This window comes from Musa acuminata, chromosome BXJ1-7 (genome assembly GCF_036884655.1).
Source record: "Musa acuminata AAA Group cultivar baxijiao chromosome BXJ1-7, Cavendish_Baxijiao_AAA, whole genome shotgun sequence".
Taxonomy (NCBI): domain Eukaryota; kingdom Viridiplantae; phylum Streptophyta; class Magnoliopsida; order Zingiberales; family Musaceae; genus Musa; species Musa acuminata.
Window position 1 is genome coordinate 32,754,840 of NC_088333.1, and position 71,200 is coordinate 32,826,039.

At 39.3% G+C, this 71,200-nt stretch overlaps 8 protein-coding genes across 11 annotated transcripts; 6 read left to right on the top strand and 2 right to left on the bottom strand.

Moving 5' to 3' along the window:
- Positions 1-8,538: 8,538 nt before the first annotated feature.
- Positions 8,539-9,412, top strand: LOC103973222 (NDR1/HIN1-like protein 6). The gene has a single exon (XM_065193955.1). It carries the CDS (start codon positions 8,539-8,541, stop codon positions 9,289-9,291), a length of 753 nt encoding a protein of 250 aa, XP_065050027.1. The 3' UTR covers positions 9,292-9,412.
- A 3,665-nt stretch (positions 9,413-13,077) lies between these two features.
- Positions 13,078-14,800, top strand: LOC135679062 (uncharacterized). Its single transcript, XM_065192455.1, has one exon. It carries the CDS (start codon positions 13,251-13,253, stop codon positions 14,550-14,552), a length of 1,302 nt encoding a protein of 433 aa, XP_065048527.1. The 5' UTR covers positions 13,078-13,250; the 3' UTR covers positions 14,553-14,800.
- A 1,247-nt stretch (positions 14,801-16,047) lies between these two features.
- On the top strand, positions 16,048-17,581 carry LOC135679979 (high mobility group B protein 7-like). The gene is made up of 8 exons (XM_065193956.1): positions 16,048-16,218; positions 16,323-16,405; positions 16,494-16,542; positions 16,630-16,737; positions 16,863-16,920; positions 17,030-17,074; positions 17,159-17,248; positions 17,366-17,581. Exons 1-8 carry the CDS (start codon positions 16,109-16,111, stop codon positions 17,429-17,431), a joined length of 609 nt encoding a protein of 202 aa, XP_065050028.1. The 5' UTR covers positions 16,048-16,108; the 3' UTR covers positions 17,432-17,581.
- Positions 17,582-18,036: 455 nt separating this feature from the next.
- LOC103973209 (probable apyrase 7) lies at positions 18,037-22,796 on the top strand. Of its 3 annotated transcripts, none has more exons than XM_018821344.2 (4): positions 18,037-18,342; positions 19,278-21,286; positions 21,757-22,076; positions 22,175-22,796. In XM_018821344.2, exons 2-3 carry the CDS (start codon positions 19,444-19,446, stop codon positions 22,050-22,052), a joined length of 2,139 nt encoding a protein of 712 aa, XP_018676889.2. In that variant the 5' UTR covers positions 18,037-18,342; positions 19,278-19,443; the 3' UTR covers positions 22,053-22,076; positions 22,175-22,796. The 3 variants fall into 3 exon arrangements, with proteins under 3 accessions (XP_018676889.2, XP_009385986.2, XP_009385985.2); XM_009387711.3 differs by having other exon boundaries at positions 22,260-22,796; XM_009387710.3 differs by having other exon boundaries at positions 21,757-22,796.
- Positions 22,797-25,735: 2,939 nt separating this feature from the next.
- LOC135679063 (protein ASPARTIC PROTEASE IN GUARD CELL 2-like) lies at positions 25,736-27,493 on the top strand. Its single transcript, XM_065192456.1, has one exon. It carries the CDS (start codon positions 25,872-25,874, stop codon positions 27,264-27,266), a length of 1,395 nt encoding a protein of 464 aa, XP_065048528.1. The 5' UTR covers positions 25,736-25,871; the 3' UTR covers positions 27,267-27,493.
- Positions 27,494-29,021: 1,528 nt separating this feature from the next.
- Positions 29,022-32,282, bottom strand: LOC135679064 (uncharacterized). Of its 2 annotated transcripts, none has more exons than XM_065192458.1 (6): positions 32,086-32,282; positions 31,816-31,935; positions 30,844-31,645; positions 30,647-30,752; positions 29,805-30,010; positions 29,022-29,483 (listed from the first exon to the last, which is right to left on the bottom strand). In XM_065192458.1, exons 3-6 carry the CDS (start codon positions 31,554-31,556, stop codon positions 29,213-29,215), a joined length of 1,296 nt encoding a protein of 431 aa, XP_065048530.1. In that variant the 5' UTR covers positions 31,557-31,645; positions 31,816-31,935; positions 32,086-32,282; the 3' UTR covers positions 29,022-29,212. The 2 variants fall into 2 exon arrangements, with proteins under 2 accessions (XP_065048530.1, XP_065048529.1); XM_065192457.1 differs by having other exon boundaries at positions 30,844-31,650.
- A 22,160-nt stretch (positions 32,283-54,442) lies between these two features.
- Positions 54,443-58,082, bottom strand: LOC135679065 (uncharacterized). Its single transcript, XM_065192459.1, has 2 exons — positions 57,007-58,082; positions 54,443-56,806 (listed from the first exon to the last, which is right to left on the bottom strand). Exon 1 carries the CDS (start codon positions 57,910-57,912, stop codon positions 57,133-57,135), a length of 780 nt encoding a protein of 259 aa, XP_065048531.1. The 5' UTR covers positions 57,913-58,082; the 3' UTR covers positions 54,443-56,806; positions 57,007-57,132.
- Positions 58,083-63,460: 5,378 nt separating this feature from the next.
- LOC103973214 (pentatricopeptide repeat-containing protein At4g33170-like) lies at positions 63,461-65,499 on the top strand. Its single transcript, XM_009387715.3, has one exon. It carries the CDS (start codon positions 63,502-63,504, stop codon positions 65,260-65,262), a length of 1,761 nt encoding a protein of 586 aa, XP_009385990.2. The 5' UTR covers positions 63,461-63,501; the 3' UTR covers positions 65,263-65,499.
- The last annotated feature ends 5,701 nt before the right edge of the window (positions 65,500-71,200 follow it).

Consider the following 71,200-nt stretch of genomic DNA (forward strand, 5'->3'; position numbering starts at 1 on the left):
CTTCTCCCTCTTTGTCATCAACAAAAAAAAACATAACTAGCAATTTTTAGAAATATACAAGCAAGTTTTACATTACTTTAGAACATACAAGCTAGCAAGTTTTTGAGATGTGAAGTTTAGCAAAATTTTTATTTCTCTTGAGAGGTGCAAGATAGTAATTTTTGGTTCTTGAGATGTATAAGCTAACACTTTTTTGCTTTCTTGATATAGGTAAGCAAGCACTTCTTTTTAAATATGCAAGCTGTTAACCTTTGCCACATGTTAGCAATTCTCTTTTTTCCCCTTTGTTATTAAAGAAAGAAAGAAAGGAGAAGGGAATGATTCAATGGTGTAAATATTTCAACCATCACATGAACGAAGAAAGATAAAATCATGAATCCTAAATTCCATGAATCAAACTCTACTTTTGTAAATAAAAAGAGGAAGGATTCATAGGAAATGATAATCACATAAAAAATAAAAGATCAAGTTGTGAGTATCAAAAGTCCATGAATCAAAGCTCTTCTTTTGTAAGTAAGAAGAAAGAATGATAGGACACAATTTCGATTTAAAATGAAAACACAAGTTACGAAAAATCGAGAAATCTAAAAAGTGTATAAAAGAAATTCATGCATTAGGAAGATTTAACGTGCCTAATTCTCTTCTAATAAAATTTAATTATTCTTCATTCAATAGTTTCATAAAAATATCAACTAATTGATATTTTGTATTAATAAATTCTAGAGATATATCATGGTTATTAATATGATCTCTAATAAAATGATACCTAATATTAATATGTTTAGTTCTAGAGTATTTAATGAGATTTTTTATTAAATAAATAGTACCAGTATTATCATATTTTATAGAAATATTTTTTAAATACAGATCATAATCTTCTAAAGTATTTTTCATCTAAATAACGTATGCATGTCATACACTTGTTGCTATATATTCGGCTACAACTATAGATAATGTAATAGAATTTTATTTTTTGAAAGATCAAGAAACAAATGCATGACTTAGGAGTTGACATGTTCTAGATATACTTTTTTATCTATTCTACACAGTAAAGTCGGAATCGGCATAAGTAATTAATTCAAAATTTTTTGATTTTGAATACCATAATCCTACATTATGAGTTCCTTTTAAATATCTAAAAATCCTTTTAACTACTTTATAATGAGATTATTTAGAATTAGATTGAAATCTAGTGCAAAGTCCAATACTAAATATAATGTTTGGTTTAGTTGCTGTGAGTATAGTAAACTACCTATCATACCCCTACAAGTTTTTTGATTAAAACTTTCTTCATCATGATCCATATCTAATTTTGTGAAAGTGTTCATAAGTGTGTTAATAGCCTTAGCACTATCCATGTTAAATCGTTTTAATAGATCTAAGATATACTTAGTTTGACTAATAAAAATTTCATCACTTAATTACTTAATTTGTAATCCTAAGAAAAAAGTTAATTCGTCCATCAAACTCATTTTGAATTCTTAACTCATACTTTTGACAAAAGATTCACATAAAGATTTATTTGAAGGTTCAAAAATGATATCACTAACATAAATTTGAACAATAAAAAAATTATTTTTAAAATATTTAATAAATAATGTAGTATCGATTATGTCTTTCAAAAAATAATTCTTAAAAAGAAATGAACTAAGTCTCTCATATAAAGCCCGAAGAACTTGCTTTAATATGTAGAGAGCCTTAGATAACTTATAAACATGATTTGAAAAATGAATGTTTTCAAAACCGGGTGGTTGTTAAACATAAACTTCTTCGAAAATAAAGTCATTAAGAAAAGCACTTTTAACATCTATTTAAAATAACTTAAAATTATTATAACATGTAGTAAGGAGAATCCTTATGGCTTCAAGTCTAGCCACAAGAGTGAATGTTTCTTCATAATCAATACATTTTTCTTAGTTGAAACCTTTGACAATTAATCTAGCCTTATTTTGAATCATGATACCAAGTTCATCTTATTTATTTCTAAAGATCCATTTAGTGTCAATTACAAGGTGGTCACTGGGTCTGGGAATAAGTTTTTACACATTATTTCTCTCAAATTGATTTAACTCTTCTTACATTACAATATCCCATGAATCAACTTTTATAGCATCGTCAATGTATTTCAGTTCAATTTGAGACAAAAAGGTCACATTCGCACAAAAATTTTTAAAAGAAGAATGAGTTTGAATACCTTTTGTTGTATCTCCAATAATTAGCTCATTAGGATGAGCATCTACATATTATCATTCCTCGATTATTTGGAAATAGATGCATCCAAGTTGTAATAGAGAGGAAAATTTTTATTTAAATTCAAAGTATCAAAATTACTTTTCTTAAATTCGGAAACCTCATTCAAAGCAATATTGATGGATTCCTCAATAACTAAAGTTCTTTTATTGAAAACATGAAAAACTTTAGAAATGGAGGAATATCCAAGAAAGATACCTTCATCAAATTTTACATCAACATTTTCTAAGACATTCTTTTCATTTAAAATGAAACATTTACAATCAAAAACTTTAAAATATGAAATATTATGTCTTTTATTATTCTGTAATTCATAAGAAGTTTTAGAAAGTAATGATCTTACGAGAACCTTGTTCATGACATAATATGCTGTGTTAACAGCTTCACCTCAAAAATATTTGGGTAAGCTATGTTCATTTAATATGATTCTTGTCATCTCTTGTAAGCTCCTATTTTTCTCTTTCAATTACTCTATTTTGTTGTGGATTTTTTGGAATAGAGAAATTATGATTGTACCCATTTGACTCATAAAAATCTTGAAAACCATAGTTTTGAAACTCACTACTGTGATTACTACGAATAGATAAAATCATAAAATTCTTTACATTTTGAACAAGTTTAAAAAAATTCAAAAAATATTTAAAACAATCATGTGTCAAGAAGTATGTCCAAGTATATCTACTATAATCATCAATAATTACAAAAGCATATTTACTACCTCTTATACTTCTTATATCAATTGGTCCAAATAAATTCATATGGATTAATTATAGTGGTTTAGAGGTACTTATTTGATTTTTTGATTTAAAACTATTTTTTATTTATTTACCTAGGTGGCAGGCATCATAAACTTTGTCTTTGACAAATTTGATGCTAGGCATTCCTCTTACGAATTCTCTAGTTGAAATTTGTGAGATTAGTTTTATGCTAGCATGATCTAGTCTCATATGTCAAAGACATGCACCATCGTTTAAAGCCAAAAAACACGTTTCATCATAAAAATCATTAATATCAATAGTATATACATTATTATTTCTTAAGGCAATCGTAGTTCTATTTTTGTATGGTATTTCTATTATACAAGCATTAGATTCAAATTTGATGATATATCCTTTATCACATAATTAACTAATGCTTAGTAGACTATGTTTTAAACTATCTACTAATAACACATCTTCAATCAAGTGGTTTGACTTGTTACCTATGGTTCCTTTGCCAATAATTTTTCCATTGTTGTTGTCTCCAAATGTGACATATCCTTTGTCTTAGCTAATGAGCTTAGAGAAGTGTGTTGAATCTCCGATCATGTGCCTTGAGCATCCACTATCAATGAACCATCTCTTACTCCTAGCTTTTGATTGTAAACACATCTACAAGAAGAATGGTTTTCTTTTAAGTATCAATTTAACTTTGGGTCCCTCATAATAGATCTATCTATCTTAATTATTGACATTGAATTATTTATGATTCCTTTAGGAACTCAAACTAATTTATATTACTATACTTTTTAAAAATATATATATAAGCATAATGTCCAAATCTACCATAAAAATTACATATATTTTCAGAAGAAACATATAATGTAGGTCATTTAATAAATATAGTTGGCTTTTGTTGAGTGTTGCTATTCAAAAAGTCGATTCCTACTTTTATTTGAATATGATCTTTGTTAGCAAGGATCATGTTTAAAGATTTGTTACCAATTTTAATTTTTTTTAATATTTTTTATAGTAAAATATTTTCTTTCTTTAAGTGAATCTAACTCTTCACACTTAGTGCAAGGAGTTAACATGTAATTATCATGCCAATTTTATAATTTTTTTAATTTACTATTAAAAGAAGCATAATCTTTTATAATAATTTATATTTTTACTAAATAATTTAAATTTATTAAATAAATCATGAAATACATTAAGTAATTCATCGTAAGATAAGGAAGATTTGTTTGCATTACATACCTCATTATCAAATGCTATTAATGCATAATTTGTAGCTTCTTCTTTGTTGTTGGCTCCTCGTTTTTTGATGCACTTGAATCGTCCCAAGTCGCTTTGAGTAATTTCTTTTTCTTTGATTGTTTTTACTTCACTTAGGGACATTCACTTTTGAAGTGTCTTAGCTTCTTACATTCATATCATATTATTGTATCCTTTTTAAATTTATTTTTGTTCTTAGTGTCTTATTTTGATTTATTCCCTTTTAAGAATTTTTTAAATTTTCTTATAAGAAGTGCCAAGTCATCATTATTATCATCATCATCATCATCACTTGAGTTTTCTCCCAAGAAGGTTTTTCTCATGTTTATCATGTGTCATAAATGTCATTTCATAGGTCATTAAAGACTCGATAAGTTCTTTAAGCGAAAAATTATTCGGGTCCTTTGCTTCTTGTATTGCTATTACTTTTTTATCCTAACTTTTTGGAATGGATCTTAGTATTTGATTTACAAGTTCAAAGTTAGAAAATTTTTTACCAAGTGCGTTTAAACTATTGATGACATCCATAAAACGGATGTATATATCTCATATCTCCAATGGTCTTGGTTTCATTCAAAACAACTCATAACTGTGCACCAAAAGATTAATTTTTAATTCTTTAACTTTACTTGTGTCTTCGTGTGTGACTTCGAGTGTGTGCTAAATATCATATGCAGTTTCGCATAAAAAAATCTGATTAAATTCATTTTTATCTAGAGCACAAAACAAAGCATTCATCACTTTAGCATTCAAAGAGAAAATCTTTTTCCTCAAATCATTCTATTCATTCATTAGTTTATAAGATTTTTTAAAATCACTTTTAATAATATTTTATAAATCAAAATCCATAGAAAGGAAGAAAATTCTTATTCCTGTTTTCCAATACATGTAGTATGTCCATTAAACATAGGAGGACAAGTGATACAGCGACCCTTTTGGTTACTGAAAAAAAACCATCTCTCTTATGTGTTAAACCAACGGAGAGAAACTTAGCTCTGATACTAATTATTAGGATCGAATCGACACTAACAAAGGGGGGGGGGGGGTTGAATTAGTGCTTTTGGTAAAAACGTTAGTTTGAAAATTTTCGTCCGATAAAGCTCATAACGAAAATATGTTTAAACTTAAAAATGTTTGTAAGAGTACAAACAAAAGTAGTAGACAACTAAATAAGAAAGCAATAAAGGTAAATAGTAAGAAAAAAGGGCACACTGGATTTATATTGGTTCGGTCTTAGTAACTTACGTCCACTCCCGATTTCTCCTCCATCAAGGTCATCGGTTTCTATTATTGATCTTCTTCAAATGGACAAAGATTAAATACCCTCTTACAACTTTTTTTTTCTCCTTTTCATAGGTTTATAAGATAACCTTTACAATTCTCTCACTCTTCTCTTAAACTAAATTCAAAACTTAGAGTTAGGAAAAGGGAAACTCTAAAGGAATTACAATAGCATTTTCATATAAATTTTTGTTCAAGTTCTTTTATGAACCATGAAGGGATGAGTGGAGTATTTATAGGCCCTTAAATGAATTCAAATTTAGAGTCAAAATGGTCTCATCCCAAGTTTTTAGAGTACTAGCAGTTCTACCACTAGTATTGGGTGGTACTATCGCTTGACAACCCTACTCTGGCGGTAATTTCACTAGTCTAAGCGATATAACTGCTTGACACAGCTTAGAAGATTATGTTTGAGTGGTATCACCACCTATCTGGGCAGTACCACCGCTCGGCACTAGGCGGTACTATCGCTAGTTTGGGTGGTGGTATCGCTTAGACACTACCTGGGAGATTGAGCTTCAAGCGATTCCACCACTAGACCTGTCAGTACTTTCACCAGTCTAAACGGTATGACCGCTTGACACAGCCTAAAAGACTATGTTTGGGTGGTAACAACCACCTATCTGGGCGGTACCACCGCTCGGAACTAGGTGGTATTATCGCTAGTTTGGGCGATGGTATCACCTAGACATTGCCTCGGAGACCGAGCCTCAGGCGATGCCATCGCCTGACCTAGCTCCATGTCACTTAATGAGCCATCCAGTAGGCCCACTTAGCCTTGATTCAAGCCTAATTGGTCCCTAATTGAATTAGTAGAGTTATACAAAAAAAAACTTAATTTAATACCTAACTATGATAAGTAAGACTTAAACAATTACAAATCATGAAATCTCAATTGTTTGGTATGCCATTTGTTCATCCCAACTCTCGGTGAACTTCCGGTGCATCCTCCGAACCTTCGGCGTATCGCTCGATCCACCGGCATGTTGACTTCCACAACATCTATTCTTGACACATTATCCAATTCTTCTGGCCTGATACCTGATCTTTAATTCTAGCCCAACTTGATCAGTTAGTTTTATATCACTTTTCTCAAAATATGGATTAGATTGTAAATTTATCAATTAATTTTATCATCAAAATCTGAGATTCAACAGAATGAGGGTGCTGCTAGAGACCGCGAGTGACTATTACGGTTGTAATCGATGAGAATGATACAATGGTTAGTGAGAACGTTGGGGACTTTTGTAACTTCTTGCAAAGGGAGGAGAAGGGAGAGCAACAACGGGAAGAAAGAAGAAGGAAAAAGAGAAAGAGAACGATGCAGATACTAACGCTCTACATCTATGTCGATGCTGTTCGACAACTACATCGACGTTAATGCAGATGCTGAGTAGCTTTTTCATCGCTTTTCATTTGTGTCGAAATCGATGTATTTGTCAAGTAACCTTTTTGCCACTCTACATTTGCATTAGTGCCGACGTAGATACAAAGCGTCGACATCTGCATCGTTATCTTCCTCTTCTCTCTTTGTCTCACCTTTCATAGTCGCTCTCTCTATTCATCTACAACAATCACCCATAGCCCCCAATAGTGCTATTGTCTGTCACTATTGAAAACGTAACTAAGATATTGAAATTACCTTTTTTATCTATTATTTTCGTGTTATTTCTATACAAGGTATATTTGGTCGATAAAATCGATAGTATTATGATACATAAAATTAAATATTTTATTTTTATTGCTATAAAAATTTTAATATAAATTTTTAACTCTAAAAATTGAGATGTTAAGAGGTCCAACTAAAAAAAGATAATATATAATTAACCCTAATAAAAAAAGATGATATTACCTTCTCTTACACTCACACCCATCAAACCCAACCAATTTATCTATAAGAGAGATGTTATATCTTAATAAATTTATTATATCGTTTTATAAATCTTACTCGACAAGCCCAAATAAGAATAAGTCTCTCTTATTCTTATTTCTCTTAGAAATGGTCTAATATATGTCTTAAGAATAAGTCAGTCAAGCTCGAAAATGCCAAATAAAAAGGGATATTACATAAATATTTTTAACTAAACATTAAGAAAGAGGATAGATGCATGATTCTAATTCATGATCCGATGATTGGATAACCATAATCTCAAGCTGAATATGTTAACAAATATTTCAATGTACGTTTTAACAATAAAAAAAACTTAAAAAGCTTCTTTTAAGTTACTGGTCACCCAAATGGAAGATTATCAAGATGAAGTGGTGTTATTTTGTTATGTTTAATTCCATCGTCCAAAAGCTGCTCAATTAATGTTCATGGCAGGCCACCATGTTAAAGCACTGGATTTATTTATGCGACCTGTTAAAGGAGGAGGACACACTGCAGTAGCCTTTTGATCGAGCCTGCTTGCCTGGGAAGCACTTGATCTGTATATTGAATCCCTTGGCGAAGGTCAGATGCTGAAGTAATAGCCTCGGGTGGGTTCTATGAGGCATACTGATAGGGTCAGTCTGCCATTCATTCCCTATAAGCATTGAAATTTTGATGCAAAGCAAGTTTTTTCTTTTTTGTGTTATACTTGCATCATTTTCAAACTTGATGACAGTGTTTTTTTTTTTTTTTTTTTAATTTAAAGAATATATATATATATATATATATATATATATATAGAGAGAGAGAGAGAGAGAGAGAGAGAGAGATGAGTTGTCTTCTCTCTCAACAAATATTTGGCTTGTGAGTATGGATCAATTTATTGAACCTCCTATTTTATCAAACTTTGTAGATCAATTTCCAACCAATAAATACTATTAAATTAATTTTTTAATTCTCAAAATTATATTTTTAATTAAATATAAAATTTAACATAGTTTCCAACAGCGTCACGAACAAGAATCCTAAATAATCCGCTAACTCCATTCATCGTGTAGATGTGTACCTATCCGAAGCCCATCATCCGCGGAGACATATCTGAAGGACGACTTCGAGCTGCAATCCGATCGTATCGGCTGCCCAACACTCGAAGGTGGAGACATGGCCGAGCAACAGAGGATCCATCCGGTGGACGTCGAAGCTCCACTGCCGTCAGCACCACCGGCTCCTCCCAGCTTAGCAGCGTTGGAGAAGAGCGATAGCACCGGCGAACGGCCCACCATCCAGGTAGCCCCCTCGAGGCCACCAAAGAAGAAGAGGAGGAGCTTCTGCTGCTGTTGCTGCAGGTGTCTGTGCTGCACTCTCCTCGCCATCGTCCTCCTCGTCCTCGTCGTCTCCGCCACCACCGGTGTTCTCTACGTGGTGTTCGACCCCAAGATCCCCAAGTACTCCGTCGACCGCCTCCGCGTCTCCGACTTTTCCGTCCGCAGCGACATGATCGTCGACGCCACGTTCGACGTGACGGTCACGGCGAGGAACCCCAACAAGGAGATCGGGATCTACTACAGGGACGGCAGCGACCTGAGCGCTTGGTACGCGGGCGAGAGGCTCTGCACCGGCAGCTTCCCGGCGTTCTACCAGGGCCACCGGAACACCACGGTGGTGCACGTGTTGCTCACGGGAGAAACGCGGATGGGGAGTGAGCTGCTGGCGGAACTGCTGCAGCAGCAGCAGCAGACGGGGAAGATACCATTAACCGTTCGAGGCGATGTGCCGGTGAGCGTGAGGGTTGGGAAGATGAAGCTGTGGAAGATGACCTTCCAAATCAGGTGCGATCTGGTGGTGAACAGTTTGAGCACCAGCGACGATATCAGCGTCAGGTCCAACAGCTGCCAGTTTAAGCTAAAGCGTTGAGTTCCACCTTTTCTTCTCCTTCGTCTTCATCTGAAATGGACGGTGAGCGGTTCAATATTGTTCCTTTCTTTGTATCATGGTATCATCAGATCATGATCGAATGCCACATCATGTTCATTTAGCGGAAAAGTTTATAGGATTTCTATAGCATGTTTGATTCTTTGGCTGTTAGAAACTTATTTCGTGTCTTTGTTTGGCATTAGAAAGAAACACGTCGTAGATGCTAAAAGAATCATGCATATATATATATATATATATATATATATATATATATATATATATATATATATATATATTATACAAGCAGATAACCAAGGAATATAACTAATGATATACTTATGGTATAATAATTACCTTATAATATGTGGGGCTAATTGACTTTATTTATCCAACAAGTGAATAACCGAGGAATGTAACTAATGATATATTTATGGTCTGATAATTGACTGTATAATATGTGGGGTTAATTGACTTTGTTTATCCAACAAGTGAATAACCAAAGAATATAACTTATAGGGTGTGTTACGGCAAGTAACTTTTTTAGCTGTTACCTCGGGGTCGATACGGCTGGTTCGAGGGTCCGAGCGGCCAGGATCAGGTGAAGCTCCTCTCGGGATCCTCGGGGTGATCGGTCACGGGGAATCAGGCTGAAGTGCTCCACGTCGCCGGGTCGGGTCGGCTTTAGCCGAGTACCTGCACACTGGTCGGGTCGGTGATTCGACCCGACCCCTCCGACGATCAAGTTAGAAATGAAGAGGGGAGTCTTAGATGGAATCGTGAGTTTTTCCGCTTACCCTGCCTGCTTGGAGCCCGAGGGTATTTATAGGTGAGCTCGATGTTACCTGACGCGCCATCCTGCCGGGGCAGGGCCGTACACCTGATCGCGTCCGTTGCCGTTGTGGGCATTGCGCGGTAAGGCCGAGTTGCCGTAGGGTATGGCAAGCCTTGGTCGATGCCTTCCCCTGCCCTGTCCGATCGTGCGGGGTCAGCATGATGAGGTCGTGCGAGTATGGTCGGTGAGGGTGCGCGTTACGCTGGTATTAATGCTCGTCTCTTGGTGCGGTGTGCCGTTTGGGGGTGGCTGATATGGGGCGGTGTTACGTCAAATCCGGTGCGTCATGTCTTATTTGTTTTTACTCCTATCAGGGTGTATTTTGGTCCTATGTGAACCACCGACAAACGTTACAGACCGACGCAACATCGTACGCCTCTAGAACCACAGGGTGCATGCCACGTCAAGCTCCAGCGATATAACTATGCAACATGACCACCCCAAGGGCTAGGAGCGGTGCCGTCTAACGTCACTCAAGTACCCCCGAAGACGTCACATTGTCAAAAAAATTGTTCAGCCCCTAGAGTCAACGACCATGACGGACCAAGGCCCGACCAATTCCCGCACGCAGGTATAAATAACCCCGACCTGATCCAAGAAAAAAGGGGGGGAGGAAAAAATCAATTGATCACTCTACTGACTTGCTCGTCGGAGGGGCCTCGTCGGGAGATCCCAACGAGGGCCATTTTTATAGAAAAATATAGCCATCTCACGAAGACAAGCTACTAACCACCCCGGAGAAAGAGAGACGTAGCACGACATATATAGCATCAGGATCAACACACCAAGGAATGCTTATCAGCACCCTGTCGTGAGGGCCCGATCGACCTCGACATCCAACTCAACCGGCAGAAAACTCCCGACATTGACCCTTGGACCAAGCCGTACTGACTCATCAGCCACAGCACATTTGTTCACCAACAGTAACTAATGATATACTTATTGTATGATAATTGTCACCACCACGTTAGCTATGAAGAAATATCTCATTGATCAACATAAGCAATACGTCGCCGATACCTCATATGATCATGCCTAACGAATAGCTAGACCACAATGATAAGATCAAATGAATCAATAAGGCATGATTGTCTCTCATATTTGATGTAACACAAACGTGATTAAGCCTAGAACAGACATCCAATTCCCCCCATATCAATGTCGATCACACAAATAATGATCTAGAGAGCCCAAAACTTTCCAAGTGTATTCTTCATCACTCTTAAACATTGCTCCCAAGCTTCATCTAAATCCGTCAAATCTTCGATCAAGTTAACATTCGAAGGAACATTCATTAGAACACAGTCGATATAATCTTATAAAATTTCATACCCTAAAAGTTAGACAAATAAATAATTAATTAAAATTGAACTGAGACAAACATAGAAAAAATCGTCGGATGGTTCCGAATCAACAGCAAATAGTTGTATATATATATATATATATATATATAATACCGTTCTAACTTGATGTTAAACCATCGGCTAAGGAAGCCAAAACGGGCCTCCGCCATGCTAATGATGGAAGCATAACATATACAAGGTCAAGCGGGAAGCAAGGGTAACACGTGAACCGTAGCCGCCCCTGCATACCTAACCCTGTCTTTTAGTTGATCCAATCATGTTTGCGGGACCCATTAGTACAAAAATAAGATGATGCCTGCACGATAATTGGGTAAGGCTGACACGAAAGTCCAGCTTCTTAAATTGACATGGACGGATTCAACATAAAGATAGCTGACGCCTTCACGTCTTCAAAATTATTCATTAATGAGAATCATCTAAGAAATGAGAGAACATGGTTTTGATATGGTCATCAAGAGTGGGTGAAAGATTGATGAAGAAAAAGGTACAAATCGCCTAAACTCATATAAAGCTATCAGTAGAAGAATACCTTTTCATGCAATTATGTCTTTGATGCCATCGTTTGAGAAGACGACGACTTTTACACCGTCAACAATGATACTGGCGGGCAAAATGTCTGGAGGACCATAGCTTTACTTTTATTCGATTTAATTTTTTAAATTTTAAATTTTCTTTTGATATTTACATTTTGGACTATACCCTTTTTATGGTAACCTCTGAGGTATTTCTAGGCTCTATAAATAAGAGTCCTAAATCCCTGGTCAATTAAGAATCAAGATATCAGTATAATTTATCCACTTGTTTATATATGTGTCTATCATTTGGTTGTAATCAAATTAATGACTGCTATTTACTAAATTACATAAAACACTCCAAATGAGCACGACTCAACATGCATGCTGAGTGCATTAACTAATAATACTACAATGAATCTAAAGGCAATAAATTCTGAAAATATCATCTGATTTAACTGAGAAAAGTTTAATTATTGATAGTAAAATTCTAGGATCCATTCTCATATTTATTAATTTAACCTTTACAAAAAAAATATTTTTAAAAATTTTATCATCTAATAGGGAAATAACATATGTGACTAATATGATAATTCTCCTCAAACATTATCGATTATATCGTATCTATCGTATGTTTTCCAAATTCAATATAATATAATTATACTTAGATTAAGAAATATATAAAACTATTATCGACATCAATGCACATTTGTGCATGCAATAATCTTAAAACCTCATCGTAAAAACTCCCCTTAAGACATCAACAAAAAAAAAAAAACATGTAATAAAAGCCATCATCCAATTAGAACAATCAAATTTCTAACTTAATATGATCTTATGCCTTTTATTATCTTCATCGATTCAATGGCCAACTGATTTAATATTAAACAGTTTTATATCTATAAATTTGAATTTTACAAGAATATATATACATATAAAGACCAATTTGCGGTGGTAAATACTAATTTTTAATGTCGTCTGTTGTAGCCGCGAGTGCATTCGTTGAGAGGACATGTGGCTATTCCGTTTCATGCGGGCACAGCTGGGAACGAATCTCGCTAACGTGCTGCAAACAGATTGGAACGAATAACACCGACAGTTTCGACTCCCTCCTCTCGTCCTTATCCCCCTCCTCTCTCTCTCTCTCTCTCTCTGTATCTCTCGTCTCCGCAGCCTCTAGCGTTTACTTTGGGGGTACGCTCATCCTCCACCCATCCCACCAGAAGATCGGTTGGTACGGGCTCCCCAATCATGCCGTCCGGCAACTCGCACTCTTCCTCCTCCCAACCCAAGCGGGAATTGCCTGCTCTGCTCCACGCCGCCCGCCCGTTCCTGCGCGGCGAGCTCGAGCGCGTCGACCCTTCCCTCCCCTCCCTCCTCGCAGTCCTCCGCTCTGTCGGCGCCGGTGAGTGCTGGCACAAGCACAGCACCTTCCTTGCTCACCTTTCCGACGTCTACCGTGCTCTCAAGCTCTGGTGCGTCCCCGACGCCGTCGCCCGCTGCGGCCTCTTCCACTCCGCTTACTCCAATTCCTACGTCAACCTCGCCATCTTCGACCCCGGCACCGGCCGCGACCGCGTCCGCGACCTCGTCGGCATCCCCGCCGAACGCCTCATCCACCTCTTCTGCATCGTTCCACGCCAGCCGCTCATCCACGACGACCTCCTCTTCCACTACTCCGACGCCGAGCTCGCCAACCACCTCGCGCTCTCCGAGGACTCCCTCCGCCAGGCCAGGGAGGGCGGCGCCTCCGACCCCACCGAACCGTGGCGGGCAAAGCTCCGCACGCTTCTCCCGCCAGAAGGGATAAAGGTCAGGCACATAAGGACCGGGGAGGACGTGCCGCTGTCGCGAAGGCTGGTGGCCACTTTCCTCCTGATGACCATGGCCGACTTCGCCGACCAGCTATTCGACTTCCAAGACAAGCTCTTCGACAACGACGACGGCCGGCTGACCTTCCACGGGAACAGCTGGTCGACGCTGTGGCCGGGCCAAGGGAAGCCAGGCCTGTGGCTCAACTCCATCTCCAAGATGGGCGCCTTGTATTCGCTCATAGCCAGAGAGGAGGAGATCTACATGGAGGAGAGGAAAAGAGCAGGGCAAGGCGGAGAAGCTCTGTGTAGCAGCGAAAGGGACGAAGAGATTGAGCTGGTCATCCCGCCGGTGTTCGACAACTGCACCAAGCTTCTGGCCGCAAAGGAGCAGATACTGGCAAGGGACTTGTACTGGGATGCTGTGTGTTCTGGCGGAGAGGAGGAGCAGGGGTGGGAGAGGGTGAAGAAGCTACTAATTGAAAGCTGTGAGAAGAACCCATTCGTGGGGGAGCCTCACCTGGTGCTGGGGCAGGTGTATCTGAACCTGGGCAAGTATGAGGAGGCCGAGTGGGAGGCGGAGAAGGGGCTGAAGCTGATACTGGAGTGGGGGAGCAGCTGGGACAAGAGGATGTCTTGGGAGGGGTGGGTGGCTTGGGGGAGAGTGCTGCTGACAAAGGCAGAGGAGAGGTCATGGCCCCAGACTTCATGGGGGATCCTCAATCTGGGTCTCGTCAAATGAAACTTGGCTCAATTTCCCCCATATGCCTTGAGAAAACAACTGGTTTAATACTACGATGTGCAGATGTTTGAGATCTTACAGTGACTGGCAGATAAAAGATTCCAACTGGCTAAGGTACTGTTGTTGGCTTCTATCAATAGAAGAATAAATGTTGGATATTAACAACACAAAGTTACTGCAAGCCTAATCAGCATGCATCGTATTTATTTTACCATAATGACAAAGTTTTATGGCTGTTGTTAAACTGATGAAGGAAGGTTCCATCTGGTTAATGTATTGATTCTGATGACAAAATCATATACCAATCGGAGAAATGATGCACAAATAATTTACTGGATCGAAATCTTTGGAAGTTTATGAATGCTTGGATGCAACTGGACAATAAATAGACAAGACTCCTCCTCCTCCTCCTCCTCCTCGAGGAAAGAGGGAAAACAGCGGGCCTTGAAGTCATGTCAATAGACGACGGTTCCCAAAAATATGTGGTAAAGAAATCAAAGATATATTTGTAGAACAATCTAATTATCGTGTTGAATTCAATTACGTGCTTTCCATAAAAAGTACCACAAAAGACCCAGTTCTACACACCCAGGCACTGATTGCGGAAAACGTTGGGACTTCAAGAGGACATATGAATGGTGAAATATGACAAAGATTTCATCTTTCGTCTTCCGATCAAGTGCTCGAAACAAATTTTAACCGAAGCGATTATAATCAGCCGATCTATGTAAGATAATAAGAAAACCCTAAAATGAAGAGAATAAAAGAAACATCCTGAACCTTACCTTAAAGCACAACAAGATGCAGCATATCGGTCATCAACTACGAACTAGCAGCCGGAAATTTTCATCGTAAGATTTAGGGCTAATCTGGGGTTGTGACTGCGGGAATCAATATGCCTTGGTTGGTTCTTGAAGGCATTCATTCGCCTACGATCAATGTCATGAGATCGCTACCATATGTAATCGAGATGCAGGAATACAACTATCAAGAAAGAAGAGTTTGATCAAAGGAAGAGGAGGAGGGTCTACAATAACACTTACATGCTCCGGATGTCTCCTCGTCGAGTTTGGGATGCTTGTTCGTCGATTTGGTGTTTCGTCGACGGGAAGAAAAGACCGACCCCTTTGAGAGAATGCGCTTCACGGCCTTCATCAAACCATGCTAAGGTATCTGATTGGACCGGGTATATCTAATTGGTTTACCATGTGATGGACCGGGTACGACCGGGTGTCTAATTGAGTTACAGCGCGCGCGCTCAGTTCGATTTGCTTCGCGGCATTCACATTCACTTCAGCCGTCCGATGCGACAATCGACGGCCATGAAAGAGCTAAGCAAAACTCGAATCAACCCAATTCCACGACCCGTGCCGCTAAAATTTCCGCCCTTCTCCCGCGAACACTCGAAACGAAATCAGCGCGCGAATCTCGAACTCCTCTCTCCTCCCGCTTAACTCCCCCTTTATATTGCCCCTCATTCTCGTTCTCTCCAATCTTGCTCTCGCCCCTTCATTTCCAATCCCTCTCTCGATCGCTCTCTCTCGCGTGGTCTATCAATGGGAAGGAGTTCATCAAGGTCCAACCCTCCGAGACCGCGGAAGAGGGTGGAGGCGGAGACTGCCAGCACACTGAAGCGCGCAAGGGACGGGAGCGCCTTCACCAGATGGTATGATCCTTTACTTCCTCTTCTGCTGTATTTGGATTCTGACACCATCTAACCTCTTCGTCAACGGCATCAAAATTTACCTTTTCTCTGTGATTCAATCGAAGTGAGGCATGCAAAAAGGATGTTGCTGTCGTCCTCATCGACATGCATAGCTGCAGCCTTGATTCCAAAATCAGGATGACTCTTGGTAGTATCTTTCGCCTACCAGTGATTGATGATTTAGAATTTTATGTATGATCTCTTATGCCCTTTTCTGTTTGCGTTTGCCACAACAGAGTCTCAGGTTGTCGAGAAAGCAGTCGAGGCCAAGAAGCCCGTGGAGAAGTAAATTCTTATACACGATACCCTCAGTCGATTAGTACATCCTCATTTAGTTTTGCTTCTTCACGTTCCAATTCTTTGTAATTGCAGAAAAAGGGCGGTTTCCTCTGAAGGTAAGGAGAGGAAGGCAAAGAAGGGGAAGAAGTCCAAAGACTCCAGTGCCCCCAAGCGACCAGCCACTGCCTTCTTCCTCTTTATGTAAGTGTTTCAATGTATCACTTGAACCATTTTATGCATTTGAAGCACTTCACTGGAAAAAATGGTCCTCCCCCCCTCCACTTGTTGAACATTGATTAATTCAAGCCTCTGTTTTGAAACTTTAGGGAAGATTTTAGGAAGACATTCAAGGAGGCTAATCCTGACAACAAGAGTGTAGCTGTGGTAAAAAGCAATCATCTTAGTGTGTATCATTTTTAATGTTTGTTTCCCAAAGGAGGTTCTTTGATTTATTTTGTTTCCCCTTGCTGCCATTTTAACTGGGATGAAACAGGTGTCTAAGGAAGGCGGTGAGAAGTGGAAGACCATGTCAGATGAAGTGAGTGTTTGTGGCCTATTTTGAGTTATATGTGATATTATTCATGGCTGGACTTATACTTAAATTCTTATTGTCTAAAATCAGGAAAAGAAACCTTACATCGTACGAGCAGCAGAACTCAAAGAAGAGTATACAAAAGCTGTAGAGAAACACGATCAGGAAGATGAGGAAGAGGTGATTAGACTGTTCATCAACTTTAGTTCTATCACATTCCATGCAATATGCATTAACATGTTTTTTTTTTGTTTCTTTTTACTGGATTGCCAACTTATTGCTTCTTTCATTTGATAGGAAAAAGAAGGATCATCCAAGGAAGAAGAGGTAGAAGAAGAAAATGAGGCCGAAGGAAAGATTTGATTCTCCTTTGTGTAAATTTAAATTAGTTAGATGGTTTTGGCTTTCTTTGGCAACTGATTGCCTCCCATGTTGAACTCAAGAAACAGTTAGTTTTGAAGGCTGTAATTTTGAAGATTATATATTCTGAATCCATATTTTGCTTATGCAAATTAAAATTTTATCATATTAAAATTAGGATCCATCCGATTCTAAACAGATATCAAACACGGCGAACTCTTATGTAATTTGATTACGATCTACTTCGTACGACGCCGGTAGGATCCAATTCGGTCTGAGGTCAGATCCGATCCATCGAGTCTAGTAGCAATCGGATCCCACGAGCTGGTTCATGGTCGAGTTCAATGTGGATTATGATCCGCGTAGAGCCCAAAAAAGAGCCGTTGGCTTAGCCCGAGTGGAGAAATTGGTCTCTTTGGGTTTAAATTAAAAAAAGGACGTGTCACTTCGTGCACCCGCGTGCCGAGGCACCCGGTCAAACACAGTAACTAATTGGTTGACCCAATCCATCGTTGTCACATAGTTTGGCGGGGTGTGGAAATTGCGTGTGGAAAAAAAAGTTTGCTCGAAAAATTAAAATAAGTCGTAATAAAAACATGTCTTCTGGGACCCGTTCTCTCTCTCTCTCTCTCTCTCTCCAAATCCGCATCTCTACCAACTTCACGGGGCGATTGCTCCCCGGCCGATCTCGTCTCTATCGGTTCTTCGATCGCCGCCTCCCTACAGATTGGGTGTAATTCCGCCCTCTCCTCTGATCGGCTCTCCCTCTCCGATCTCTGCCCACTCCTCCCATCGCACCTCCTCACTTGATCTCTGCGCCACTGCCGTGGATCTCCGCCATTTCCGAGTTGCCTTCGCCGCCGCCACCGATCTCCAGTGCTCCCTCGAGATCCTTCCAAATATAGATCCCCAAGGTACTTGGATAAATCCAAAATCATCATTGCACCTCTTGTGCTAGATTTGTGACCAAACTTTGGTTTTTGGTCACCTCTCAATTACTTCTTGTCCGTTAGATCTGCTGTGTAGAGTTACTCTAATGTTGTCGCACTTAGTGTGGGAGGAGGAGGATGAAATTGAAACATAAAAGATTAAAACAAAAAAGGGGGGGCATACATAATGAAATAAATTATATATATAATAAAAATTAGTTATAATGTGTATGCATATTAATGCAGTATATTACTATTGCATTAATAGTAAGGGATATTTTTCTCTCATTCGATATGCTTTCCTTTCTGTGTACCCATGGTAGATGATGGACATTACAACAACGGTGGTAGACCACAAATATGATGGTGATGGCCAATAACAAACACATTAGTAGCAATATCTCCTTTGTTTCATAATCATAATTATTAAGTTTTTTTTCTAGATTTTTTTCATCTCGATTTCTCTCTTCTTTTTCTACTTCCCCTTCCTTTTGTGCCCTCTTTTCACTTTTCCCCTTATTTTAGCCTATCAAATTGCATTGTATTGATCAAAACTGGTCACTTCTGATTAAGCTTGATCAGATCTACCTAATTTTGATTAAATTTTCATATAAGATGACAGGGATGACAATTGTTTAGGTTTTGTGCTTATCTGATCCTCTTAAGCTGGATGAGGATACTTGTTATTTGGTTTCGCGAGTGGTTTGTGTACTCGAGTGAGGTTTGGGATATCTTTGGCTAATTGGGTTGGAAAACAGGTAGAATGAAATTCACTGGTTCCTTAACAGGACAATTGATCAAAACAGGGATGTATATTTCTGCTGCATAGCTTCTGATTTGATGCTTGCTTTTATCTTGTTCTTATTGATCGAATTTTTTATTTTGAAAATCATAGTAATGTATAACAAGTACATTTTCAGGTATGTAATCATTTATGGTGAAGCTCCAAATTGCTTCCTCAGATTTTTCTGGTGGTGGTGACAAAACTGGAGCCAAATAATATTTAACAGCACTGCAGTACTGCATCCATTGTCCTGCTAAAACAAGTCATACTATATTGCTCGATCTCTTGAAGGGGAAAACATCATGCGGCTTTCATTGTCTCTCCAAGATCTGAAATCATTCTCTAAACTGAATTCAAGGGAGGCGGATGACCTTGAAAATTATAGGAATTATGGACATGCAGAGCCTCTTTGTGCTCTTCAAAAGGAACATGTAGCATCAAGCTTTTCAAAGGAGAAGTCCTCCCCAACAACTCCAACTAAACGGGAGGAATGTGTACGGGCAACTATAGGTGTTATTGCATTGCTATTTTTGTTCTTATTGATCTTGCTATGTTCTGTATACCTCCATACATTTTTGTCACGTGAAGCATCTCAGTATTACATTATACTTGATAGTGGTAGTACTGGCACTCGGGTTTATGTTTATAAGTGGTCTATTGACCAAAATGATGGCATTCAAAATTTTCCTATTGCATTAAAATCTTTACCTGAAGGTCCTCAAAGGAATCCTAGTGCACAGAGTGGCCGAGCTTATCACCGTATGGAAACAGAGCCTGGTTTTGATAAGCTTGTTCATAATGAATCTGGCTTAAGGGGTTCTTTGCAGCCACTGCTGCAGTGGGCTGAGAAACAAATACCAAAACATGCTCACAAAGGTACATCTCTGTTTCTATATGCTACAGCTGGAGTTCGCAGGTTACCTAGTTCTGATTCAGAGTGGCTTCTGGACAAGGCATGGACCATTTTGAAGAATTCATCATTTTTATGCAGGAGAGATTGGGTCAAGATTATATCTGGCATGGAGGAAGCGTATTATGGGTGGATAGCTCTTAACTACCATATGGGTTTATTAGGTTCCTTGCCAGCTGGAAAAACATATGGTTCACTTGATCTAGGTGGTTCATCATTGCAAGTTACTTTTGAGACAGAGACACCCATACATGATGATACAAGTATAAATTTGAGAATTTCATCTGCTAGTCACCATCTTAGTGCTTATTCTCTGTCAGGATATGGATTAAATGATGCATTTGACAAATCTGTCGCCCATCTCTTCAGAAAACTTGTGGGTACATCAGCTGATTTTATTAACGAGAAGAAATTGCAGCTTAAACATCCTTGCTTAAATACTGGCTATATGGAGGAATATGCCTGTTCTCGTTGCACTTCAGTTAACCTAGAAGGAAGCCCTTTGATCGGAGGTAAAACCATGAGCAAACGGCGGACTGGAACAATTGTTGAACTACTTGGTGCTCCTCAATGGGAGGAATGTAGTGCACTTGCAAAATTAACAGTTGATCTGTCTGCATGGTCTAACTTTAGTTCTGGAGTTGACTGTAAACATAAACCTTGTGCTCTCAGTGATGGTTTGCCTCATCCACGTGGGAAATTTTATGCCATGTCAGGTTTCTATGTGGTTTTTCGATTTTTTAACTTGTCTTCTGAGGCTTCTCTTAGAGATGTACTAAAAAGGGGCCAGGAATTTTGTGGTAAAACATGGCAAGTTGCTAAGAATAGTGTTGCACCACAACCTTTTATTGAACAATATTGCTTTAGGGCTCCTTATGTTGCATCTCTTTTGAGAAATGGGCTGCAAATTAAAGATAGTCAGGTGATTGTTGGTTCTGGTAGTATTACTTGGACGCTGGGTGTAGCCATATTGGAGGCTGGACAAACATTGTCCAGTAAGGTTGAACCACAAGCCTATAAGATAGTACAAACAGACATTCATCCAGCTATTCTTCTAGCAGTACTTTTGATCTCACTTATTCTACTTTGTTGTGCACTATCATGTGTTAGCAATTGGATGCCAAGATTTTCTCGAAGATCATTTCTCCCACTTTTCAGGCATAACAGTGTGACAAACTCTGTTCTTAATATCCCTTCTCCTTTCAAGTTCCAGCGGTGGAGTCCTATTGTCTCAGGTAAGCTTCTCTATTGTTGGTAGTTTTGGTTGTCTTTACTTGAGCCACAAAAGTCACCTTTTTTATCTATCTGGAGCATAGTTACTTTTAGCTGTTCATAATCTAGATATGATGTTGGCTTCTCTTGACTATATCCGTGACATAGTTTTCCTTGCTTGCCACTTTGTAGAATAGATATTACACTGTTTTCTATCTCATTTATTTTGGAACCCGAGTGATGGATTATTTTAAAATGAACAATGATTGTGCTGTAATTATCCCGACAACTAATACTTAATGTTGGTTGGTGTACAAGTTAAGAAACATGGATCTATTTTGATCTTCTGCCTTTTTTTTAAAGAATGTAATATTAGGCGATCTGATTGGTCAAATTTGGTTAATTCATAATTTATTGGAACATAGCTAGTCTTTCATGACAAGCACGAAAAATAGAATTTGGAGTCTTCAATTCATTTTCTTTAATGTTATAGGTGATGGAAGGATAAAAACACCACTCAGTCCTACCATTGGTGGTTCTGAGCAGCAGCCATTTAGCATGGGACATGTCTTGGGAGGCAGCAGCATACAGCTTGGTGAATCTTCTGTGCATCCCTTGGTTGCATCTCATAGTCATTCATCTGGTATTGTAGGCCAAATGCAGTTTGGCAATGGAGCTGGATCCTTCCGACCTCCTCACCGGGGCCAGGCAACACTTTCTAGCCGGAGATCTCAGTCAAGAGAAGACCTTAGCTCTTCATTGGCGGAAGCCCACATGGTGAAGGTTTGACCTACATGTTCAACTATAGATCTGGTACAATCTTGTATTTTTTTTCCTGTGCTACTTTTCTATAGTACGTTGCCTTTCCCCATATGGAGCACCTTCAGTAAAAAAATTCTGATTATCTCTAGGATTTAACTAATTTTCAAAATGCTGGTACACTTTGCCTACTGAGTGCTGTACCTTTAAGTGTATTGAGTGCTTCTTCTGAAGCAGGGATTCAGATGCAACAGATCAAGATCTCTATAATGATTTATCAACTTGCAACATTCGTCAATCCGCCTTTAGCCAGGTTCTTGGACCGCAATCCCACTTTGTTTCTAGCTTGTTGGAGCTCCAATTGGATGGATCCTCATTCTTTTCAGGTTTTATATCACAGTGGAGTAGTATTTTGCTCCTATTATAATGTCTTTTAACATGAATTTAATTGGTATTTGATTCAATCTGAAAGTATACTCGATTTGTTCACCCGAAACAACAAGCATGAGGTGGAGATCATGTTCCATCAGTTGGGCTTTATTCTTCAGCTTTTCTGATACTTTGCAATTGTATTATTTATTCTTTTTCTTTTTGTAGAAAAAAATGTAATACCAGTTATAGCTGAGAATATTGTGCTTGCTGATATTGCAGCAAGAGTTTGTTAGCTAGAACATTTTCATTTTGTCGAATAAGTGTATTGAATAGTATGTGCAAGACTGTGGATCAAGCCAATGATGATAAATTGAATAGTGCAAGTTTTCCATTTCGAGTAAACTATCTTGTTTGCAATAAAAAATTATGAGATTTCTGCAGATCAGCAAAATTAAAGAGATTTCCTCACTTTAGAAACTCGCTTACTGCTAGGTTGTGTCAAATTGGAAGTATACTTGGGTGAAGTTAAGTAAGAGGAGAGATCTATCTTTGTTTCTCAACTGCCAAGCTTTCCATGTAATGGAGTGATGTAAATGAGTATCTCTGCTTCAACTGCATTTTGGACGATGGAGAAGTAGTCCGAGGTTCTAGATTCGGTTGGCAAACAAAACAAAAGAAGGTTGAACAGCCAATGAACTATTGCAGTCATCATGAACTGATCTTGCAATATCTGCTTTCCTTTTGCATCCATGTGAGGCCTTGTTGAGATAAGGTGCAGTTATCTTATATGTATCACGAGATCTCCCAATTGGTTTGACAGTCCAGCAAGTCACTGGTCCTAAAAACCCTGTGCTCCTGGCTGTGTTGAAGGAATTACTTTGTACAACACCCAAATCAATTCATGGCTTATTTAAATATACATTGTTACGATGCAGCTGCTGTTTATCTACAGTTTTTTGTTGATGTCAGGTATTCTTTGCAGAACATTGTTGCCATACACAATCACAAGAAGCAGGTCAACCTTTTCCTTTATTTTTTATTTTTTTTACCTTTTTTGCTCTTCACTCTAGGTCAGATCTACTTGTTGCCCTAGAATTTGAATTCTTGCTGTTGATTGTTATGCTTGCTTGACCTATTGAATCTCTTTGGAAGCTGATGCTTTAATAATTCATTTCATTTCATTTGTAATTGAATTCTCATGTTAGGAATAACAGGTTCTCAAAAAATTGCTATTCCTGAGGCTTTTTTTATCAACATCTTTCTCATCATCCTATGTCATTAAAACAATCATAAATATCATTCTTCCAGAAAGGAAAAAGATGCTAAATTGTTCACTACATAAATCTTTTGTTGGCTATAATAACTATGTCAAATCTTGTTCCTTAGCAACACATTTATAGGTTGCAACTTGTCCATCCTCAACCTTTTATTAATCATCATTCTCCTCCAAAGATCCTCAAAGATTCATCTGACAAAGACTTGGTGCTCCTATCTGCTTCTAAACCAAAAGTTCCATCACTGATCTTTTTTAAGCGTGTAGGTAATAGGCATAGCAGTAGCTGTAAGATAGCATTAGTTCATGAGACATCTGTCTCTTACAAGAAGAAAAGTTTGTACTTGTTTAAAACTAAATGCTGCTCTCTCTCTCTCTCTCTCTCTCTCTTGTTCGAATGCCTCAATTATTGGAGTGTTGTTGCACAGCCCACTGCCTCCCAATCTCCATTCTTCTCCTTGGTGACATCTCCACTTTGTGATCATTTTTCTTGTGGCACTAGATCTTGTTCTTGTCGTATCCTTTCTGCTCTCAGTTGTTTAGTGTTGATGGTTGTGTTGGGTGACTAATGTAATCTATTTTGGTTAATTAAGTTGCTTTCAAGATTTAACTCTTTTCTCCTATTAATGTGAAAGCAGCTTTCTAAAGTTTCCATTGTGATATTTTTCCTTAGGAACAAGGAAGAGGGTTTGCTGTGCTCAGTATCTCCTCCACCAGATACTTCACCAAGTATGCATGCAGGTGAATTATTTCACGCAACATGGTTATATAATTGCTTCGCTCTTTTTGCTTGAGGAAGCTACTTTGATTTTGAATGCTATATTTGTTCAAAGGAAAAATGTATGATGAAGTTGGCAGTGGCTGTTCCATTGCTGTGGGACTTGTGAGCAAACGTGGGCAATTGCAGGAACTAATAAAGGAGATAGCCTTTACAATGATGCAGCTAATAATGCTGCTGCTGCTGTGTGGATTCACATATATTCAGTCTTGGTGCTCAATCACTTCCAACTCCTCCCACTTCCACAGTGGCTGCTACACTCATCCTAGCTTCAAATAAACAACAGATAAGGAAGGGACAACAACAAGAATCATCATTCAGGTGCCAACCCAGTCACAGGTTTGTGATCTAGGCTTTTTAACCACCAACGTCACTCATTTACCTAAAAAGATTGAATTGTTTAATGTCAGCATGAGTTGTTTTCACTAGTAAACAAATGAAGCATGCATTTCTAGCTTCATCACTGTCATGCCCATCATCTTATTAAAACAACAAGCACACTGTTCTCCTACATCACTCCTAATAAAAATGCATTGTAAACTTCCAGTTCTCCTACATCAATCCTCCTGCATGCATGTCTTGTTGCTGCTGGTTCTTTTTTATGTGACATGAATAATGTTTAATTTTAGGGGAAACATTATTAATTTTAAGCCCATGTTCTTGCTGATTGATTGATGCACACATTTCATAATGCTTGCATGGTATGAAGCCATTTCATTATCCCACACATTTCATCAATCCTGCATGACTTGTTGCTGGTCCTATTTTTAAGTCTCTCAAGGGAAACATTATTCTTTTTATGTGACATGAATAATGTTGAATTTTAAGTCCCATCTTCTTGCTGATTGATGCACACGTCTCATAATGCTTGCATGGTATTCTTTATGTCGTCTGTTTTTTTGCATGAGAGCGTGCTGAGTGTGAAGCCATTAATTGGCCTTTCCACATACAGGTGGTGTACATCCTAGAGGAGGAAAGCAGACTGTGGTCCTTGGCTTTGTCTCCTCACCGTGCTCAACCTGCTCGGTTCAAGTGATTTGGCGCCTTGACATGGTCTAACTCCGTAACATCACTAAAGGTATAACCCCTCTGTCATCACAAACAATGTCAAAGATGTGCAACAAAATTGCCGGTGTAGATTCCTATCGAGGGATGGATGAAGACGAAGAAGATTACATATGTAGGTGGGTCACACACAGCTTTAAGCGACCCAACACTCATCCATCCTCCGCTTTTGCCAAAAAGCAGTCCAAGTGAAAACTACAACACATCAAATCGAGTTGGAAACTGCAAAGCCCAAACCATTAGACACACACCGAATCCAAACGTCGAAGCCACCCATCCCTCCACACTCCCACATACTAACACAGCATAAAAGCCGCTCTCGTTCCTCGCACAGACACCTCCTTACATTAAACAGGAAGAGATGGTGGTGACATCCTTCTTCGTCCTCCAACTACTATTCTTGCCTCCCTTTGCGGCTCTCGCACTCGACTTTCACGTCGTGAAACCCCACGAGCTCGCCTTCGGCGCCCGCCACCGTCCCGCGAAGCTCGCCCCACTCGGCCACGGCCATGACAGGCTGTCGTTGAGCTTGTTCCACCGCGACGCGCTCCCCGGCCGTAACTTCTCTGGCCATCGTCACCGCCTCGACCGCCTCTTGGAGAGGGACTCCCGGCGGGTGGTCACCCTTACGCGCCGCCTATCCACCGCCAGATACCATGTGGACGACTTTGGTTCCGAGGTGGTTTCCGGCTTGGAAGAAGGCAGCGGGGAGTACTTCGTCCGCGTCGGGGTCGGCGTGCCGCCGCGGGACCAGTACTTGGTCGTCGACTCCGGCAGCGACATCGTGTGGATCCAATGCCGGCCGTGCTCGCAGTGTTATGCGCAGTCTGAGCCGGTGTTCGACCCGGCGGAGTCGGCGTCCTTCGCGGGCGTCGCGTGCGGCTCTCCCATCTGCGGCCTCCTCCTCTCCGGCGCGTCGGCGGCGGCCGGGTGCCATGCGGGCGACTGCCGGTATGCCGTCTCTTACGGCGACGGATCCTCCACGAAGGGCACCCTGGCGCTGGAGACGCTGACCTTCGGGACGAGCGCCGTCCGAGACGTGGCCATCGGGTGCGGCCACAGCAACCGCGGCCTCTTCGTGGGCGCCGCCGGAGTTCTGGGCCTGGGCTGGGGGCCCATGTCCTTCGTAGGCCAGCTCGGCGGCCAGGCCGGCGGCGCCTTCAGCTACTGCCTCGTCAGCCGCGGCTCTGACGCGCCCACCGGCTCGCTTGTCTTCGGCCGGACGGCGGCCGTCCCGGTGGGCGCCGTGTGGGTCCCGCTGCTCCGCAACCTGCGCGCCCCCAGCTTCTACTACGTGCGCCTGCTGGGCCTCGGCGTCGGGGGGGTACGGCTGCCGGTCCTCGAGGACGTGTTCCAGCTAACCGAGGAAGGGGAGGGCGGGGTGGTCATGGACACCGGCACCGCGGTCACCAGACTACCAGACGCGGCCTACGCGGCGCTGCGCGACGCCTTCGGGGCGGCCACCGCGGGCCTGCCACGGGCGCCCGGGGTGTCCATCTTCGACACCTGCTACAGCCTTTTCGGGTACCAGAGCGTGCGTGTGCCGACGGTGTCGTTCTACTTCGCCGGCGGCACGATACTGACGCTTCCCGCCCGGAACTTCTTGATTCCGGTGGACGACATGGCGACGTTCTGCTTCGCGTTTGCACCCTCCTCGTCCGGCCTCTCCATCATGGGCAACATCCAACAGGAGGGGATTCAGATAACGTTTGATGCTGCCAATGGATTCGTCGGCTTCGGACCCAACACTTGCTAAGTACTTGTGTAAGCTATAGATATGAATCCTGGAGACTGCGTAGTATCTTAGGTTGCATGAACGCAGGCCACAAGTATAATGTACATATCGAGTGGCTTCGAAGCAGTAAGTAGAGAGAGCAGAGTTGATTACTTGTTGCAGACTCTGTTAACTACAAGAGGAACTAAACCATCTCATGTTACTCTGTATGGTTCTCTTGCTCGAATAAAAGCTACGAGTTTGCAGGAGGGCCCAAGCGGTGGATGCGATGATGCCATCTTGGTGTTGATGCCTTTGACCAAACTCGGAGCAACTCGATCGGCGGTTTCCTTTTTGTCATTGACGAGTCTGGTTCATCATGCTCCTCCTCTGGGTTGCCTCCATGGGCGCGGGGAGGCCCACCGAGAGGGGCAAGGAGTGGTGGCACTGAACAAAGGGAGGAATCCCTGAAAGCAAAGAGAGGACAAAGTCATGGATGGACTTGGGGTTTCGTCTCCCCAGGATGACTGGGTATATTCAAACACTGCTTTCTTCTGCCCCTCAGTGGCTCTTCTGGAGAGCCATCATTGAAGGCTGGAACTTTGCAACTGGGAATCTATCCCTCTGCCTGTGGTTGAACTTTGCAGGACTAAATCACCTTTTAATTCTATGTTGAAAAGGATAATGCATTTAGCACGTAAGAGATTAACCATTAGGACTCAGCTTCACTGCAGTGAATGTGTGATTTCACTTTCTTCATCGTTAGTGAAGAAAGAAAGCACGTAAGGGTTTTGGCAGAAAAGAAGCAAGAGTTGATGTTTTCTTGATTTTTATAGTGTTTTGGCAGATAGAGATTTGTATGCAAAAAAGCATATATGTCTTATATGTATGGAGATTGTAATATGGATCTCTTTTTCTTTTGTGGGTATAACTTTATAAACCACAGTTGAATGAACAAGTGGCAGTAACATGAGTGATAATATTTTACCAAAGTTGAGACCAATTTAAACCCAAACCTCTCTCTCTCTCTCTCTCTCTCTCTCTCTCTCTCTCTCTCTCCCCAGTCCCTTCCAGGTGCTTTGGATGATCTCTGTTGTCATGAGCTGATGCAGAGACCAATGAATGTTTGGGACATGGTTTTTGAGTGTGCACCCAGAAAAACTGATCCATATGGCATGTTTGTCCAGAGTAGAAGGTTGAGTGTTTGTCCAGAGTAGAAGGTTGAGTGGGAGACCAAGTGGCAAAAGTAAGTTGGATTCAAGGGGAAATCTTTAATGTTTTGTCTTTGCATAAAACGGTTGCCTTATGAGCTAGACATATAAATCTATGTTTAGTCTGACAAAGAAATCTAAGTTCAGCATCTGACCGAAGCTTGTACAATCTAAGTCATCAAACAAATAATATTCAAGACAGAAGATAGACCTTGTTGACCAATTCTAAACTTCATCCATTCTGAGACATTACTAGGATTTCACAAGTTCAAATAATTCAATCTAGCTTGTTCAATTTTCTCAACTTATCCACTGCATGCATCAAAAGAACAAGAATCATAGTATAATGCTAACTATGTCAGAGTCCTCGTTTGAATCAAGATAGATCTTGATGCAACAGAAGATTAAATGCATGTGACAAAAACACTTTCAGAGCTTTTTTGCTTCATGATGCAGAGATAATTCTCTGAGAAAGAATGTATGGTTTTCAGATGACTCATGTCATCTGACTCATTTCACCATACAAGTAAATGGACACACATTACTAACTCAGTGCATCAATTTAAGAGATCAAGCAAAAGCAAAGTTAAGGAAAACAGGTATACTTCATCTCTTCTTTAAATTGGATGATGTCTTTACAGTAATCACATGATTTTAAAACAAAAAAAAAATTAAAATGGTTTTCTGTCAAATTATATGATGCCTGGCAAATTTAAATTGATAGCCAGGAAAAGAATGAACATCAATGTGAAGGTATTATATAATGCAAAAAATGTCTTATGAAGAATCCCTGCAACAGGTGAGAACACAGTCCTCCAGAAAGTTGGCAAGCTGAGAACTGTAGAGACCTGGATGGCTTCTGAAATGATCAACATGAGGAGATGACAAGAAATCACATGCCCTGACCTCATGCCCGGCTCTCCGTTGTGCTTCTACAAAGGATTCCACCGATTTTGCAGGAATTACTCGGTCAGCAGAGCTATATATATACAATTGAGGACATTTGGGTTGCTCTGAAGTCAGTAAATCCAAGACATCAGACAATCTCCTGTAAGAATTGCCAAAAACATATTATTCGTCATTGGAATTCCACCGTCTTACAGTGAAAAAGATCGTAGCACACAGAACTAACAGCCAACCTTATCTAATGTCTCCACAACACTAACCCACCATTTATATGATTTATCTCTTGATGAGTAACTCTAAAACATTTAAGACAACTTGCTTTTTCATAAATAAATCCGGGACTTGCAAGATTAGTTTGTGTTTCGAAAAACTAGTCTACCTCATATTAGACTGGTTATATTGAGCACTTTGGAAAAAGACAGATAGCAATAGCTGACAATTGATTACGGATAGTAAACACTACCTGTTGATAGCAGGTAAGTTTAAGACCACCTCGAAGAACTTCTCCAGGACTACTAACAAAGCACTTTCTGCGACTGCAGGTTTAGGTCCCAAGCTTGAATCACCAGTATCCGTCATGCCCTTCCCTGAATCATTTGAGCCTACCATCCCCTTTGTTGCTACACTCTGCTTTTTCAAGAAAGCAGCAGAAAAACCTGAAGCCCAGACCTATACCAAGCAAAGATTGGAACTTTTATCGCACTGGATTTTGAGAATTAGGAACGGTATGAAAACTAAACCATGGTTAATTCTTCCAAAGGTGCAATATAATCACATTGCTTGTGCAGAAAATTGAGCTTATCAGAAGAACAAAAGAATACCACAACTATGAATAAAAAAGAAAGTATATTTATTATAATAATGTGAAATAGCAGACTCATGCACATCTTTTTTCTTCTTACCCTAGTTCTGTTTTTGGCTCAGAACACACATTTTATTTCTCTTAAACTTCCTCATTTTCCCTCTTCTCCTTTTCAAATAAATGTCGGTTTGTTACCAAAGCCAAGCTCAGATTTGATCATGTCAAAAGACTTGACGCAATGCTAGTAATACAGGATGAAGATCCTCAATGTGTAACTAAAGAAATGGTGATAGGAAAAGGAAGAAGATCAATAGAAGCATTATTTAGGTAATGATGGTATGTCACAACGACAAAAGAAAATTATCACACTGAATATAATTATACAAATGCACAAATTAGACTTGAAATGAACACCACTGACATAAAACTAACAAATCATCAAAGCAAAAGATAAACATTCAATGAAGTATAGAACAGAATTCCAGACCAAACAAATCCTTTACCTGAGGATCGGATGCAGCAACAGGAGCTGAATCCACGACACATCCCTTGATCTTTCCGATCACAGATGGATCCTGCTTCCTAAACTTCTCGAGTAATACTCCATAACTACAACAAATAACAATCAAATTTTAGCCACAAACTTCTCTTCAGAGGAAGAGGAAGAAAGCTACTGGGAGATGGATGACAGAGAGCGTACGTCAACCAGCCTGTGTTACTGAAAGTGTGGAAGACCAAGTTCTTCCCGTTCTCCTCCGAGACCCAATCCACAAGATGCTCTGCTAGCAACTGGACATCCTGCTCGACCTTCCCTCCGACCTTGTAGCTCATTACATCGGCCAAGGGAAATGTGAAGGTCACGACATGAAACCCCCTCGAGGTGTACCAATCAGCATACTTCTTCAGATGCCTCTGCTTCGCTCCGAGCCAGCCGAGCAAAATCACCACCGTCTGGGACTTTGCTCTCGAGCAGTGATCGGTCCCGGCAACCCCAGAAGCATTGGGGTCAGGCAGATGCCAGCGGTACATCACATCCGATGGCGAAGAAGCGATGGCCGGCGGGAATTCGTCTTTCTTTTTGGGGTTGGCCAGCTTGGCGTACTCATACGGGGAGAGGAGGACTGCAGGCGAAGCCATGGGGAAGGGGGGCGAGACGAAGACGGAATCTGGGAGATGGGCGGAACGCTTTCTGTCGATGGGCAAGAATGGGAGGCTCGAGATGTCGGAAACGGACATCCGACGCGCTGCAGGCTCTGGCTCCGGCAACAAGACGTGCGTAGGTGCGGCGGCATCGGAGTCCGACCGATTGGGCTGGGAGGAGACGCGGTCCGGCAGTGCCGACGACACGGCGGCGACGGCGACGGCGGCTGCGGCGGAGAGAGGTCGATGCAGAATTCCGTAAAGAGAAGCCATTGGGGGCGAAATGGCTCAGCGTCTGTGCATGAAAAGTAATATAAAGGAAAACAATTCTTTGCAGGCTCGTCGAGGACGCAACCACCGACCTGCTCTGTGGGAAACAGGTCATCCACGCGTTAGAATCAAGCACGATGAACACGGATTGAGAAGGGAGTCAAAGTGGAGGATTCTTGGTCAAAGGCCTCACGAAGCCGAAATTAATTGACCAAGCACGTCGCTTTCTCGTTCCAATTAGATGGCACGAACTGCGACTTACCCGAGAGAACCGAGGGCTTCCGGGAAGAACAGAAGGGCCGGCTGTCGGAGGACGTCGACAGCCAAGCCCAGCCTCAGACCACCAACTCCAATTTCTTTCTCCTCCTCCTCTCGCTTCGATCTGCAAACCAAGAACTGTAAGAAAAATCGAAGCTTTCGAGATTTAATCGAACAACATCAACAAATCGGACCGAACATCGTGCACAAAGGATCTGAAATCTTTGAGAGATCCCTAATCGGATCAGTTGGTGCACGAAAACAAAGATGCAACCTTTGTGGCTCGATGGGAACGGAAGCTCCTCAAGAAGATCCAATGGAACAGGAAGGGACGAAGGGCGGCGGAAGGCGAAGGCGAAGGATAGCGTAGCGTCTCCGCGACCGTGGATTTATGATGGAAATCTTGTCGATCCGCTCCTCTCCTCTCCTCTTCTCCCCCTATCGAATCGCAACCATTGTCGCGTGTTTTCCCTTTTCTTTCTTTTTTTTTCTTTTCTATTTTCTAATTTTGGTTTTCTTCTCAGCCGATTCAAATATGCCTTCGAATATGCTTTTTTCTAAATTTATTTCCTCTTTTTTTAAATGCAAGTTTTATTGGGAAGTGAAGCCGTCGTCGGCAAATTTTTGACCCGCCAAAAGCCCTTCCCAGCGACCCGGAATCTACTCAGGATTCTCCTCGAATCCAGGATAAGCTCTCGTAGACGCCCGATCTTAATCGGACGGCTGTGATCAATGCAATTACAAATTACGAATCTGGCTTGGATTGAAACGTGCGAGGTGGATGGAGGGGGAGGCCGATGTTTGATGGTCGCGGCCGTCACGTGGAGAGGATAAGGATGAGAAGTACAGAACAGAGAAAAGTGAGGGAGGTGAACCTACCGATTCATGTGAACCGAGTGAATGTGGATGACTCAGCTTAGAAAACATCCCATTAGGATCATCAGAAAAATCTTTTATATTTTTTTAGCATTATAAAGAAGAAAGCGGCACATTAATTAATATATGAAATTATGAAATATTAAAATATTTATAATTTATTATTATTATTATTTAATAAAGAATAAGTGACTAAAGATAAAATATGAATCCAGAATCTTAAGATAAATTATCAGATTATAAGATAACCTTGATAATTTCTAGTTCAAACTCACAAGTTACAAAACCTTATGCCTAATAATATTATTAGGATAAAAATCTTGATTATACTATCATGGTATTAATCTAAAAAGAGAGACGAGGAAGGTTGAATAGTTGATATCATCATATTAAATGTGGCTTAGGGTCATGTTTTAACCGGCTTTTGCGCCCAAGCTTGTCAAACACTGTGCCTCTAATTAGAGAGAAATACTTAATTCTAATTTTATTGGATATCTCAACTGTCATTGCGCTTACCATAAGTTCGAATATGGTTTACATAAATTAAACTTCCTAATTGAAGTATTAATTATTGTTTCCTTCAAACTATGAAATCTTTTTTTAAATCAGATTATCCTTTAAGAAATAAAATAGAATTGGTACACTAGGTAATTTTTATTTTTTAGTATAAAAGATAAATAATATAGATGAGATTGATTCCAAAATCTTGAATATATGATCTAATATCATATTTTGATAATAAAATCAATTAATAAATTTATGATCTAATATTATTTTTGAGAAAAATGATGCAAGACTAACTTCGATCAAAAAAGGCCAAACGATTGAAGCAAGAAGAATCAGACATTAGGCCAGAGTCAGAAATCAAGCATCGGGCTGGAGAATCGAACATTGCGCTAAGATCGAGTGTTGTAGGAGTCAACATACCGAAGGATCGAACAATATGCCAAAGGTTTAAACAATGCATCAAAAGTTCATCGAGAGTTCGAATGAACCAATGACACCCCGAACAACTTAAATTCTTGTCTTGTGATTGTTTAGGTCTTAATTATCCTAATTAAGTCTTAAATTGAGTTAGATTTGGGTCCCTACTAACTTAATTAGAGGCTCTTTGAGCCTAATCTATGGCTGAGTTGGGCTCATTGGGAGGCCCATTCAATGACCCAAGGTTATGTTAGGTGCTAGTCATAAGTGTTCTATAAGCCAAACACGTAAATAATGACACATGTAACATGACACACAATCTTTTTGCTTATTATATTATTTAGAATTTTATCACTTTATATTACCTATTGCATGAATATATTGTGATGTTCATAAATTTGTGCAATGGGAATCGGATTATGATGAGATTACGATAATTAGACCGATTCGTCTTTAAACACAAACTCTAAATAATCCCGATCATAGGTTACTCGAGAGGGATATCGAGATAACCGGACAAATTAGTATACTATATACTCGTCCATATGATGGAGGTGACTGGTCTCATAGCTACTCATGTGAAAACACTAAGGATACAGTGCAGGTGCTCATTGGAGAATGAGTTCACTAATTGATCCGTTCACCAAATGCTGGATGGTTGATGATATTTTATTATCAAATAGTGATTCCGTCATCCCAATAGTGTACATAATCCTTAGACTTGATATATCAAGGATGTCCTATATGAGTACTCCACTCTTTGATACTGGACTTATATGTTTGGAAGTTCCAGATCTAGCACAATTGGTGATCGGGAGTGGTAGCCAATCTTATGAGGGCTATTGAGTATCGATAGAGGATCATCTGTTCTCAGTATCATAAAAGGAATATCCCATATGTTCTTACTATTATGACTATTTCAGCACTAAGAGGGGGGGGGGTGAATTAATATTTTTGTAAAACTTCGATAGTTTGAAAAGCTCGTATCGGAAAGATATTTAATTAAAAGCATTTGTAAGTGTAGTGAGCAAATAAATCAGTTTGTAATCAGAATGAAGAGCATAAAGTAAATCCAAATCGAGTTTATAGTAGTTCGATCATCCCGACCTACATTCACTCTTAAGTCCTCTACTATCGAGGCCATCGGCATTCACTACCAATCTTCTTTTAGTGGACGAAGATCAACTATCCTCTTATAACTCTTTCTCCTTTTGATAGGCTCAAAAGAGAACCTTTACAACTCTTACCTCACTTATCCCTTAGAAAGACATCTAATTCTAGGAAGAGACTCTAAACTTTAAAAGAGATTACAACAATTTTTCACTTAAGTATTCTTTTCCCTTTCTACTCAATTTCTTGCTGCCTTAAGCAGGAAAGAGTGGGGTATTTATAGACCCCAAATGACTTTAAAAATAGAGTCAAAAAGCATCACATCCTCGGTTTCAAGGATATTGATTGTACTACTAGTACTAGACGATACTACTGCTTGCACCCCTAACAATTAGCGGTACTACTGCTAGTCTAAGCGGTATAACCGCGTGACAGCCTCGGAGATTAGGCTATGACGGTACCACTACTTGTCAGGGTAGTACCACCACCTAACACTAGGCAGTATCACTGCCCAAACACTACCTAGGAGGTCGATCCTCAAGCGTTTTCACTGCCAGCCCTAGTAGTGCCACCACTTGACCTAGCTCTAGGTCACTGAATGGGTCACCCAATGAGCCCCTAACTGAGTTAGCTTAGTTACATCCGAAACTAACTCAATTAAACCTAGACTACTTCGATCTAGACATATATAATTATAAGCGTAAATCCTATATTGTCCGGCATATCATTGGTTCATCTGACGCTTCATCCAATCCTTTGATGCTTCATCCTCTCCTTCAACGTATTGCTCAACTGACATATTAACCTTCCATAATATCCAATCTCCTTTGGCGTAATGTTTGATCCTTCGGTCCGATGCTCGAACTCATGGCATGGAGTCCTTCTGACAAGTTGACTAGTCCTCTGACCCGACGTCCAATCTTTTGACATGTTCCACTCCGGCCCAACATTTGATTCTTCCTGCTTTAATGATTTGTATTTCTATGATCGAAGTTAGTTTTGCGTCACTCAAACACACATTAGATCATAACTTCATCAATTGATTTCATCATCAAAATCCGAGATTCAATAATCTTTTCCTTTTTTATGATGACAACTAATTGCTGACAGAGTTTAAACTAAACTCCCCCTATTAATATGTCATATTGAATTAAAACAAACCTTCATTTAAAAAGAATGACAACCTTTGAAACCATGACTTTCACATCATTGCATACATGAGTATTGCGTGTATAATTTTAACTCATTATAATTTCAAAATATCAAAGTATGTCATGCATGATCATCATCATAACTTCTCCCCCCTTTGTTATCAACAAAAAGGATAAAAGTGCAACTAGTAAAATTTTGAAACATGCAAGCTAGTAAGTTAGCAAGTTTTACTTCACTTTTGAACATGTAAGCTAGCAAGTTTTTGAGATATGAAAGTTAGCAATTTTGCTTTTCTTAAGATATGGAAGCTAGTACTTTTACTTCTTTTTGAAATATGTAAGCTAACAAACTTTGCTTCTTTTTGAGATGTGCAAGCTAGCAAGTTTTTCTTCTCTTTGAAATGTGCAAGCTAGCAATCTTTGTTTCTCTTTTGAAATATGCAAGCTAGTAATCTTTCTTTGAAATATGCAAGCTAGCAGTTATGTCTCCCCCTTTATCATTGTCAAAAAGAAGAGAAAAATACAATGATGTATTTTTTTTTCCTTTACATCATTTTTAAATTATGACAAAATAAAAGATATCAATTTGGTGATGAGGTATATAATTCATGAATATAAGGGAGTCATTTATGATAAATAAATTATGACATGAAAGATTAATATTAAATTATGAGTACCAAAAGCCATGATTTATTTTGATAAATTTTCTCTTAAATAACAAAAAGAAATATTAGAGGATCAAATAGTAAAAGATCTTTAAAAGAAATTTTAAGTCATCAATCAAGAGAAAAATCATAATTCATTTGAATAATTCTCTTTAGTAAAACGAGAGAATCATAGTGAATGATCTTAATTTATAAAAAATCTCAAGTTATAATTATCAAGATCATGGTTATTTATATAATTCTCCTCTTTGGTAAATGGTAAAAAGAAGATATCATAGAAAATAAAAATGATTTTGATTCCCATAAAAGATACCTCAAGTCAAGAATTTAAGAGAAAGTTCATGATTCGGTTGGAAAAATCTCATTCAAAAATATCATAAATGAATTTATCAATCTGTTATTGAAAAATTCTTAAAGGATAGAGAAATTTTCAAGAAAAATATATTCTTCTTTTTTAGTTATTTCAATTCATGCGATTGATTTCATATAAGCATGCTCTTGTCTTTTATACTAAATCCATGTATCATCGATTAAAACTAGAAAATAAGTTTCGTCATGATAAAGATCAATAGTATAACATAAAAACAAATATCTTCAATCAAATAATTCCAATGTCAATGTTATCATTATTTTGACTAGTGAGCTTTATGAAGTATGTTGGATCTCCAATCATATGCTTGAGCATCCATTATCAAGATATCATTTTGCTCCTAGCTTTCGATTGTAGTCATTTCTACTAGAAATATGGGTTTGCTTTAGATATCCATTTGACTTTGGATCCCTCAAGATTAGATCTACCTATATTGTCTATTGGCATAAAATTATTTATGGTTCTTTTAGGAACCCAAATTAATTTATGTGAGGCATACTTTATATATATATATATATATATATATATATATATATATATATATATATATATATATATATATATATATATATATATATATATATATATAAGCAAAATAATTATGTCTACCACAAAAATTACACGTAACCTTAGGGAAAACAAGTACACAAATGTGGTTGGCTTTTGTCGAGTATTACTCACAAAGTCGATTCCTTCCTTTTTATGAACATGATCCTTTTCGGCAAGAATCATATTTAATTATTTGCTACTAATTTTAAATTTTTTTAATATTTATTCTAATAAAAAAAAAATTATATGAATCTGACTCTTCACATTTAGTGCAAGAAGTTAATAAGCATTTATCATACTCATTTTTAAAAAATTTAAATTCATTAGAAAGAGAAGTATGATTTTTTTTAATAATTTATATTTTTTACCAATTAATTAAATTTATCAAACAAATCATGAAAAGCATCAAGTAATTCGTTGTAAAATAAAGAAGTTTCAATTGAGTTGCATTCCTTGTGATTGAAAGTCATCAAAGTGTAGTTCATCATAACGTCTTTGTTGGTTTGCTCCTCGTCTTCAGATGTACTCAATTTGTCCTATGTCACTTTGAATGCTTTCTTCTTCTTTAGTAGCTATTTCTTTAGTTTTGGATATTTGCTTTTAAAGTGCCCTAGCTTTTGCATTCATAGCAAATGATTATATCCTTTTTAATTCATTTTTATTTTCTTATTTTATGAACTTTTTAAATTTTTTTGTAAGGAGTTGTATATTATATTCACTTGCTTTCACTTAGAGTGTCTTCTTTGATTCTAAGTGTAATAACCTTTCTATTCTTTGGAAGTCTGTCCTCATATTCGTCATGTGTCAAATAAATCATTTTATATGTCATTAATGAATCAATAAGTTCTTCTAGTGAAAAATTATTTAAGTCCTTTGCCTTTTGTATTATAGTTACTTTCGGATCCCAATTCTTTAGAAGAGATTTTAGAATTTTGTTTATAAGTTTAAGATTAGAAAAACATTTGTCAATAGCTTTCAAACCATTAATGACATCCGTAAAACTGATATACATATCTCCAATGGTTTCGCTTAGTTTCATTTGAAACAATTCAAAACCATACATCAAAAGATTAATCTTAGACTCTTTAACTCTACATGTGCCTTCATGTGTGACTTTCAATATGTGCCAAATATCATGTATAGTTTTACATATAGAAACATGATTAAACTTATTTTTGTCTAAAGCGTAAAATAAAACATTCATAGCTTAGCGTTTAAGGAAAATGATTTTTTCTCTAAATCATTCCATTTATTCATTGATTTAGATATTCCATAAATCAAAGTCCATAGAAAGTAAAAAAATCATCATACGAGTTCCAATACGTGTAGTCCGTCCTATTGAATATAGGAGGATGAGTGATTGAGTGACCCTCTAGATTACCGGTAAAAGCCATTTTCTTGGATGTTAAACCAATCAAGAAAAACTTGGCTCTGATATCAATTATTATGATTGTTTCAGCACTAAGAGGGGGGAGGGGGGGATGAATTAGTGCTTTCATATAACTTCGATGGTTTAGAAAATTTTATTTGATAAAAGCTTGTATCGAAAAGATGTTTAACTTAAAAACATTTATAAGTATAGTAAGCAAGTAAATCAATTTATAATAAGAATGAAAAGCATAAAGTAAATGCAAACTGAGTTTATAGTGGTTCCATCGTCCCGATCTACATTCACTCCTGATTCCTCTTTCATCGAGGCCACCAACATTCACTACTAATCTTCTTTCAATGGGTGAAGATTAACTACCCTCTTACAACTCTTTCTCCTTTTGATAGGCTTAGGAGAGAACCTTTACAACTTCTCTTTTACACTAGATCTCACTCCTCCCTTAGAAAGACCTCTAACTCTAGGAAGAAGAGACTTTAAATTTTGAAAGAGATTATAATACTTTTTCACTTAAGTATTCTGTTTCCTTTCTACTCAATTTATTGTCTCCTCAAGTAGGAAAGAATGGGGTATTTATAAATCCCAAATGTCTTCAAAATGGAGCCAAATGTATCACATCCTCGGTTTTCAGGGTACTAGCGGTAGTACCGCCAGTATTAGGCGGTACTAGCGGTAGTACCGCCAGTATTAGGCGGTACTACTGCTAATATTGGGCGATGCTACAACTTGCACCGTTGACAACTAGCGGTACTACCACCAATCTGAGTGGTATGACCGCTTGACAGCCTCAGAGATTGGCTCTAGCGGTACCATCGCCTATCAAGGCGATACCACCGCTCAGACACCACCTAGGAGGTTGAGCCTTAAGCGGTTCCACCGCCAGCCCTAGCTGTGCCATCACCTGACTTGGTTCTAGGTCACTGAATGAGCTATCCAATGGGCCCCTAATTGGGTTAGTCTAATTACACCCAATTCTAACTCAATTAGACCTAGACTACTTCAATCTAGACACACATGATTACAAGCGTGAATCCTATGTTGTATGGCATGTCATTGGTTCATCCAACATTTGATTCTTCCTACTTCACTCAAACGTATATTAGATCATAACTTTATAAATTGATTTCATCATCAAAATCAAAGATTCAACACTTGCTTAGTCAAATCCCTTATTAGGGTTATTCAGATTGAGAGAGAAAGAGTTCTCCGAGAGAATCCGATTAGAGCGAGACTCGACTAGAAACCATATAGGTCTGATAGCACCATACCCAATATACAATCTATAGGATATTAAATGGATAATGGACTATAGGTACACAATAACTAAGGATAGACAAGTTTAATGGATTGGATTCTCTTGTATTGTTTAGAGACTACAACGTAGTCGATAAGTCGAGTAAATTATTATGGAGATAATAATTCACTAAACTAGAAGGAGTTCTGATAGGTATAACTCATGGCTAGCTCAATATTGGACCTAGAGGGTCACACACATATAGTTGATATTACAATGAGTAGATGTTCAAATATGAGATATCCGCTAGAGCCCCTATCTTATTGGATATCCAATAAACTCTTGAATTATTAGATCTTATGGATGAGATCCAATAAGAGTCAATAAGAGATTATTGGGTAGAGACCCACTAATCTTAGAGGCTTGGTACTTGGATGGAGATTTAGTATCCAATATGGTAGGATCCATTAGTATTAAGTTGATAGGGGGCCTCTATAAATAGGAGGAAACCAAAGGGCCATAGGCTAACCCTTTTTGGCTGCCACCTCCTATTCTCCTCTCCTTGTGTCCTACTTAACATGTAGCCCCTATTTGGGGCATGTAGATAGTAAGAAGGGGTGGCCCCATTTTTATTGCGTGGTGCGCATAGTGAGGAGGATTATGCAGCAATTTGAGGAGCATCTTCGAAGCCCCTGCCATGTGGATCACCACTAGAGAGGAGGACAGTTGACCTCCTTCATCCTCTCCCATAGATCTATAGGTTTTCAAGAATATACGATCTCCCTAGGTAACACATCTTTCATATACGCGTAATTTTGGGTTTCGTAGGTTTTTACGCACAAACTTTTGCATGACGATGAAACCTTCTTTTCTATAGGAAATGTTAGGAAATTTATTTTCTATTCTTCCACTATGCATATAATGTTACCCCAGATTTTCCAACAGTACTATCAGAGCCAGATTACTCATACAAAAGATTAGATTTTAAACTATATGTGTTGTAGTCAATCGTGTATAAATTATTTTACGTGATTGCTACGATTTTTGTCGTAGTTTTTGAGATATAAACTACACATCTTCTCCTTGTTAAAAGGTGTTTTAATTCATGTTTTGTCACCAAATATATTGTCGCAGAATAGAGGGAAAAGGGTAGCAACTGTTGTTGCCCTATGGTTTGGTTGAAGGTTGCTTGCAGCCTCAGCCTAAAGAACACCATGCAAAGGGGCTCTTGACCTGGGAGTTGGTAGCCCCTGGTGGCCAGGACTCCTGGCCGCATGGGGGCAAACAAGTGGTCAATTTTTCTAGCTGCCCAAGGCTACTCTGCAACTAAGGTTTCCTAACTACAAGAGATTCTTTGGTGGCTAGGGTTTCCTAGCCATACATGTAGCCCTATAGCCAAGGATTTCTTAGCCATATGGGAGTCCTAAGTGGCTAAGATTTTCTAGCCACTTAAGGAACTACTTGCCATATGAGAGCACCCAATGGTAAGGTTCCCAAAATACTATAGAATAATTAATTAAATAGTTATTATTATTATTGTTGTTGTTGTTGTTGTTGTTGTTGTTATCTAGTAGTCATACATGATGATGTATAGATGTGATATGTGATGTGGACGAATGATCATAGATTGTGCGATATGTATGTACATGTGATATTATTATTATTGGGTCATGCAAGCCTTCAATTTCTTTCTCGTTTATTGTTGGGCTTGTGATTAAATTGTAATTACGTGAGGAGATATAATAGGAGCATGAAAGTGATAGTGAGATCTATGAGGTAGAGACGAATGATCGCAACGTATGGAGATGCGCCGAGATGCCGACGAAATCAACGAGGACGAGATGGATGATCACAGGGCATGATGATACGCCGATGCACACATAGATTATGATATAAATGATTGGGCCCACTAGCTCGGGCCTGATCATATTAGGCTGTGGTCCATAATCATTTGGTGTGATTGCTCATGTGATGTATGATTACTTATACACCTACTAAATATGTATATATATATTTGCATGTGATGTAGATATATATTAAATATGTATGTATGTCACATCATAATATGAGACTGAATAAAAAATCTCTCGATAATATTAAGTCGATAAATGTGAGGTAATTAGATTGACCTACATGACTTTCTATCGTTATAGGAAGAAATCGATTCCCGATGTAGGTTGAGTTGGTTGAGTCGGTTGAGTCTCTCGAGGGCATATCATCGAATCAGACTCATCTTATAATGATGGTGATGATTTAACTAAACATCATAGTTAGTCGAGTCCCTCGAGAATATGATGGTTCGGAGGCCAAACAGGACGAGAATCACAAGGAGTTGTGATCGATAAGAGTTGCCTATCTTTTGAGCTTAGCGTGATTGGTCGAGTCCCTCGAGGTTATGTTGAGACGCCGATTGGATCATAATCCCCACTAGAGATCCGTCGAAGATCTTTGATTCACATACCAGAGGGAATTGTGTGTTTCGCGAGAAAATAGTGAGAGTACATTAAGATAGAAGACCATATCTTAGTTGTTTACTTTTTTCAAAGTCTGCATATTATTTATTTCTACTACATGTTTATTTTCAAAAAATATCACTTTCAAATCCTTTATATTGCATACTTGATGTCAACTACCTCACTAGTCCAAATTACATGGATTGGCTATGCAACTTGAGAATCGTTCTCACAGTAGAGAAAATTATATACATCCTTGATACAGTGATTTATATGCCCAAGGAAGGGGCAAGCGAGGTTATCGCTCACTACGTAAAGTACATCGATGACTCCACTTTTGCCCAGTATTCAATATTGGGCTCTATGACTCCCGAGTTACAAAGACAACATGAAAAGATGGATGTCAAATCCATTCTCCTACATCTTTATAAATTATTTGAGGAACAGAGAAGGATTCAGCTCTAGGGGAATCTTGGGGCAACATCACATGTGCAATGGAAGAATAGAAAATAAAATCCTCAATTTCCCAAAGATGTGTTCGTTATTATGCGAAGATTGATACACAAAAAGGGAAAAATTGAAAACTACGTATATGAAGATTGTGTTACTTAGGGAGATCGTATATCCCTCAATCCTTGTAGATCTGTAGGAGAGGGTGAACGAGGTCAAGCGCCCTCCTCTCTAGTGGTGATCTACATAGTAAGGCTGCGATGATTCTCCTCAAATCTCTAGGCCTGCTATTTGAGGAGGAGAAGGGGAGAGGAGAATAGGAGGTGGCAACCAAGAGAGGCTCTAGCCTATAAACCTTTGATTCCCTCCTATTTATAGAAGTCCCCTATCAACTTAACCATAATGGATCTTACTCTATTGGGTATTGGATCTCCATCCAACTACCCAACCCTCTTAGATTAGTGGATCTTTATCCAATAATCTCTCATTGGATCTTATTGGATCTCATCCATAGGATCCAATAATTCAGGGGCTTATTGGATATTCAATAAGATAGGGGCTCCGACGGATATCTCATATCTGAACTTCTACTCATCGTAATGCCTATCATATGTGTATGACCCTCTAGGCCTAATATCGAGTTGGCCGTGAGTCATACCTCTACTCCTTCTGGCTCAGTGAATTATTATCTCTATAATAATTCACTCGACTCATCGATTGCGGACATACTATGCCACTATACCGTAGTCCCCAAATGATACAAGGGGAATCCAATCCATTGAACTTGTCTGTCTTCAATTACCATGTATCTATAATCCATCATTCATCTAATATCTCAGAGACCATATACCGGGCATGGTGCTGTCAGACCCATACGGTTTATACTCGAGTCTCACTCTAATCAGATTCTCCCGAAGAACTCTTTCTCTCTCAATCTGAATAGCCTTGGCCAATGATTTATCTGAGCAAGAATATATGAGATGTTTCTGCTAGTCATAAGTGCCCAGCAAGCCAATCACGTGAGTGATGGCACGTGTGACTTGATACAGAATCTTTTTGCTTATTATATTTTGGCGTATATCACTTTATAACTATTGCATAAATGCATATATATTGTGATGTCCTTGGATTTGTGCAATGGGAATCGGATCGTGATGAGATCACGATAATGAGATCGATTCACCTTTAAACACATATCCTAAATAATCCCGGTCATAGGTTACTCGAGAGGGACATCGTGATAACCGGATAGACTGGTGTGCTGTATACCCGTCCATATGATGGATGCAGCTGGTCTCATAGCTGCTCGTGTAGGGACACTAGGGATACAGTACAGGTGCTCATTGGAGAATGAGTTCACTGATTGATCCGCTTACGGAATGCTGGATGGTTGATGATGCCTTATTGTCAGACAACGATTCCGTAGTCCTAGTGGTGTATCTGGTTCTTAGACTTGAGACACCAAGGATGTCCTGTATGAGTGCTCCACTCTTTGATACCAGACTTATAGGTTTGGCTGTTCCCAGATCTAGTACAGCTGGTCATTGGGAGTGGTAGTCGACCTTACGAGGGCTATTGAGTGTCGATAGAGGATCATCCACTCTCGGTATCATGAGAGGAATATCCCATGTGTTCTTGCTCAGACAAATCCCTGGCCAGGGTCATTCGGGTTGAGAGAGAAAGAGTTCTCCGGGAGAATCCGATTAGAGCGAGACTCGAGTAGAAACCGTATGGGTCTGACAGCACCATGCTCGATATACGGTCTCTGGGATATTAGATGGATGAGGGACTATAGGTACATGGTAACTGAGGACAGACAGGTCTAATGGATTGGATTCCCCTGTATCGTCTGGGGACTACGGCGTAGTGGCCTAGTACTTCCGTAGTCGATGAGTCGAGTGAATTATTACAGAGATAATAATTCACTGAGTTAGAAGGAGTTCTGACAGGTATGACTCACGGCCAGCTCGATATTGGGCCTAGAGGGTCACACACATATGGTAGGCATTGCGATGAGTAGAGGTTCGGATATGAGATATCCGACGGAGCCCTTGTTTTATTGGATGCAGATCCAATACCCACTAGGGAAAGGACCCATTAGGGTTTTGACACGGGATCTCTATAAATAGGAGGGATTCACAGCCTCATAGGCTAGAGTCTTTGCTTGCCCTTCCTATTCTCCTCTCCCTCTCCACCTCAGAGTAGGCCTGGAGTTTTGAGGAGCATCGTCGCAACCCTGCTGTGTGGATCACCGCTAGAGAGGAGGACACTTGACCTCCTTCACCCTCTCCTAAGGATCTGCAAGGAAACAGGGATATACGATCTCCCTAGGTAACACAATCTCTATACGCAGTTTTGTGTTTTTGCGGATTTTGCGCACCAATCTTCGCACGACGATGAACATCTTTTTGGGAATCGGGGATTTTTGTTTTCTTGTTCTTCCGCTGCGCATATGATGTCGCCCCCTATGATTTCCAATCGTGCCGCCTGCAGGCGAGGGCAGTGCCCTCGCCCCGCCGCACAGGCCGCCGCCGGCAGGGTGGCGGCGGCGGCAGCAGCAAAAAGGGCAAAGGGTATTAGGGTTTTCTGGGCAAAAGACAGTTTTGCCCCTCGGAATTTGAGAAATTCCAGTTTCTGTCTTTTGTCTAAATTACGAAAATACCCTTAGGAATTGAGAAATTCCCTATATATCCCTGATTTCAGAAAATATTAATTAATTAAAAGGTTTAGTTGATTATTATTTTTTATTATCTAGTAGTCCTACATGATGATGATTATTTATACATGTGATGTATGATGAGTGGATGGATGATCATGGACCGTGTGATGTGTGTACTTGTGATTATTATTATTGAGGTCTGCGAACCTCCATTATATTTCTCGTTCATTGTCGGGCCTGCGTGCCTATGATTAAGTTGTAATCACATGAGGAGGCGCAGCGGGAGCGTGGATGCCATAGCGGGACCCACGAGACGGACGATCGTGATGCATGGAGATGCATCAAGATGTCGACGGAACCGACGAGGACGAGATGGACGATCACAAGGCATGGAGATGCACCGTTGCACACATAGATCTTGATGTGAGTGATTAGGCCTACTGGCTCGGGCCTAATCATATTAGGTTGTGGTCCATGATCATCTGGTGTGATTGCTTATACACATACTAGATATGTATATATATTTGCATGCGATGTAGATATATATTAAATATGCATATGTGTGACATGTCATATTAGGAGACCAAATCATAGAAACATCTCTCGATAATATTAAGTCGGTAAACGTGAGGCAATTAGATTGACCCACGTGGCCTTCCATCGTTATGAGTAGGAACCGAATCCCGGTGTAGGTTGAGTTGGTCGAGTCCCTCGAGACTCACCTATATCGCGATTCGCTATCTTGCTTACGACATAGAGATGTCACCGGTGACCTGAGGGCATGATATGCTTGGTCGAGTCCCTCGAGGGTATATCATCAAATCAGACTCATCTTGTAACGAAGGTGTTGACTTAACCGAGCATCATGGTTGGTCGAGTCCCTCGAGGCCATGGTGATTCGGAGGCCGAACAGGACGGGAATCACAAGGAGTTGTGATCGGCAAGAGTTGTCTACCTTTTAGGCTTAGTGTGATTGGTCGAGTCCCTCGAGGTTACACTAAGACGCTGATTGGATCCTGATCCCCACTAGAAGTCTGCCGGAGACTTCCGTTTCACGTGCTGAGGGTGTCGCGTGACTCGATAGTAAAATAGTGGGAGCATATTAAGATAGAAGTCCATATCTTGATAGTTTATTTCTTGCAAAATCTGCATGTTATTCATTTTTGCTACATCTTTATTTTCAGAAAATGTCGCTTTCAAATCCCTTACGTGGCATACTTGATGTCAACCGCCTCACTGGTCCAAATTATACGGATTGGCTCCGTAACTTGAGAATTGTTCTCACAGCGGAGAAAATAGTGTACGTCCTTGATACAGTGATGCCTACGCCCGAAGAAGGGGCAAGCGAGGATGAGATCGCTCGCTACGTGAAGTACATTGATGACTCCATTCTTGCTCAATGCTATATGTTGGGCTCTATGACTCCAGAGTTACAGAGACAACATGAAAAGATGGATGCCAGATCCATTCTCCTACATGTCCGTAAATTGTTTGAGGAACAGGGAAGGACTCAACGATATGAGATATCCAAGAGCCTTTTCCGCGCTAAGATGACTGAGGGGACACCGGTTCAGAACCATGTCCTAAAGATGATTGAGTGGATAGAGAAACTCACAGGTCTAGGAATGGTCCTAGAGGATAACTTGTGTGTGGACATTGTGCTTCAGTCCCTACCAGATTCCTTTTCACAGTTCATAATGAATTTTAATATGAACAAGCTTGAGGTGACTCTCCCAGAGCTCCTCAATATGTTGAGGGAGGCAGAGAGTACTATTAAGAAAGAGAAGCCAGTTCTCTACACTGGTGAGACCAGAAAGAAAAGGAAAGCAGAAAGGTCCCTTAAGAAGGGAAAGGGCAAGGGCAAACAAGGTAAAGCAAAGGTTGCTAAGAAAGACCCAACAAAGGACAAAGGCCAGTGCTTCCACTGTGGTAAAGATGGGCATTGGAAGAGAAACTGCAAAGAGTACCTTGCAGAAAGGGCGAAACAAAAGCTTGATGAAGCTTCAGGTACATTCATGATCAGTCTCCATTTGTCAGACTCTTATGATAACACATGGGTATTGGATACCGGTAGTGCTTATCATATATGCAATTCGTTGCAGGTTCTGGCAAGGCCTAGGAGACTAGAGAGAGGCGAGATGGACCTCAAGATGGGTAATGGAGCAAAAGTTGCTGTATTAGCTGTTGGCGAGGTCGCCCTACATCTGCCTAGTGGAGCTTTTATTGCATTAGATGTATGTTATTTTGTTCCTTCTATTATCAAAAACATTATCTCCATTTCATGTTTAACAGTTAGTGGATATAAATTTGTTTTTGAGAACAATGGTTGTTCGATATTATTAGATGATAAGATCATCACGAAAGGAACATTGCATAATGGTTTATTTATGTTAGACACCACTCCACATATCATGAATATAAATGTGTCCAAAAGGAAACGAGATGAGTTGAACAGTGCATACCTGTGGCATTGTAGGCTAGGTCACATCCATGAAAGAAGGATTCAAAAGTTGCTAAATGATGGATATCTAGATCCATTCGACTATGTGTCATATGCAACTTGTGAGCCTTGCATTCGTGGAAAACTGACCAACTCTCCATTTAGTGGAACTGGAGAGAGAGCCACTGAGTTGTTGGAACTGATACATAGTGATGTATGTGGACCCATGTCAACTCATGCCATTGGAGGTTACTCCTACTTCATTACATTTACTGATGATTTCTCAAGGTATGGATATGTGTACTTAATGAAGTACAAGTCCGAGGCCTTTGAGAAATTCAGAGAGTATAAGAATGAGGTGGAGAACCAGACTGGAAAGAGTATCAAAACTCTTCGATCAGATCGAGGAGGTGAGTACTTAAGTACAGAGTTTACTCACTTCCTCAAGGACCATGGGATATTATCCCAATGGACACCTCCTTATACACCTCAGCTCAATGGTGTCTCTGAAAGGAGAAATCGTACATTATTAGATATGGTACGGTCCATGATGAGTTTCGCTGACCTACCCATCTCATTCTGGGGATATGCCCTAGAAACCGCAGCTTACCTTCTGAACAGAGTTCCAACTAAGTCGGTGGTGTCTACACCATATGAGATATGGAAAGGGAAGAAGCCTGATCTTAAGGTTGTTAAGATTTGGGGCTGCTCTGCCCATGTTAAAAGACACAACCCCGATAAGTTAGAATCAAGGACAGGGCGATGTAAATTTGTGGGATACCCCAAGGAAACTTGTGGGTATTACTTCTATCATCTCGAGGACCAAAAGGTCTTTGTAGCTAAGAGAGCAGTGTTCCTTGAGAAGGAACACATTCTTGACGGAGACAGTGGGAGAATGATAGAATTGAGCGAGGTTGGAGAACCAAGCTCAAGCACCACTCTACAGCCCGAGTCTGTTCAGGTATCTAATACACAAGTTTCAACTTTACGCAGGTCTGATAGAGTATCTCATCCTTCTGAGAGATATGTGGGACATATTAGAGCAGAGGATGTAGAGGATATTGATCCTCAGACCTACGAGGAGGCTATTATGAGTATAGACTCCGGGAAGTGGAAAGAAGCCATGAATTCTGAGATGGATTCTATGTACTCCAATAAGGTTTGGAACCTAGTTGATGCACCCGAAGGTATTGTACCCATCGATTGCAAGTGGATCTTTAAGAAAAAGATCGGAGTAGATGGAAAGGTAGAGACCTATAATGCAAGGCTAGTGGCTAAGGGGTATCGTCAAAGGCAAGGTGTTGACTACGACGAAACTTTCTCACCCATAGCAATGCTAAAATCCATCAGAATTCTATTGGCTATTGCAGCACACTATGATTATGAGATCTGGCAGATGGATGTGAAAACCGCATTCCTCAACGGGAACCTGGAGGAGGAGGTGTATATGATGCAACCTGAGGGATTCGTGTCCAAGAACTGCCCAGATAAGGTGTGTAGGTTGCTTAGATCCATTTATGGACTAAAGCAAGCTTCCCGAAGTTGGAACATAAGATTTGATGAGGCAATCAGATCTTATGACTTCGTTAAGAACGAAGATGAGCCTTGTGTATACAGAAAGGTAAGTGGGAGCGCTATTAGCTTTTTGGTGTTATATGTGGATGACATCCTCATCATTGGGAATGACATAGGAATGCTATCCACAATAAAGGCTTGGTTATCTAGACACTTCTCCATGAAGGACTTAGGAGAAGCATCTTATAACTTGGGGATTAGAATCTATAGAGATAGATCCAAAAGGATGCTTGGCTTGTCCCAGTCCAGGTACATAGAAACTATTGTCAAAAGGTTTGGCATGGAAAATTCCAAGAGAGGTCTCATACCGATGAGACATGGGATATCGCTTTCTACGAGTATGTCCCCAAAGACTCCAGAAGAAAGGGCGAACATGGATATGATACCTTATGCCTCAGCAATAGGGTCTATCATGTATGCCATGCTATGTACTAGGCCTGATATAGCGCATGCTCTGAGTGTCACGAGCAGGTATCAGGCGGATCCAGGCTTGGAGCACTGGAAAGCAGTAAAGTGTATCCTTAAGTACTTGAGAAGGACTAAGGATCTTTTACTAGTATATGGAGGTAATAGCCTTAAGGTTGAAGGCTACACTGACTCAAGTTTTCAGTCTGATGTCGATGATAGCAAGTCGAATTCAGGGTATGTGTACACCTTGAATGGAGGAGCAGTGTGCTGGAAGAGTTCCAAGCAAGATACCACTGCTGACTCGACCACAGAGGCGGAGTACATTGCTGCATCAGATGCAGCAAAGGAGGGAGTCTGGGTGAAGAAGTTCATCACAGATTTGGGAGTCGATACAGATAGCGACAAGTCGACTTCCTTATATTGCGACAACTATGGGGTGATTACTCAAATAAGGGAACCTGGGTCTTATCAGAAGTGTTCTGAGGAGGTTCCAGCTTATAAGAGAGATCGTAACCCGAGGAGATGTAGCAGTGGAAAGAGTTCCATCCGAAGATAACATTGCAGATCCACTGACAAAGCCGTTGTCTCATTTTGTCTTTGAGCGTCACAGGGGTCTGATGGGGATCAGACACATAGGTGATTGGCTTTAGGTCAAGTGGGAGATTGCTAGTCATAAGTGCCCAGCAAGCCAATCACGTGAGTGATGGCACGTGTGACTTGATACAGAATCTTTTTGCTTATTATATTTTGGCGTATATCACTTTATAACTATTGCATAAATGCATATATATTGTGATGTCCTTGGATTTGTGCAATGGGAATCGGATCGTGATGAGATCACGATAATGAGATCGATTCACCTTTAAACACATATCCTAAATAATCCCGGTCATAGATTACTCGAGAGGGACATCGTGATAACCGGATAGACTGGTGTGCTGTATACCCGTCCATATGATGGATGCAGCTGGTCTCATAGCTGCTCGTGTAGGGACACTAGGGATACAGTACAGGTGCTCATTGGAGAATGAGTTCACTGATTGATCCGCTTACGGAATGCTGGATGGTTGATGATGCCTTATTGTCAGACAACGATTCCGTAGTCCTAGTGGTGTATTTGGTTCTTAGACTTGAGACACCAAGGATGTCCTGTATGAGTGCTCCACTCTTTGATACCAGACTTATAGGTTTGGCTGTTCCCAGATCTAGTACAGCTGGTCATTGGGAGTGGTAGTCGACCTTACGAGGGCTATTGAGTGTCGATAGAGGATCATCCACTCTCGGTATCATGAGAGGAATATCCCATGTGTTCTTGCTCAGACAAATCCCTGGCCAGGGTCATTCGGGTTGAGAGAGAAAGAGTTCTCCGGGAGAATCCGATTAGAGCGAGACTCGAGTAGAAACCGTATGGGTCTGACAGCACCATGCTCGATATACGGTCTCTGAGATATTAGATGGATGAGGGACTATAGGTACATGGTAACTGAGGACAGACAGGTCCAATGGATTGGATTCCCCTGTATCGTCTGGGGACTACGGCGTAGTGGCCTAGTACTTCCGTAGTCGATAAGTCGAGTGAATTATTACAGAGATAATAATTCACTGAGTTAGAAGGAGTTCTGACAGGTATGACTCACGGCCAGCTCGATATTGGGCCTAGAGGGTCACACACATATGGTAGGCATTGCGATGAGTAGAGGTTCGGATATGAGATATCCGACGGAGCCCTTGTCTTATTGGATGCAGATCCAATACCCACTAGGGAAAGGACCCATTAGGGTTTTGACACAGGATCTCTATAAATAGGAGGGATTCACAGCCTCATAGGCTAGAGTCTTTGCTTGCCCTTCCTATTCTCCTCTCCCTCTCCACCTCAGAGTAGGCCTGGAGTTTTGAGGAGCATCGTCGCAACCCTGCTGTGTGGATCACCGCTAGAGAGGAGGACGCTTGACCTCCTTCACCCTCTCCTAAGGATCTGCAAGGAAACAGGGATATACGATCTCCCTAGGTAACACAATCTCTATACGCAGTTTTGTGTTTTTGCGGATTTTGCGCACCAATCTTCGCACGACGATGAACATCTTTTTGGGAATCGGGGATTTTTGTTTTCTTGTTCTTCCGCTGCGCATATGATGTCGCCCCCTATGATTTCCCAACAGTTTCTCTCATGACACTAAGAGCGGATGATCCTCTATCGACATTCAATAGCCCTCGTAAGGTTGACTACTACTCTCGATGACCGATTGTGCTAGATTTGGGACATCCAAACCTATAAGTTTGGTATTAAAGAGTGAAGTACTCATATAGGACATCCTTAGTATCTCAAGTCTAAGGATCAGATATACCATTGGAACTATAGAATTGTTGTTTGACAATAAGGCATCATCAACCATTCAACATTCCGTAAACGAATCAATCAGTGAACTCATTCCCCAATGAGCACCTGTATTGTATCCCTAGTGTCCTCACATGAGTAGCTATGAGATCAGTTACATCCATCATATGGACGGGTATACAACACACCAGTTTGTTCGGTTATCTCGATGTCCCTCTCGAGTAACCTATAATCGGGATTATTTAGGATTTGTGTTTAAAGGTGAATCGATCTCATTATCGTGATCTCATCAAGATATTGTATCCCTCGTGTATCCCTAGTGTCTCCACACGAGTAACTATGAAACTAGTTGCATCCATTATATGGACGGGTATACAACACACCAGTTTGTTCGATTATCTCGATGTCCCTCTCAAGTAACCTATGATAGGGATTATTTAGGATCTGTGTTTAAAGGTGAATCGGTCTCATTATCGTGATCTCATCATGATTCGATTCCCATTGTATAGAACCAAGGACATCACAATATATACATGCATATATGCAATAATCAATATAAAGTAATAAAATATCAAAATATAATAAGTAAAAAGACTACGTATCAAGTCACATGTGTCATCACTCATGTGATTGGCTTGTAGGGCACATATGACTAGCAGTCCCTGCCATATGAATTACCGCTAGAGAGAAGGACAGTTAACCCCCTTCATCCTCTCTCATAGATTTGCAGGTTATTAGGGATATACGATTTCCCTAGGTAACACATTTTTCTTATATGCGTAGTTTTCGGTTTCGCGGGATTTTGTGCACTAGCTTTTGCACGATGATGAAACATTCTTTTCTACAAGAAATTCTATGAAATTTATTTTTTTGTTCTTCCGCTGTGCATATGATGTCACCTCAGATTTCCAAACATCAGGTGGTGGCACTACCAGACCAAGCGGTAGAACCACCTATGAGTTGGAACGTATGAAGTGTATGTTTTCCGGAAGACCCGACGATAGGACCATCAGTGTCAGATGGTGGAACTACCAATACACGGTCTCCTATATGTCAAGCGATAGTACCACCCAAACTGGGCGATAGTACCACTGGTTATCAATCTAGCAGGCGATAGTACCGTCCAATACTAGCGGTAGTACTGCTAGTACCTTAGAAACCCGAGATGAGACCTTTTTTTGCTTCATTTTTAAGTCATTTGGGGCCTATAAATACCCCACTCTTTCCTGCTTCAGGAAGCACGAAAAGATAACAAAAAGCCTAGTAATTCTATGTTGTAAAGTATTGAAAAGTGCTAAGTATCCCTCTTCTCCTATTTAAGTTTTAGGCTTATTCTAAGATAAGTGTGAGACTTGTAAAGATTGTTTCCTAAACCTGTGAAAAGGAAAAAGAGTTGTAAGATGATAGTTAGTCTTCGCCCATTGAAAGAAGATCGTTAGTGAACGTCAATAGCCTCGACGAAAAAAAAATCGAGAGTGGACGTAGATCATGATAATCGAACCACTATAAACTCGGTTTATAATTTCTATTCTATATTTTATTATCATTACTTGTTGATTTAATTATCTACTACTCTTACTTGCTCACTATGATTACGAATGTTTTCAAGTTAAACATATTTTCGATATAGTTTAACAAAAATATGAATTTGTTGAATGTTGATTTAATTTTCTAAATCGTTAAAGTTTTATGAAAACACGAATTTGTTTTCCCTATTAGTTTTCCCTATTAGTGCCGAAACGGAACTTTAGGACCTGTCTAATATAGAGAGATTAAAAGTACACAAATTAATCGCATCTGATATGAAGAGATTACAAAAGCCCTATTATAAAGAGATTAAAAGGGTAAAAGGTGTTCACGTTAAAAGAGGACTAAGAAATGCTTGTGATCACTGTACTGTGTTGTTTGACAGTTCATGACAGTGATCACAAGCATCAACACAAATCAAAAGCCAAGACTCATGACAAGTTGTTGACTAGATCAACTTCAACTGAAGCTACACAATTGAGCCTACAGCCACAATCACAAAAAGGTAAGGCATCATCATCACCTTTTCTTTAAACTCATCCACAGCTATCAATCCTTTTCATTAGGCCTGTCACTCCCTTTCTCCTCGTATATATATATATGGTTGGAGTAGGTAACCACTGTGTCTTTCTATCTAATTTTTTTCTCATCAATACATGTCTAATATGCCATGAATTCTAATCTCTTTCATGCTCACTGATCATTAAGTAAGAAGATAAAAACTGTAGACTTTAATGCCTCAAAACCCTGCAATTAGCTATAAATCTTAAATGACATTTTTCATGCAATCTTCAAAGGATCATCACAACTTTCTCTTAAGAAAAAAGAGGTCTGCAAAAGCCCACTAATTTGCAAATCAAAGGACAATGGCAACATACATTGTCACTGTTAAGTTGAATCAAGATTCGGGACTTCAACAGGCACAAAGTCACCAGATGATACATGAAATATATCAACTCACTAGGAAACTGAAGTATAAAGTTCTACTATGAACCATCTTCCACAATAAACATACTATATTGCCAAAGTCACACAAAAATCTTCTCAAGAATAAGCTGAGAGTAATAAATTTGAGCTGGTTTTCTAATTAAAAATAACTGTAGAACTATAGTTATTGGGGTTTGTCCAGATGCTGAAAACCAGTTTTATGTTGAGGAAAATAGGCCTTGAAAAAGTAAGAATTGTCTTCTTCTAAGAGAATGTTAAAATATGAAACATATCAATCATCTAATCCAATAAATTATGAGACTGCTGTCTTGCCTTTAGGAAGAAATATTCACTTTACCTGCTGAAATAGTCAATGGTCACAGTCGGTCCTTAAAATATATTGATCACAACAGGACTATGGCCATCCTGGAAGATATTTCACAGACAAAGAGGACTGCAAATATCGGCATGTAATTGTTCTTGAAATCGATTGTAAGTTTCTTGACACATACTTGATGTGGACCTTTAACATATCCATATAAACTGAGAACCTCTGATCTGACCTATGACCCTCTGATGTTGAATGAAGATGAAAAAAGGTAACCAGAAGAACAAATTTGAAGAATTAGTATCACAAAAACAGAGTACATGATTCAGAAAGTTTAACCTAACATCGGTGGACCAAGAAACTCATTAGCAAGAAATGCTGGGGATAACATTATTGTAAAAACATAGAGAAACAATGATCCTCTGAGTAGGCTACTAAGTTTAATGAAAGTATCCTTTTACATATCATGCACAGGAGTCAATTAGCAGATCATACCAAAGGAAGAAGCATGTGTGCAACTGTAAACAGATATAGACTCTAAAGAGGATACGTTCCTTCTTAGGGGCAAGTCATTATTGAGATTAGATATAATATTTTCATAACTTCTGCTTAAACAAAGACCATATTCATTCCAATACATTTTTCCTAACATCAAGTACAAATATACTAGTTTACGGAGACTTTCTAGTTCCTACTTTTGCCTACCTGCATAAAAAATACCATGTCAAGCTTCAACAATCAGATATTGCCAGTTAATATCTATTAATTATTTTTCATCTTACATAATCACAATTGGTTTCCCGATGTATTATCAGTGAATATTGTTCAGCAAAACTTAATTGTAAAGACAGTAGGTTCTGAATATGTTGTCTCAAATAAGCATTTGCATAAAAAAAGCAAATAGTTTGGGCTTCCATCAGCAACCTATACTTATTTTTCCCCATTCATTTTTAAGCAAGTACTCAAGTTCTTAAAAAATATTAAACAAATTTATCTATTAATTAATGCCTAGTGACTCTTTCAATACAGTGAAAATATCTCTATAACTTAAGAAGTTAGATAGTATTATTACATGATATCATGCAGAAACTCCCCAATGATTCAGTCTCTAACTTTTTCTGAACGATCCAAAAAACAGCAAACGCTTGACTTTAATAAGTAAACATAAATATAATTCTTATATCTAGCAAACAGCAACTTCTTGTACCGAAAAGCATGTATCATCATCATATGTTTTGGTATCATTCTCTTCAATTTTACAAGTAGAGATTTCTCAAAAATGTGGCTTATGTAGGAGAAGATTTATGCCCACAGGCATTTTACTGGTAACTATGATGGAAAAGGAAAACGTAGGAAAAGTTGAATAGAAGAGCTGATATGAATTCGTTAATAAACATTGAGCCAATCAACACAGTTAAGTATAAAAAAGGACTATCTACAAACACAGTTTTCCACTTGCACTGTAAACCATTATCAGGACAATCCTGTATCAAACAGTAAGCTAATGGTATTACCACCAAGAGATGAGATTGAATCATACCAAAGGCTCCATCTTTCAGACTCACTCACTTCTCAGTCCGACCAGCAACACCAGAACAAAGAACAAGTGCAGCATCTCAAAAGGAACCTGCATTCCCAGAAGGATCAAAGAAACACAAACCAATCATCTGTCAGAATAGCACAGAATGACAGGCATGGATGAGGCAATTGATTCAAAATTTGAATAGTTGAAGATTATAAAGAAAGAGAACAGACAAAAGACAAAGAGGATTTAGAGGCATCAGCAAAGGTGAAGTAGCAGTCAGAAGAGGACAACGTTGTAATTACCTTAAGGATTCGTTGTCTTGCAGCAAAGCAGTAAAGCAGTCCCCCTCCACAGAAGCTTTCGTTCAACGAGCTTGCAAGAAGATGAAAGGAGATGGAGATTAGTGTCAGGCGTGACTTGCGCATCTCCTACGGATGCCGCCGGCTACTGAGAAACCGAATTTGCTCGTGGTTCTTCTTGATGAAATCGTCGAACCGCCGGTTCATGTCCTCGTGACTCGCGGAAGAGGGAGCCGCCACGGGTGGCGGCGTCAGCTCCGGCCGAGACGACTTCTCCATAATCGCCATCCACGTGGCCTCCATCGAGTCGTTCTCTAACTCCGCCGAGGCCGCCGCCTCGTCCTCCTCTTCCGCCATCGCAATGCTGGTCTCGGTCTCTGGTTGGACGCTCTTTTGGCTCGCAAACGCCGACGAAGGCGTGGACCTCTCGCAGGAATCCGTCGTGAGGGACGACGCGTCGGACGGCGAGTGCTCAACGGGATCCACCGCTAGAACCTCTCCGGTCGTCGGAGACGGCGAGATCTCGTCGCGCCAGATCTCTGGCGACGGTTTCCGGGGAAGGCCAGCCGCAGGCGGAGGCTCGAAAGATTCTATCTTTGTAGGATTCTCAGACTCCGCGGTCCCCGCCTCCGCGGCCCAGTGTTCGAAGTGGTGCCGGTGCTGCTGCTGCTGATCGGAGAGCTTCCAGATAACGAGGATAATGAAATGGACAGCGACGAAGAGGTACTGCGGCGCGAGCCAGGAGCGGAGGGAGGCCCAGAAGCCGGGGAGGGCAGAGGCCAGGGCTCCCATGGCCGCCCTGACGGCGGCGCCACAGGAGACGACGCCGAGGAAGCAAAAAACAATTTTGGCGGCCAAGATCGCGGTCTCATAACCGCTGTTCTGCGAACTCCATTTCGGATTCGCCATCTCCACAAACAATCTCGCGAAGCAGAACGAAAGCCTCGAACCGAAGAAAGGCCCCAAAAGCGAGAACAATACGTCAAATCTAAGAGCAGGAGGGCGCCATCGGCATACGAGTTTCGAAGGGAGACGCCATCATTGGCAATTCTCAAGCTGTCTGCAGTGTTTGAGAGAGAAAAGGTGGTTCGAATTTGACGTCGGAAGTGAAGTGTTGCCTATTTATTACCAACAGAGAGCGAAGGAGCGGAGAGTGAGTCTTTACCGGAAATCTATTTTTTTTTTTTTTAAGGCAATCAATCGATATACATATATATATATATATATATATATTATCTGCTCATGGTAATTTCTATGATAATATATCCATCGTGAAAGTGGTGATAGTTTGATTGAAAAAGATTTTAATAATTTATTGTAAGGTGTTGCATTCAAATTATATGTATAATTTAATATTACCTGCTCATAGTAATTCCTACGGTAATCCATCATGAAAGTGATGCTTAGTTTCGTTAGAAAGTTTTTCGTAAGGTCATATAGTTGAATCTCATCTTCGTAAGATCACTCGTCATTAAAAAAATCAATACATCCATCATTATTATGATATATTATTAAAAAAATATATTATTTATTTACAAATAATAACTGATGAATTATAAAAATGTTTAAAAACATGTAATTGGCAAAATAATTTAACATTAAGAAAAAAAAAAGATATGATTATCACTCGATAAACAGAGAACTTCAATCTCATGTCTACTATGTTCTAATTAATTAAGCTACCAAAGATGTCCATTTATTAAATTGCAACCTAAAATGATATGAGAAAATAATATATGAACATTCAATAGGATGTATATAGTCAATCTTAAGTTTGATGGCTGGAGCAACTCTCTATGTCAAGATAATAATTCACTAGATAAAATTATTGGCTAAATGTAAGTGGCTACGAGTTTCACCTATAAAGAAATCTTTTTATGGCTAATAGCTCTATAAATTATACTTTGAGCACGGGAGAAACTTTGTGGAATGCCGATTTGTTGATCGAATCCCTTTACTCAAGTGGTCTCGAATCAAATTGGCTCTCCGAGACAATTTGATCGAATCCACAGCCAGAATTGGTGTTAACATAAAGCAATTGCATTTGGCTCAACCAATCCTAATGATACATATCTATCCTATAAATATAATGGATATGCACTCCGTTTTGTGTTTGATTCATACATGCAGTCTAACAAAATCTAGTCTTCCGACATGCTTCCAAGTAAAATGCAAGCTTAAAGCCTCTCTCCTCCACCATCCGTCAAGCAAAGTTGGAGGCAGAAACAAGACACTCACACGCACATTAACGAACAATCATCACCGCTTGGTTTGCCTTTGTTCCTTTCTTAGCAGCGCAGCAAGAGACAGTGCAAAGACTCGTCGTCACGTGAAGACGACCAATCCTGCCCTCACCACTCTCATCTTTCCCTTTGCACCAAAGCGGGCACTTCGATGGGGCCAGTCAGCATGCAGGCATCCCGCCATCAGTACTGCTCGATGTGGGGGAGGAGACGACCCATTTTTTATGGCCGCTGCCGGTGGTTCTTTTCCTCCCCATCTTCCTTCCTTCTTCTCTTCCTTCTTTAGATCGGAGAAGCGTGGCTTCGCCACCCCACTCTCCTTTTAACATCGGTCAGCCGACGACTAATCTGCTGTTATATCCGGTTGAGGATGGATTTAGATGACACGCTCAGACCATGGATTCTAATGTCGGAAAGTAAATGATTCCCAATGGAGTAGATGATCAGCACCATGATCGAACTGTTATACTAAAATAATACAAAGAGAGATTAGAAATTAGATTCCAAAGACGTGATAAACATTATCATCAGTGTACTCCCTCAGCCCCTAGTGCTAACGGGAAATCGTCCAAAACACAACCGGGGTTGATCCTCCTGCGTACATAGAGAACAGTCCACGCAATGATCACAAGAGCTAAGTCGTGTGAGGAAAAAGTCAACAAATGAGAAGAGAGAGAGAGAGAGAGAGAGAGGATAATATAAGAATTTTAGTATTTTCTTTTAAATACTTAACGCAGACCTATCACGTCATGGATAAGAGAAGAGAGTTGCGTCAATGTTAATGATGTAACTATGCTACATCATTGGAGAGAGAGAGAGAGAGAGAGTTGTGGGAACAGAGGGAAAATGGAATATATATATATATATATATAGCTCATGCCTGCCAAGAAGAGCCAAGAGCCACAATTACTCAGTACAACCATCTTATGTTGCTTTCAATACTGTGTTGCTTGGATGCTTTGTGGTTTAGAGAAGAAGGGAATGGCCACAGAACAGAAAAAGGCACAATATGTGGGTGGGGGGAACAAATCTGAGGATGCTTCTTCCTAGCCATTATTGATATATTAAGTTGAAGAGTCTTCTTCTTTCATGCACTACAGTCCACAAGTACAGCTTATACCTACCTGTAACATGATTCAGATTTCACCAAACAGTTCTTTTGCTGTTCTCTATAGTTCACTAAAGAATCCACTGGTGCATTAGAAGACATCAACCTGCAAAAAAAAAAACAACTGCATCAATGTGTGTTTGAGAGAGAGAGAGAGAAAGAGAGAGAGAGAGAGAGAGAAATTGTGAGGAAAAGAATCCATGACATCAATCAAGTCTTAATACAGTATGGCAACAATGCACCAACCAACTCATCATTGTGGCATCATCACCTTACAAGAATCTCCTAAACCCTAAAGTGAACGCCTCTCCATGATTCCCTGTTACAAGAACAACAAGAAAGAGGACAAGACACTATTACATGATTGCTTGAGTGCAGAAGTAATCTAAGGACTTACCCTCTACATGGTTGATGATAGAATTAATGTTTCATTTTCTGAAAGATGACAGCACAGTATGGAGACTAGAATATTATTACTGCTACTAATCAATACATTTGTTACTATCCAAGATGCACAAGACAGACAAAACCATGACTATTAAGAAATAAGCAGCATTGGTGTCTCAACCTTAGCCATTCAATTGCTTCAGTAGCTGCTGCCATTTGCTTGTCATTGTTTGAATGAACCAACTTGGCACAAGTGCCAAACTTGCATTGCAGAATGTGAGGAGGAAAAGTATAAGACAGGTAAAAGTTTGATATCAGTTCAAGAGCCATTAAATGCTTGAACAGCAACAAAAAAGAATAAAAGAATGTTGCATATTAAACAGGATTGGAAATAAATGAATCAGTATAGAATTTGAAATCATGTGAAGTTCCACAGTATCTCTCATCTGTCAATTAAGTTTAACCATCCTGCTTATGGAAGAAATAGATAGAATCTGCTTGCAAAAGATTAAAAAGAAGAAGATAAAAAATCCTTTCTTTGTGTAATCCTTATCTTGAATTCTTGATCTTTTAGAAATTTCTGCTGAGCTTATCTGTAATCTGCACCAACTGCTTCCTTGAAAGAATGTCATTCTTTGTAATAGGCATATACACAATTATCGAAGTATTTTATCTTGTCATGACAATTATATAGAACAAGGGCACTAAAACCTCATGCAAATGCCTATGAAGACAGTACAAATTCAAGACCTAGAACTGAGTTTAAGACTTAATATATTCAAAGTAGGAAACTTTCCATGGAACCAATACGGTCGAAGAAAGATGACATTCCAAATGGCAGAAAAAACTTAATAAATTCGAGGTCAAAAACTTTAGAAGTAATATGGCATAACAATCAAAGAACAAAAATTAAAATTGAAACTAATTAGTTGGAAACTTGGTGCCAACATACTTGATGGATGAGGAGACAATCCAAATTATATTAACAACTATGCTAGTATGCCATCACAATCTTACTTTAGAAACGATTTAAGAATATGAGATTGCTGTGCGAACTAAATATATTCAATCCATAATTTTGACATGTATTATTTTATTAGTAAAATTTTCAGCTGAGACATTGTGATTTCCTAGTTAGGTGTGGACTAGTGGTGGTATTCTAGACTAACATACTTTGAAAGCTTAAAACTTTATTTGATATATTTATACTTTAATATTAATTAATATGATGGTAGTGTATCATATCAACTTACCAAAGGTTGAGGATTTAAAATCTCATTTGATATATTTTTATTCTTAAACGATAGTGTACCATGTTAAGGATTAAAAATCTTAATTGATACATATTTTAAGGTGTCAAATACCTTAGTTGGTAAGGACCTTAACAGTTTATCGCAAGGTCTAGATTTTGAATCAGTTTAAATAATTCTTTGACTATGTGAAAAATTTTATGTGGCTAATTGTTAGAATTCTTGCAGATTCTAAACTTGGGGTTGATTTCTTTAGGGGATCGACCTCCTTGGAACTCTATAGGGGTTTCTTCCTCCAAGTTGCTACTCAAAGGCTGCAAAAAAGATTCATCTATTACTTAAGAAAAGAGAAGGAATACATGGCTATTTATAGAGCTTTTTAACTCTAACTCCTAATAAGACTTCTACTTAAGACTTTTACTTCTAACCAACTCCTAATAGGACTCATACTCAAGACTCCTATTCCCTTACAACTCCTAATTCTTCTCTAAGAAAAAATCTCCTAACCCTAGCCGACATCTTCATCTCTTTAATAGGGGTCGGCTTAGGTAGGTTTTACATGAATGTCCCTCTCAATTAGGACTCTCCTAACTAGAGTCCTAACACTAATACTACTATATATACATGAATCCGATATGAGATATATAGGTAATATTAACTTAGGATTGTAAATAGCTATCTTCTATAATTTTGCCTTGTGATTAAGCAAGCAATTGGTAAACTTAAAATGTTTAAAAACATTTTGGAGCATATAGTCATATGAGGATCCAAGAAGAATATGTAATCTAATTGATAGAATAATTCTAAATAATTTTTCTTTGACAGTGACTTGATCAAAATAATTTCAAAGAGCAAAGGAGATATAAATTCTTTACTCAGATATATTTTTATATATATCAATTCGATTGTTTCTTTCAAATCAATGATCCAAGGGTCGAGCCATAGATCAATGGGATTTTTATATGTAGTATTATTTCTTAATTAAGATAACTAATTTTATCGCTTCCCATGAGAAGAATATTAAAAAAAATAGATTATATATATATATATATATATATATATATATATATATATATATATATATATATATATATATATATATATATATATATATATATATAACTACAAAAGCTTATACCTCAGTAGGAAGGCATATGCAAGTTCGTGTAAATACTCGCCCGTCCTCCATCTTCATTGATAATTCATATGAAAGGTTTTTATGTTAAAGGTACGTTGAAAACAATGATATTAAATATAAATATAATTTAGAAATATGAATTAGTTAGATGATATTTTCCTAATGTAATAATTTTTTAAATTTATTTGTGTCTTATATTATGTTAATCTTTTAATTATATTGATTATTATTATTTATGTTATAATATGTATTAGTTTTCATCGGGGTTGACCAGTTCAATTAAAAGATTGAGACACACACACACACACATATAATGAATCTTTTAATTGAATGCAACGCCTTCAAATCATGAACTAAAACTCGCACAAGCCAATGCCACGATGTACGTTACCACCTCTCATGTTCTCTCGGCCTCCAATTTACGCATATCCTCCCTGTTGGTTTCGAACATCACGCCTGTCGCCGGACCACGAGGAGGAAGACGAGTGCTACGCCCATCTCCTGCAGAGATGTGCCCAAACCTCCGACCTCCGCCTCGGCACTGCCATCCACTCCCAACTCCTCAAGCGCCCCTTCCTCCATTCCTCCCTCTTCCTCCAAAACCACCTCCTTAACATGTACTTCAAGTGCTGCCGCGAGCCGTCCCTGCCCCTCCATTTGTTCGACCAAATGCCCCTGCGAAACGTCGTCACATGGTCGGCCGCCATCGCCGGCCTCGTCCAGTGTGGGCGTCCTTTCCAGGCCCTCTCCCTCTTCTACGACATGCATCGTGAAGGCGTCAGGCCCAATGAGTTCGCCCTCGTGAGCGCGCTGAACGCCGCCTCGCTCTCTGATGGTTGTTCCCAAGCTCGGCAGATTTACTCTCAGGTGATCCGGCTCGGCTTCGACTCCAATGTGTTCTTGATCAACGCTTTCCTCATGTCGTTGATCAGAAATGGGAGAATAGAGGAAGCGGCGGAGGTGTTCGATAAATATGGTGACAAGGATGTGGTTTCGTGGAACTCGATGCTTGCGGGTTATCTGCAATGTTCCTACTCGGACTTATGGAGATTCTGGTGTCGGATGAGTCGAGCAGGGTTGAGGCCGGATGAGTTCTCTTTCAGTAGCGTCCTCACAGGGTTGGCAAAGGCTTCGTGCTTAAGGAGCGGCGTGCAGGTTCATGGCCAGGTCGTTAGGCACGGCCATGGCGAGGATGTCTGCGTGGGGAATTCACTGGTGGAGATGTACCTGAAGAACAAAGATTTAGTTAGCAGTTCCAAAGCCTTTGCAGAGATGCCATGGCGCGACGTGGTCTCGTGGACACAGATGGCCGCAGGTGCCCTGGATTGCGGGCAGCCGGCGGAAGCACTCAGAATCGTAGATCAGATGAAGCTGGCGGGTGTGAGACCAAACAAGTTCACGCTCGCAACGATGTTTAATGCGTACTCGAGCTTGACTTCTTTGGAGGAAGGGAGGAAGGCACATGGGTACAGAATCAAGCTAGGAGACGAGGTCGATGAGTGTGTCGACAATGCACTCGTGGACATGTACGCCAAATGTGGTTCTACGAGCAGCGCACTGCAGGTGTTCCGATCGATGAAGCAGCGGTCGGTCATCTCATGGACTGCGATGATCATGGGATTGGCGCAAAATGGACGCGGTCGAGAAGCCGCGGAGGCTTACGACGAGATGATTGCAGAGAAGGTGAGGCCAAATTACATCACACTCATCTGTGTCCTGTATGCATGCGGTCAAGGAAGATTAGTGGAGAAAGGAAGAAGGTACTTCGACTCCATGGAGCGAGATCATGGTATCGTACCTGGGGAAGATCACTACGCGTGCATGGTGGATCTCCTTGGAAAGGCAGGCTGCATTGCGGAGGCGGAGGAGTTGATACGGAGCATGATTTCGAAACCCGGCGTGCTCGTTTGGCAGACATTACTGGGTGCTTGTCAGCTTCATGGCGATGTGGAGACCGGTAAGAGAGCAGCAGAGCAGGCACTTGCCATGGAGGAGAAAGACCCGTCGACGTATGTTTTGCTGTCGAACATGTTTGCCGACGCGAAAAATTGGGCTGTGGCAGGAAGGATTCGAGAACTGATGGAAGAAAGAGAAGTCAGGAAAATGCCGGGGTCCAGTTGGACGGGAGCATGAAGAGGTTGCAGGACCCTTATTATTACCGCATCGTGGAGCTTCTCAGCAGTATTTGATGGTGTTACATGATAAAATCTTATAATTTTATCATAAAAGAAATAAGAAAAAAAAATATAATCACTTCGAGGGGATCAGCCTTCTTGATCACTTCGAGAAGATCAATCTTTTAGGATTTGTCAAAAGATTGAATAATATTTTGTTGTCGAAAAAAAATAATTACATCTATATTTATATCTATATTTATAGAGTTTCAATTCTAATTGAACTAAACACACTCAATAAATATTATTTAAAATTTTTAAAAATAAAAAAATCCTAACAAAACCTTTCCAAGGCTCAAAGTTGGAAGCTGTTCTCTTGGACTGTGCTCATGCCTATAAGATGAAACATCTAAAGAAATATTAATAGTAATAATAATAATATTTTTTTTAATATAGGTCCCAATCGAGTTCGAATCGATTATCTGTAGTTAAATTCTCCGCCACTGAGATATGAACCCTTAATAGAATATTTTTTATAATAAATATTTCTTAATAAATTTATAGAACTTCAATTTACTCTAGAGAAAAAGGATATTTTTAAAATTTTACATTCATAAACAACAATCATACATTGCATATTGTCTAACATCATAGAAGAGGTCAGTCTAAGATGCAACTCCAGCATAGTAAAGTGTGTCAGTCAATGCTCTGTTCTTGTAGTTCAACTAATTATTTTCAGTCAGTCAACTGTTTCTTCTCGTATGTTAACTGATATTTGCAACCATGAGGAGAATCAAACATGCAATATGTTAAAATTTGTGAGCTAACTTTAGTTCATTAAAGTGCAAATCAGGAAATTTCGACGAAATAATCACTTTATTTTACTCCATTTATGTCAATGGCACAAGATGATCCCTACCATTTACTAGGAGCAACGCTTTGTTGTTTGTTAATGCTAATCTATGTTAATGTTGTTGGCCGAAGGACATAAATTTAGGCAGATTCAGTTGTACGGATAAATCCAAGAAACTTCAGTTCAACCTGAAGCTCTGTTGTCATTTTTGGCAAGTGGATTTGGGCTCCTAAATCATTATTTTGCACACTCCAGTCAAAAAAAATTTTCTAGTTTAAATCTGAGAACTTTGTGAGAGACTTAATAGATTGACATCTAAGCTTTATACAAATAGAGATGAATCCAAGCATGTTAATGATTAGTAAAAACAAATCGATTAAAGCAAGAAGAATCGGATGTTGAAGCAGAGTGAACATATCAGGAGATTAGATGTCGAATTGAAGGATCAGTCTATGTATCGATAGAAGGTCCTCATGTCACGAGTTCAGGCATCAAGCCAAAGGATCCGACATTGCGCCAAGGATATCGGAAGTTGCGAAAGTAACATACCGATTGGAAAATATGTCGAATGAGATGATGATGCGCCAAAGGATCGAACGAATCATCGGATGAACCAATGACATATCGGACAACATAAGATTCATGCTTGGAATCAATTATGTCTAGATCGAGTGAGTTTAGAATCTAATTGAGTCAGTTTTGGGGTGTAATAATGTCAACTCAATTATGGGCCCATTGGGCCTGAGTTGGGACTATTTTGGGCCAAGTGTAAGGCCCATTCGATCACTTAAGATTAGGTGGAACTATCTATGAGCTGAAAAAGTTAAGAGCACACTTTTCCAAGTTGTCAAGCGGTGGTATTGTTAGACTAGGCGATGGTACCGCCCAAACACAATCACCTAGACTATGTCAAGTGGTGATACCGCTAGTCTGAGCTGTGGTACCACCAAACACAGTCTCCTAGACTGTGTCAAGCAGTGGCATCGCCTAATGTCAGTGCTACAGGCGGTAGTCCCGCCCAGCATAAACGATGGTACCATCAGGACTTGAGAAACCTGAAATGAGATATTTTTTAGCTCTATTTTTGAAGTCGTTTGGGGTTTATAAATACCCTAGTTATTTTTTCTTGGAAGAGCATGAATTTGAGTAGAAAAGGAGAAAAGAATACTTGAGAAAAGAAATTGAAAACTCTCTTGGGATTTAGAGTCTCTTCCTCCTAGAGTTAGAAGTTTTCTAAGGGAGGAGTAAGGTTTAAAAGAGAGGTGTAAAAGGTTCTCTCCCGAGCCTATGAAAAGGAGAAAGAGTTGTAAGGGTAGTTGATCTTTGCCCGTTGAAAGAAGATCGGTAGTATAAACCGGTAGCCTCGAGTGAAGAGGAATTAGGAGTGGATGTAAGCTACGACAACCAAACCACTATAAAATTGGTGTACCTCTCCTTTTCTACTTGTTTACTTGCAACTGCTTTACTTGCTTATTACTATTCTTATAAATATTTGAAGTTTAAATATCTGATATGATTTCATCAAATGAAGTTTTCAAACCGACGTGATTTTATAAAAGAACTAATTCACCCCCCCCTAGTGCCGATTCTGGTCCTAACAACTATGTCTTTCTTTATCTTTTGATGAAATAATATTATAATTTGATGTTAAATAGGAAAAATTATATTATGTTATGTTGAACCTATAATATTTTTAATTTATGATAATGCCTTATGATATTGTTTAACTAAAATTATGTATCTGATTTTTACTATTAAAAATCATTGAGATTTATGATCAAAATTATTTCAGCTTAAATTCAAGACTGGCATTGAAATATTATTATTTTAAATTCGAGCTCATTATATTTTAAGTTGGAATATAGACAAGAAAAGCTTAGTTAAGACTCCGTCATCAATTGGTTCTCATCATAAAAAAAGGAGTGATTGTTGAACCTATAATATTTTTAATTTATGATAATACCTTATAATATTATTTAACTAAAATTATGTATTTGATTTTTACTATTAAAAATAATTAAGATTTATGATCAAAATTATTTTAACTTAAATTCAAGACTAGCATTAAAATATTATTATTTTAAATTCGAGCTCATTATATTTTAAGATGACATATAGACAAGGAGAGCTTAGTTAAGATTCCGTTATCAATTAGTTATCATAAAAAAGGGAGTGATGATTGAATCCTAGATTTTGATGAAATCAATTGATGAGTTTGTTGGACTAAATATATTTTTGAGATAAGTAACATAAGAAATATGTTTTTAGTATTGGATTAAAACAATATCAACTTGTTAAGAAAACCATTGGGCTTAAAGTGGATCGAATTGGGCTTATTAGAAGACTAAAATGATGGCTTAAAGTAGCCCTAGGGATGGTATTGCTAGGCTCAAGCCATAATACTACCTATGTTAGTCAACAAATACTATTTATGCTTGTCATACTTTCTAGTGATAGTACTGACTGTCAATAAATACTTGCTAGGCCCCTAATGGTAGTACCGACTAGGGGCAATAATAATACCATCTAAAATTTAAATTTTACAATAGTAATATAGCTAGAGTTTAGAATTGCAACGTCAAAAGTTACAATGGTAGTATTGTTTATACCCTAAAATTTTAAGGACTTATATTTTTTAGCTCTATTTTTGAAGCCTTTTGAGGTCTATAAATTTCTCTCTTAAACTTGGTTAATGAGTATCCATTTATAAGTTTATAAAGTATTGCAACTCTCTCTTTGAGCATTATTTGAGTCTCTTTCTCTCTCTTGAGTTTAAGTTATAGGAGGTGAGAGATCTCTTGTAAAAGATTATGGAAGTTCTTTCTTAGGCCTATAAAAAGGATAATGATAAGACCCTAGAGTTTTATCGTAGAAGAAAGAATGGAAAAGAGATGATCACTTCGAGGGGATCGGCCTCATAGGGTTAGTCAAAAGACTGAATAATATTTCATTATCTATCAAAAAGAAATTGTTACATCACTATTTATAGATTTCCATCTATAGTCTACCAGGACTTGGACTCTTAATAATAAATAAATATTAAAGAAACCTCTATCCAACTCTAACCGAACTAAATAGACTCAATTAACATTATTCAAAAGCTTAGAAAATAAAAAGATCATAATAATTCCTCCCTCTTCAAATCAGCCTTATTCTCAAGGCTGAGCAGTATCAAACTCAAGGAGTTTCTCTTTCAGCACTTTAGTCACAGGGTATCTATGGCGCATCACAACCTATTGATCGAGTAAGTATGATCTCCACTTCTTGATAGTGTAAGCAATAGGTTGGACTTTTGGTGTTGCAATCTTCTAAAAAACCCTCTCTACGAATCACCTACTTTCCTTTAGGTTGGACTTTTGGTGTAAGCAATAGGTTGGACTTTTGGTGTAAGCAATAGGCTAGTGGTAGTTATGACCTTACTTCTACATCTTTCTTTTAGAATCACCTACTTTCCATTAATAAAAAACTTCATGATTAGTTTATAAAAATTCTACGAAACATCACCTAAGGTTGATAGCCATTCAATTCCGAGCACCATTTCGAACTCTTCCAAGGGTAGCAAAAAAAAGTCCATAAGCAACTCGCCATGCAAAGTCAGTTTAATCTTTGAGCACTTGTTATCACATGTTAAAATTTGTCCATTGGTGACTTTTACTTCGAATTTATTATAGGCTTTAATGTGTTAGACCAATCGGTTGGCAATCTTATTGTCTATAAAATTGTTAGCGCTACTAGTATCAATCAAAACTATAACATGTTGATATTCCAAAGTTCCTCCAACTTTCGTAGTTTGCATGTTAGAGTAGCCGGCTAATGCATGCACTATATGTATGATAAGACCAACATCGTCATCAGAATCCATACCTTCATGATCGGAGTCTATATTTTTAACTTCCGGTTCCTCCTCAATTGGTTCAATCATAAGAAGTTGCCATTGTTTACATCGGTACTCTATACTCTACTTTTCATCACAGTGCCAACACAAACCCTTCGTTGATCTTTCCTTGAGTTCTTCTCGAGTTAGTTTTCGAGTGTTAGGGTTCCGGCTAGGAATATATGGGGTGGGTAGCTTGCTAATCATCTATTTGTTGTCACTTCTGTTTCGATAATTTTACCTGCTGATTTTTTCCTCATGTAAACGTGCAAATGATATTGCAGCGATCATACGGGGTTGACAAGCTTTGACTTCACACCAGATATCTAGATTAAGTCCTTCAATAAATGTACCCACCAGTTATAATTCAGACCAATCTCTAGCTTAATTTGATAATCTTTCAAACCTACTTTGATATTCCAACACTAAGAAGTTTGACAAATTTTGACGAGTTGTCCGTCAACATTCTAGTATTCAGATAGGCCAAAGCAAACAAGAAGTTCTCTCTTGAACTGCTCCCACGAAAGAACTCCGTGGTAAGTTTCATACCAATCATACCACTGGATTGCATCTCTATCTAACTAGATTAAGGATATTTCTACCATGGATTCTTCTTGGGTCCTGTGAAAATGACAAATTTTCTACCCTAGAGATCCAACTGGTCATATCTCCATCTTGCTATCTTGGAAATTCCACCTTCATGCGTTGGTAGCTTGTGTCCTATTCTTGGTTCCTTTTCCTTGTTTCCCTAGTTTGGTTCAATGTAAGACTTGATCTTTCATCTCATTGAAACTTTGCTAAAGCTCTCTAATATACTCTTTTTAAAATCATTAAGAGTTTTTTTACCGTCGATTCTCAATTCTAATTTTCAAGGATTCTAATTAGGCTTTTACTAAGTTGTCGGTAGCCATTGCATAGGACGACAGATCTGTAATTTTCAATTTTTATTTTTTGTGTCGGGTCAAGGGCATCAATACTGAAGTGATCGGTAGCTGCGGTGGCTATGACGGAATGAGGGGGGATGGTTGAGCGGTAGAAGATGCAAAGGTTGGTGGATCTAGTGGGTTGCGGTTAGATTGCCCTACTTCACCTCTTTTCTTCCTTTCCTACTACGGTGACAACCGATAATTATTATGGATGCCGATGGAGAAAGGGGGGGTGCTGGTCAGGAAGCAGTAGCAGTAGTGGCCATTGGTTGGAGAGCAGCGACGACAATGGTTGCTAGCCGGA

Excerpts from the sequence above, each read along its gene's own strand:
- LOC135679064 (XM_065192458.1), bottom strand. The coding sequence starts at position 31,556 with ATGGCTTCTCTTTACGGAATTCTGCATCGACCTCTCTCCGCCGCAGCC. Across the intron at positions 30,011-30,646 it reads TTGCTGCATCCGATCCTCAG|GTCTGGGCTTCAGGTTTTTC; the intron begins GTAAAGGATTTG and ends TGCTTGGTATAG. Across the intron at positions 29,484-29,804 it reads AACTTACCTGCTATCAACAG|GAGATTGTCTGATGTCTTGG; the intron begins GTAGTGTTTACT and ends CAATTCTTACAG.
- LOC135679065 (XM_065192459.1), bottom strand. The coding sequence starts at position 57,912 with ATGGCGAATCCGAAATGGAGTTCGCAGAACAGCGGTTATGAGACCGCG.
- LOC103973209 (XM_009387710.3), top strand. The coding sequence starts at position 19,444 with ATGCGGCTTTCATTGTCTCTCCAAGATCTGAAATCATTCTCTAAACTG. Across the intron at positions 21,287-21,756 it reads GTGGAGTCCTATTGTCTCAG|GTGATGGAAGGATAAAAACA; the intron begins GTAAGCTTCTCT and ends TTAATGTTATAG.
- LOC103973222 (XM_065193955.1), top strand. The coding sequence starts at position 8,539 with ATGGCCGAGCAACAGAGGATCCATCCGGTGGACGTCGAAGCTCCACTG.
- LOC103973214 (XM_009387715.3), top strand. The coding sequence starts at position 63,502 with ATGCCACGATGTACGTTACCACCTCTCATGTTCTCTCGGCCTCCAATT.
- LOC135679062 (XM_065192455.1), top strand. The coding sequence starts at position 13,251 with ATGCCGTCCGGCAACTCGCACTCTTCCTCCTCCCAACCCAAGCGGGAA.
- LOC135679979 (XM_065193956.1), top strand. The coding sequence starts at position 16,109 with ATGGGAAGGAGTTCATCAAGGTCCAACCCTCCGAGACCGCGGAAGAGG. Across the intron at positions 16,219-16,322 it reads GGGAGCGCCTTCACCAGATG|TGAGGCATGCAAAAAGGATG; the intron begins GTATGATCCTTT and ends ATTCAATCGAAG. Across the intron at positions 17,249-17,365 it reads ATCAGGAAGATGAGGAAGAG|GAAAAAGAAGGATCATCCAA; the intron begins GTGATTAGACTG and ends TTCATTTGATAG.
- LOC135679063 (XM_065192456.1), top strand. The coding sequence starts at position 25,872 with ATGGTGGTGACATCCTTCTTCGTCCTCCAACTACTATTCTTGCCTCCC.